Source organism: Buteo buteo, chromosome 6 (assembly GCF_964188355.1).
Source record: "Buteo buteo chromosome 6, bButBut1.hap1.1, whole genome shotgun sequence".
Taxonomy (NCBI): domain Eukaryota; kingdom Metazoa; phylum Chordata; class Aves; order Accipitriformes; family Accipitridae; genus Buteo; species Buteo buteo.
In genome coordinates this window covers 14,466,116-14,536,192 of record NC_134176.1, presented here as the reverse complement: position 1 = coordinate 14,536,192, position 70,077 = coordinate 14,466,116, and the positions used below count along the sequence as shown (strand labels likewise).

Sequence of the window (70,077 nt, the reverse complement as noted above, 5' to 3'; positions counted from 1 at the left end):
AGCCCCTCTGAAGCCAGTCAGCCCAGCTCTGCAATGTCCCCAGACCACTGTGGTACTTGCTGCTACCAGGATTGACGCTTGATGATACCCTGCGGTGGCAGATAGCAGGTCTGGGGTCAAAGCCCTCCTCAGCTTTGGGGAGGGAAATGATCACACGTGTTTCTTCTTGAATTTGCCCAGAGAATGTGAAAGAAAAGGTACCAAATCAGTGCATGGAGGAGCGTGATCCCCTTGGCCTTCTTTAAATGCCAAACTTCTCTAAATAAACAGAAAATCTGCATATTCTTGTAGCAGAAAATGTCGTTCCTCACATATTTCATGAAGACACTGGATTTGATTGGCAGCCAGTGGCAGTGTGGTTACCAGCTGCCTGCTAGTACTGGGACAGTTATGTGAGGGACAGAACTACCCCAGAGCTGCCAGTCTGGGTCAGGAATCTCCGGGGGTCCTACGCTATGCATAGTCTGCATTTACATGGTCCTTGTCCCTCCAGAAGAGAGCCCGCTAGGTTGTCCACAGGGACTTGTATAACTACTGCTTCTTTCCTTCCTCATTTGTCCTTCCTGAAAGATTGGTTGGTCCTTGCATAAGTCTTTTATGAAACACATGTCTGAGGGCGTGGTAGAGCTGACAATGTTATGCACCTCACTGCTCAGTCGGAAAGATTTCAGAAATACTAAATTTGCAATCTCTGTTTCTAGACCAGCATCTGTCCTCTTTTGCTGCAAGAACTGATTACTTTGGGGAAGAATTTTTCAAGTTACAGCTTGCTTTTATTGGCTATAACTTCTGTTTTCAGCTATTAGAAGATATCCGAACAACCTGTTTATTAGCTCCTTGTCCTTCGATAGGGGTGGAGTAATGACAGCATTGGCTGCTGCTAGCTTTGTTCCATAAAAGCGACATTTTTGTGGTTGTTAATCAAAAAAACCCCTTATTCTCTCCAAACTAGAGATGGGACTGAATGATCCTGGGACAAAGGCATGGATCCAAACTGGATTTTTCCTTTACAGTATGAGCTCAATCTACCATTAATCACCTTTTCTTTCAGTGGAATATACTTGCTTCTGTAAGTGAGCTTTTTCACCTCTCAGAGGGAACTAAAAAAGCAGGGTATTTTATTATGCCTTGAATCACTGATGAGGAAAGGCTCATTTGTACAACTCAGTGAGCAAGCCTTTTGGTCTGTTTCTTGTTACAGACGAATTATATGGTTATATGTAATCTACAACAGAAAGCATTCAGATGTTACATAAAATCAATACAACACTTTCTGAAAAGGAACATACATTTTAATGCCTTTATTATTTCTTTTGTGACCAAAAAGAGGAAAAGATCCATGAGCTGTAAAATAGACAGAAGCCATTCAAGGGTTGTTACTTATTGTTCTATTGCTGTTACTGCAGGGAAAATAGTAGCAATTTTTAAAAATCATTTCTGCATGATCTGCTGTTGTGTGAGCTGATAAGAAAATATGTTCTTTCTGTACGTGTGACACATAAGGAATGTTTACTGCCCATATGGTCTCTTTAGGGTCCTTGCGATAGAATTTCTAGGGTAGCAAGTCATGAAGCAAAAGAAGTGAGGGAGTTATCTGACTGCGGTAAAACTGTGATGTTTACATCCTGCCTGTTTATAAAATGAGCATAAGAAGGACAGGAAAAGCATTTAGCAGCGTGCCACCTATATGGGAATCCTGGATATCATATGCTACGGTTGAGCTCTGCTGATTTACACTGTCTGAGGGGCTGCCCCAGTGTTTTGTACAAACATTTGCTGTGACATATGACACAAAGCCCAGGAATGTGCACGAGAGGGTATTGCTAAAGCAGGAGGAGGTGCTTCATCACAACAGGATTAAAGGATATGAGGGACTCATGTGGTTCCATTACGAGGAGAAATTAGGGCTTCAGTGCTGCAGTGGTACGTTTCATTCCACATCCGAGTCATCCCAGCATGTCCAGAGGCAGCGGGATTTCCGCTTATCAAATCCTCTGACAGCATTCTCGATTTAGCACGTGATGTCGCCTGCACTGGGCTGGCTCCTTGCGTTTCTTGCATTAAATGCTTCTTCAATACCAAAATGAGTGGGTAGGCCTATCGCAGCCAGCACGACTTCAGCTACTGCTCAGCACATACTTTTGTTCCTTCACAAATCACCTGAAATGAGAAGATGCCCCTTTGGTTTTGAGTATGCTATAAAACTATTCTTCTTGCATCTTTCCAAAGGCTTAATATATTGTTTTCTATTGTTCTTGTAGAATACTAAAAGCTGCGTGAATGAGCATTCTCCATGCCAGCGGATCACTTCCACACTGCGTAGCATGGATTCTGTTCTCTGAAAGGCAGGCATTACCTTGCTCACATCTGTGGGTTTGTGTGTATGTGCTGTGTACATGCTCACACACATCTTCTTTCTTTTGTTCTCATAATATAGTCTGTTCTCAGCATCTCCGCCAGTAAGGAAAATAAAAAACTTAGAAGACAAATGGGGAACAGAAGGGTTTTACGATCAGATGCATAATGAGAAAGCAAAGCCTAATTTCCTCTACCAAGAGTTATAGCTCTGTATTTAATTCCTGACTGTTATGTTTTTAGGGATGATGTTCACACTTGGCTTGGGTAGGAGCAGTACGTCCTTTGGCTATTAAAGCTTAGAGCATTAAACTCCCCGCTGTTGACCCAAACTGCACGTGAGGATGGAGTTCCAGATACTGGGCCAAATGTTGGTCTCTTGAACAAATGCAATTTGATCACAATCCTAAGCAATGTGCCCACATTCCCTCTGTCCCACGAATGCTAACAAATTCTAATGTATGCAGAAAGAGTGAAAAAATCTGGATGTTGCGCATTCAAGGAGCTCATCTTGAGGGATATAAGACTGTCTTTTTGAGCTGCAGAGTATCTACAGCTATCAGTTGCTTTAATTGTCTTAAGAATTTCAGGTTTGGTACCCCAAATCAACTGACATTTTTTAAATGTAGGCTTCTTCTGCCTTAATGTTGTGTTGTTTGCAAGCAAATACTGCATTTTCACACCCGGCTTCTTCAATTTCATCCACCAATGCAAACGCTGATTTTGAGAATTAATTGAAGTTAACTGGTAAAATTCCTATGGACTTTGGCAGGAACAGGAGCAACCCAAGATCTTAACAAAAAAAAAACCCAAAACCAAAACCAAAAAGACATGTTTCAATAGCTGATATACAGCACAAAATATTCAATTGATTGATTCAGGTTATTAAGCACAAGGACGAGTGTTCAAATTATCCATATTAAAAATGGGTCATTTTAACACAAAACCGCCTGTGTGGCAAGTTCTCAAACTACCATGTGATCTTGGTGAACACTGCCTACTTCAAACCCCATCCCCGTTCTGTAACGGCTCCACAGATGCACGTTATTGCCCTCAGGTAGCAACAAGAGCAACTTTAAATTTAGCACTTCAGGTTGAGGGCAACAGTTCCCCTCCTAAGCTTAGCCTCTAGCGATGGCTTGGCAGAGAACTCATAAAGAATAACAAAACAGCGATAAAAAATACCGATAAACTATACCTTGAAAGGTTGCCGTGGGGTGGGTGAACATGGACTATTTTCATTTTACAAATGGGAGGATACAGGCAGAGAGATAGGAACTTGGGAATGATCCCGCAGCAAGTCTCCAGGCAGGACTGGAAAGAAAAGCCAGCGCTGTGTGCTCCTATCCACCGCAGCACAGATCCCTCACACGGCCCATGAGCTCCTACCTGTGGCCTGGGAAGCCTCGAAATACAGCTCACAACGAGATGTAAAATACGCCATCCTTGACAGAACTAGCTCGTTATTGGGGCCGACGCAGCTACGGTCTCTGTTTCAGCACTGTCTTGCCCATTAATTGCTGTGCAGTCCCCAGCCTGAGGGGTAACTAAAAAATTGCCCTGCCTGAATGAACAAAACACTGGGAGTTCTGGCATGGGGGCATGTATGTTGTAAATGCACGCAGAGGACTTCCCAGAGGGATTTTTATGCCATTTTGCAGCAATGAGCAGATCGAATCTATAGTTCCTGTTCTACAACTCAGTGCTAAATATGCGGAGCATTTAATTTTCCTTTCATTTCTGAAATGTTGCATGGATGCCAAACTAATCAGGAGCTGTAATAGCAAATCAAGAGGCTATAGGATAAATCCCATTATCACAGAATATGTTTGGTTACTGCGATCCATTCTTTGTATATTAAGCATTGTTGCGATGTTAATTAACAATGGCTAAAAATCATTACAAAAGCTGAGACAACAGCCAGCGTTAACCATAGGAATAAAAGATTAACTGAGGTGAAGAGGGAGATGCCTTTACATCAGTTGTTTTTACACAAATATGGGATTGCATAACTGCGTACTCATTTTTTTGCGTGGCACGCAAAGTTTTCAGGGGCAGCGGCTAGATCATGCGCTTTCCAACACGCTTATGAAGGTCATCCATGAAAAAGTGGTTTTAAATGACCAAAAGTAAAAGGGCAGAGAATTCTCAAGTGAGATCATCAGGTATTTTGGTTGCCTGCACATATGCAAAGTTTTTAGTGACCTTAACAGCAGTTACATAAGCATATGGAGAGAAAAACAAACTCGTATTAAATGCTGTAACCCATATGGTCTCCTGACAGGGTATTCCAAGCCATGCACTGATTTTACAGTCCATATGCACTGTGCAGCAGTTCTTTGGTCTCAAAGCAGGAGTCAAAAATAGCGTATCAGCATGAACTCCACATTCTTTGTCTTTTATGGGCAGTCTCTGCGTTAATATCGAAAGACCTAATACACTGTGGCTAGCTGCGTTTAACAGCAAAAAAATGCCATCTACATGGGACTTGATCTTACTAGCTGACAAGGTCACATACATGATATGAGATATGATATGCAAAAAACCAGCATTTGGAGTAAGTACTCTTCCGGGGTATGCCATGAAGCACTTTAAGGTAAGGAAAGTATCGTCAGCAGTTTTATTTTGTTTGGGCAGGGAGTGCCTGGAGAGCACGGAGGGAGCACCATTCTCAGTGGGAGAAGCATCTTCCTGAAGGGGAACATGTCGCCTGGGCTATCCAGGGCCGCACGGCGTCGAGTCCCCACGCGCCCTCTCCCTTCCAGCCTCAAAGCTGAACCTAACCAGAACCTCAGCCCGGGATGAGAGTGCCAAGGGATGGCCAGAGGACGCAGCAGCACAAGTGGTACCGACGCTGAGTTTTCTTGTTTGAAAATGCGCCCGTCAGCCGTATAAGCTCAGAGTGCTACTCTCTCCCGTGTTTTAACACCCGAGGAGCCGGTCTAAGGAGCCTGTCTCCAGCATGACCTTAACACCCTCCGCTGTCACCCACCCCCGCTGCCGATGGCACAGCCAGGGGCCGGCCAGCCGGCGGCCCGCCCGGGCGGGACGGAACCCGACCCGCCTTTCCACCTCCACCACCGGGCCGCCGCCGCGCTCCTTGTGACCGAAGCGGCGTCCCCCGCGGCCCGGCGCTGACCTCGGGGCGGCCGCTCTCCGCGCCCCTTCTGCCGCGGGGCGGCGGGGCCGCCCGAGCCTCCGCCCGGCAGCCGGGCCCCCCCCCCCCCGCCCGCCGCCGCCGGCGGGTCTCCCGGGGAGCAGCGCCGCGCGGTGCCGCCGCCCCCCTCCGCGCCCGCGGAGCGGCCATGGGGGCGCGGGCGGCGCTGGCGCTGCTGCTGGCGGCGGCGCTGGCCCCGGGGCCGGCGCGGCCGCACCCGCAGTGCCTGGACTTCAAGCCGCCGTTCCGGCCGCCGCGGGGCCTCGCCTTCTGCCGCCGCTACGCCGACTTCGGCTGCTGCGACCCGCGCCGCGACCGCGCCCTGCTCCAGCGCTTCTACCGCCTCAGCGCCCGCCTCGACGGGCCCACCTACGCCGCCTGCGCCGGCCACCTGCAGGACCTGCTCTGCCAGGTGAGGCGGCGCGGCGCGGCACGGCACGGCACGGCCCGGCACGGCACGGCCCGGCACGGCCCGCCTCCCGCAGGGGGCTGCTGCTGTACCGGGGGCTTCCGCCGCACAGGGGGATTCAGCCCCTGCACCGTGCTCTGGTCACGCAGGGTGCTCTGGCCCCGGCGTGGGTGCTTCGGCCCCGTCGCGGCGCTTTGGCCCAGGCGCGGGTGCGCCCAGCCGTGCAGGGCTGCATCGAGCCCGGGTATGGGTGCCGCAGCCCAGGCACGGGTGCGTTGGTCCGGGGGGGGTGCACTGGTCCAGGGACAGGTGCTTTGGACCTCACAGGGCTGCGTGAGCCAGGACGTGGGCACGCCAGCCCGGGAACGCCTGCATCCACCCGTGCAGGGCCGCATCAGCACAGGCACGGGTGCTTTGCACGACCCGGGGGTGCGCGAGCCGTGGCAGTAGTGCCCTGCCCAGGCGGGGGTACGGGGACCACCCCACGGGTGCACCAGCCGTGGCATTAGTGCCTGCGCCCAGGCACGGGTGCTTTGGCCCGCTACGGCTGCACCAGGGATCAGTGCCAGCAGCCTCGGCAAGTGCTCCCAGGCACCGCCAGGAGCGGCTGTCCGTCATCAGGTGTCCCAGTGGACTTCTCGTCCTTCGGCAGGTGTCTGAAAAAGAAGTAGGGATGTTGCTCTGCTTTAATTTATGAGGTGGGTATGCGGGCAGTTAAAATTTGCAGACTGCCCTCACCCTCCCAGGGTTAGATCGCTGGACCTGGTGAAGCCCCCCAGGAGGGGACCTGCCTGCGCAAAACATGCTCCTTGTTATGCCCAGCTCCTGGGGTCAGGTGTTTTTCTGTACTGGGTTACAGCATCCTGAGATGCTTTTAGCGTGTGCCAGGTGCTAACAGTCCTGATGATGGGTGCCGAGTAACGCCCGAGGATGTGGCCTAGAAACCTCCGTGGTGGCCATCCTGCACGGGGGAAATTTCCACTCAGGGTTGATGTTCTGTGGCCAGATATGATAACAGGATGATCACAGTCTGTGCAGAGCAAAGCATCTGACCCTATCATCAGCGGTGGCCTCGTATGTATGAAAATGCCCCTGAGACACAGCAGTGGCAGCTCTGTGCTGTGCAAGTGTAAATCTTAAATTAATTCAGACAGTGGAGTCTCGTCTGCTGTGCTCAGATGGGATCAAAGTGGCTTTTCAGAAATCCTGCTCTTAGCATTTTGCAGGGTACCTCTTGTGTTCCTGAAAGCGTGAAGAGAAAGACAACCCTTTTCCACATCAGCTTCTAGAGATTTGACTTTCATTTCCTCTCACATTGTACTGGAAGCAAAAAACCTTTTAATATATTCCTGAAACAAGTGGTGTCCAAAAGTCCATTTGCAGATAGGAAACCAGTTAGCAGCGCCTGCTAAGCCCTTCTTCTGCCTCTGGAAGCGACTAAGTCTCCTGCGTACATCAGAAACCCAACCGTTGAAAATTTGTTCAGAAGCAGTGAAATATTTCAATGTGGGAAAAATGATTCACTGAAATGTTCTGCTGAGCTCAGTGCATCACCAGCCCAGATGGGGCTACAAACTACCACCTCTGGCCTTGCAAGCATGAAATGGAAGTTCAGGCTTTGCAAACACTCCCGAACACTCTGCTTCCATTCGTTCATTTCATATACAATTTATGTCTTAGACCTGAATTAATTAGTGGGTTTCTGTGACTTATTCAGCACACTTCTGTCTCTTTCTGCTCACAATTTGTGATTTCTCTCAAATGTGATCAAATTATTTTGACAAGTGTCTCAACTTGTTCTTGCGGTGAGGATCCCTACCTTCTCTTAAATTGTGATTTGCTATGCGGTGCTGTTTCTGTTCCTTGTGGAAGGGCAAGTGGAAGAGCAGAAACATCCTCCCCTCCGTGCTGCCCATGATCCCCCAGCCCCAAAACAGGGTCTCCCCCCACCCAGAAGCAGGCTGAGAGGACGCCTGTGGCCGTGGGGGATTGGAGGGCTGCGGTGGGACATCGCCCTGCCTGCCCCACAGCCTCAACACCCAGGGGGAGTTCGACGGGGGCAGGAGATCCCAGGGGACGTGTGTGGGTGTGGATTATTGTGCGGTGGGATACAGGACTCAAACTGCGGGAGAGCAGATGCCTCGTTCTGCTTCTCGGGGAACAGCTTGCTTAAAGGCTTGAGTTTCCAGATGGAGGTGGACAGGGAATGTCAGGGATTACGTGAAAGTTAGATGGTTTCCTGAAGAATCCTGTTGCTTCCTCCTGATAGCAGCAGTAAATAAGCCGTTGTTTGATGTGGGTGTTCGTCCACATTCAGACTGTTGCAATTCCTCAGATAAGTAGCCGCCACTGAATTCCTGGAACAGATGGGATAGATTTGGCTAACTTGTCTTAATGTTACTTGTTTCATTTTCTGATGTTTTTTTTTCATGGTGCGAGCTTGTTCCAGCCCTACTGAAGTCACTGATCGCCTGCCCGTTAGTTTCCTTGGTCTTGGGACCACATCACAGTTTAAAATGAAGGAACAGACCATGTCGTTTGGAAATGAGAATTTAGATCCATTAGTGATACTGGGCTGTAACCAAGTGTCGAGTTTCTTGGTGTTTTGAGTTAGTGAATGTGACAAGACAATGCGAAGGGTAAAGGACCACAGCATTTGATTCAGAAGCAGATAAATTCAGGATCAGGCATCGGGCTCCATCTCTTGTGGAATAAAAGTTGGAACATATTCCACATGTGTCTGGAAAATACCCTGGACACATGCTCGGGTACTGTCTGGCTAGTGCTAGATCTCTGTACATGGTCGCCAGTGTAATGCCATCTGTGAGTGAAGGGGCCATCCACAACTGCTGTTCAAACACACCTGAGGCGGGGTGAACAGCCCGCAGCGGCAAAGGGACAGGGAAACCATACCTCTGTGCTATTTTGAATTCCGATGCTGAGGCCAGGACGTTGCTTTATAATGCATAAGATCACTGCTTGCTTTGAAAGAGGCTTTCAGAGAAGCAGACGCAGCCTGGTACTCAGGTGGTGGGCCTCCTCTCGCTGAATGTGAAACCTCCGTAGGCAGCGACAGACTGAGCTCCCATCCAGCCCTGCCGTCAAATTCCCTTTCTGTCTCGTTTCAGTTTGTCTTCTAAGGCCAAATTTTCAGTCATAACAACTGCATTGGCCAACGCTCTGGCTCTTTCTGTCCCTGGCACACCTCGTGTAACCGAGTGCCTTACCCAGTCTGCCCGTGTAATTTCAGTGTTTTGTGTCACGCGCAATCTCCTTTTTACCACATTAATTGCTACTCATTTGAAGGCATAATAACCTTCATTTTGCAATGAATGGCTTGACATTCCAGGAGGAAAGCTTATTGTACGCTAATGATCTGTTATATGGCCTCTCAGTTTATTATGGTATGTAATGGAAAATAAAATAAAAATTAAATATTGTGTGTACTTATCAGCTAATTTAAATACTTCAGTGTCTCAGATGTTATATCTTTTCAGCTATTGAATACTGCTGTAATCTGCATTAAGAAATAGCTCCCTATAGACTTAGAAACAGCTCCCTGTATTTTTTTTTTTAACTAACCTGGTTTTGCTTGGAAGAAATGCCATCTAGGAATTAAAAAATGCAGAGTTTATTCAAGAAGGATAGTTTCTCTTTCTACCTTTTTTGCCTCAGTTATTTATCTGCCCTGTGAAAATAACTGAGCCTCCACTGACTCACGTTACGTTATTTGGAGAGCACTTTTGAGATGCCTGTCAGAAAGATGCATTACAACTGGAAAATATTTTGTGTTTATTTCAAGGAAAAGCCATTGCAAAGCAGAACTGAGCCACTTTGGTCAGTTTTTAATTTATACACAGTTTTACTGGATTGCAGTGGCTTTTTACATAAGGAAAATGTGCCTGTCAGAGTTCTCATAGTGCAGAATACAATGAACTATGTGAACTTGATTCAGTCTTTAGGTAGATTTCCGAGGCTGCACCTTCCAGAAACGAGGGTTGTGCTGCAGCCACTCCCAGGACCTTGCCTGGATGATGGCCATTTGGTGCTCACTGCCTGAAATCCTGTAGCCAGAGCATCCTCCGCAGAACTGGATGACCAGTGTCATGATCATGAGATACGTTTCACCACTTCTAGTCAGGTATACAAACTGTCTGTAGGCAAAGATCCACCAGCAAAGGCAACTGGACCGGAGCGAAGATGGTGTATGCAGTGAGAGCATCCCAGGGCTGGGTGCACTGTGCGGTACTGAGGATGGGTGTCCTTCTCCTTTCCTCCTACACTTTCTCATCCTGCTCCTTCCAACCTGTAAATCACATCTGTGTTTGAGGTGCATGTCTGGATTATCAGATAATGAGGTATGAAAATTGCAGGCTTTGGCCCTGACGACCTTTCCCATTCCCTCTTCAGCCTGGAGATGCAGGACCTCAATCTTCTCAGCTAACTCTTTGGGTTCGCTTCTGTCCTGTGGTGAATCTGCTCATTATTTCATAGATGAAGTCAGAGCATCCAAGACAGAAAAGTCTCTTTTTTCCCCAGTACAGTCTACTAGGGTGATGTAGCAAGATACGTGTCATTGCTGGTTTCCTTGAGTTAGTGCTACGGTTGGAATAAATGAATAACAGCATGAGGAAGCCAGCTTTCACCAGGAGCATTGAATATCATTTCTGTGAATGCTGAGATAAACCAACTTTCTAAAATCTTTTCCTCTGTTAATATATCTTCAGAATAAACCACAACATATGTTACAATTAAGGTGAAGCTTCTCCAATTAATATTGCTGCTCAGCTGTTTCAAATCTGATCCAAGAAATGGCTTGAGGCTTTTTCTCTCTCCCTCTAGGAATGCTCTCCATATGCAGCTCACTTGTACGACGCCGAGGATCCCTCCACCCCCGTGCGGACGATACCAGGACTTTGCCAAGACTATTGCCTGCAAGTGTGGCAAAAATGCCGCTCCATTTTTCGCTATCTGTCTGAAGACCAGGAGTTAATTGCACTGGAGAACAACATGGCAAAATTCTGCCACTACCTGTCCTTGGAGGACACAGACTACTGCTTTCCACACCTGCTGGCGAACCAGAACCTTAACCAAAACCTGGGGTTAGTGACCGCTGACGCGGAGGGCTGTCTCCAGCTCTGCCTCGTGGAGGTCGCCAACGGGCTGCGCAATCCCGTTGCGATGGTGCACGCCAACGATGGCACCCACAGGTTCTTCATCGCGGAGCAGGTTGGCCTGGTGTGGACCTACCTCCCCGATCGATCCAGGCTCGAAAAGCCGTTTCTGAACATCAGCGAAGCCGTGCTTACCTCACCTTGGGAAGGAGATGAGAGAGGGTTTCTAGGTATTGTCTTCCATCCTAAATTCAAATTTAACGGTAAAGTGTATGTCTACTATTCAATTGAAGTTCGTTATGAAGAGAGAATCCGAATCAGTGAGTTCAGAATTTCTCCTGCTGACATGAATACTTTGGACCATGGTTCTGAAAGGTATTGTACACACGTTTCTCTGGCAAATGTATTTACGATCTCAGAGCGTAGCTTGTGCATTTTTAAAGGCTATTAATGAATGACACCTATTTAGCTTAATATTCTTCTTGCATGCCAGTGTGCTAGCATGTTAGTGCAAGTCCGTGTCTAGCATATTGAGATAGGCAACACGCGTGACCTCCATGGATGAACTGCAAGTGCTCAGGGATAAAAGATTTACATTTCTCAGTTCTGGTATGTCAGAAGATTTAACTGAACATTGATTAAACATTATTTACAGTTAATGTTTCGGGGGTTTTTTTTTGGTTGGGCTCTTTTTTGGTATTGTAATAATTACCCTTTAAAATAGACTTCTGCAAAGCATGAGTGAAATTCATTCCAAAGCCAAAGGTTTCCAAAATCAGTATAAACAAACTCAGTGATACTGAACCAAAGATGGATTTGGTCCCACATTTCTTTATCTGAATGAGAGCTCAACCCTGTGATATTACAAATTTAATAACAAATTAAATAAAATGCAAACCACTATGCTATTACTGAGTGCATTTTGACTGGAAATTTCATTTGTTTGAGTCTGATCCTGCAGTTGATCCACATTAATATGCACAGATAATTAGAGGTTTGTTTGTGGAGACAGTCTATAGAGTTATAACCTGGTGCAGAACCATGTAATAGAACCACTGGTTTAAGAGACCCTTGAATATTATTAATTTTAAGATTCTTGCTTTGTTACATGGGTTATATTAGGGCTTTGCAAATACTCAGCAGTGGATGATTTTAGCTCAAAAATGCACATAGCATCATGATAGAAAGGGGATGCTGGTTTACAAAGCAATGACAGCGATGCAGTGTAAGCAGCGCTGTAGATGACAGGTGGTCCTCAAGAAGGCAAGTCAGGAGCTTAAACCTGCAGATGTCAAGGCCCACCAGCTCTCTCATTTAAAAATCCTCAGGCTCTATGCTTGTAACATTTTCTGTGCTTATTTAGCTGATGGTTAGTACGGCCAAAGCTTAAGAAAACAAAGTTGTGGTCCTGTTGTGCTTGTGTAGGCACGGCTCCCACTGACTTCATCCTGAGATGCTGCCCAAGAGGCAACTTCAGCCGACACGTGGTGTGCATTGCCTTAGCAGGAGGGAGTATGTCTGTTTGCCTGCAGATTTTTGCTCAGTGTGTTTTGTTTTCTTCCATCTTCTTTGGGAGGTTGAGGAGGATTCACCTTTGGGTCCGTACAGGATCCTCCCTCGCTCCTTCTGCCGCCTGGAGTCAGTGCGTTGGTGCACAGTTACCGTATGTCGGAGGTGGTGACATTTAGCAGCAGGTGACAGAATAATTACATAGTTGTGTTCCTTCCCACAATTTACAGTCTGATCACAAACTATCAGTACTTTCAGAAGGGAAAATAACTTGCTAAAAATGAGGTGGTATAAGTGATTATTATAATTTAGTTTTGCAGCTGTTAAGAGGCACTGTCAGCATGAAATCTGGACTTTTTTAGAAGCTGGATTAAAATAAACTTCAGTTATTATACCTGGGAACCTCCACTGCATGTATTGGTGGCTTTACCTTTCTATAAAGTTATACTTTTATATATTTCACCCTTTCCTTACTACGAAAGGGATGCCAGGTGCCTACAATAAACAGATAAAAGTAAGAGAGAGTTAGGTTTTCAAATTAAGGTAGAGGTTGTTGGTACTGCTTTGAGTAACCTTTGTCAAAATGTTAATTTGTTGGTGGGGCTGCTTTTAACCACTCTTTAAGCTTGTAAAGTCCTGTCTATGTAATTATCATTTAAGGATTCTTCTCTCTTTAAGAATTTAACTATTACTTAATGTTTGAAAAGTTTTAGGTTCACCTTGAAAGTGCCTGTCAGAATTGTGCCAAATGCTGTACAGATGCACAGATGGACTGGAGCCCTTTCCCTTGCAGTTTACTATTGGATTTAAGCTGAGATGCCTTTTTCTTAAAAAAAAAAAAAAAGAAAAAAAAAGAAGTTTGGCAAGGAGGAAGAAACAATCAGAGGAAAAGTACAATTCATTAAAAGTATATTCTGTTATGTGGTTTCCCAGATTTTCCTTATTACACAATTTGGCATTTCTGTAATCTGGAAAATGTGTTGGAATTATTTAAAGTTAGAAAATCAGCTATGCCCAAGTAAAATTCAGTGACGTGGATATGGAGAAATTTGCATCAAACCTGTTCTGTCACCATTTCCATGTGTCAAGGGCAACATTGGTGTGACGTTGCTCTGCCCTTTGCTTAGGGCTTGTGCAGCAGGTAATGCCCCCTCCCTGTTTTTCCTTAGGGTGATCCTGGAAATAGAAGAACCCGCTTCCAACCATAACGGAGGAGAGCTGCTCTTTGGAGATGATGGGTATCTCTATATATTTACTGGAGATGGAGGCATGGCTGGGGATCCTTTTGGGACCTTTGGAAATGCCCAGAACAAGTAAGAGCGAACCCTTCCCTAGGGCAGCTCCAAGCCACCAGCATGTGTCTGCGGGGCAGCGGGCTGTGGGAAGTCGGTGCCACCTGAAGGCTGTTCGGTGGCCCGAGGCAAATGAAATCATCTTGAAATGGTTGTTTTTTCAGAGATATTGAAAGACTTGTCTTTTCCAAAACAGAAAGAATGAAATCCTAGACTTTTCCAAAAACCCTGTCTCTGATGTTTAACCAAGGTCTAGTTTTATTTCTTTTTTTTTTTCTTTCCTTTCTTTTCCCAATACAGATCAACCCTGCTGGGCAAAGTGCTGCGGATCGATGTGAACAACAATGACCGTGGGCCTCTGTACCGAATCCCTCCCGACAACCCTTTTCTTAATGACCCTAAGGCTCGCCCTGAAATCTATGCGTACGGAGTGAGAAATATGTGGCGCTGCTCTTTCGATAGGGGTGAACCTCACACCAAGGAAGGGAAAGGGCGGCTCTTCTGCGGAGACGTGGGGCAGAATAAATACGAAGAAATAGACATCGTCGAGAAAGGGAAAAATTACGGCTGGAGGGCAAGGGAAGGGTTCAGCTGTTACGATAAAAAACTTTGCGCCAATTCTTCAATGGGTAAATAGATGTGCTCTCTGAATTGCCTGCGTCTCCCACTGTGCAGTTTTCTGCACCATCATTTTTAATTCCTGCCTTCAAAGCTTGGCTGCCTGGTGGAAAACATACATTTTTGAGATGGAAATCTATACTGTTTTAGTCTAGAAGAGAACTGACTTGGGAATAAATATTGAAAGTCCAAATGGTACCATTTTTGAGTTAGGAGCAAAATGAAACATGCTAGCTGTTGTTTTTCTAGGCGATCTGTGTTGTTTTTCAAATTGCTTGGTGATTCTGTGATTTAGGGAGACAATTTCATCTTTTCCACATAAAATAAGCTTTCCTGCAGAAGAAAGAAAAATTTGGAGCAATTGTATTTTTCTCCATAACTCACAAGTAGTGTCCTTATTTAAAAAAAAAAGAAAGAGACATATTGTGTAAGCTGGTCACCCAGTATGCACACTGCCTGCTTTGCAGGTAACTGGATGTACAGAGTATTTTTATTTCTTTTAGCTATGCCAAAAAGGAAAACCTTAATTTTTATTTTTTTTTTTTTCAAACCTGGATTCAGGGTATTTGCTGGCTGGCTAAATTCCAGTGCACGTGTGAAGTCAGAGTGTATTGTGTTGCAAGGTCTGATGTGGACCACATCTTGTGCTGGAGCATCTCCCCAGAGATCCAGGGGGGCAGTGGGCTGGCACTGATTTGCACTAGCTGAGATTCTGATTTTTTTCTCTTCTACATGCTATGTGGTGTTGTTTAACTTCCTTCCTTTTATTAACTTAGTTTAACTTCCTTCCTTTTATTAACTTAGCTACAAGTACAGTGGTAGTGATTAAGTGTTTTTTATAAAAATTTCAAGAGCAGGGAACAGATTTTTTGCACTCCCTTTGCTGAAGCAGTTGTCAGAGAGCCCGTTTAGTGCTCTCTCCTGTGTGACAGCGCCTGCATGAGCGTTCATGGCAGGCACTTTACTGAGGTCCCCAGGGATTCAGAACAATTTCTGATGCCTTTAGAGACCCTTTTGTTAGAACAGTAAAATGTCACAGCCCCTTTAAAATGATAAGTGCAGCTGGAGTGTAGAAAAAGCCTGCTTTAGATGAAATGACCCTGGTGCAAGTTCCTCACTGGCAGAGCTGCTGGGTTTGCTACTTGAGGCATCTGCTACATGGGCAGGGAGAAAGGCTGTGAGGATGAGGAGGGGTGGTTACCACAAGAAGATACCTGTGACCCGGGAGTTTCAAAAGAAAGGGGAGGAAGTGTCTAGTGGAGACCCTCAAAATCAGGGCATCTCCCTCTGTTTTGCCTCTGTCTTGTGTTTTAACTTATATTTTACAATGAATATGCCAGTACTACATCTTGCCTGTGCCACACCATAAATATTTGATGGCCCTTTCAGGTTAAGCTCCCCTGTCTCAGAGAAACAGAAGCTATTCGTGCTGACATCTGACATATCTTTTCATCAGTGCCTGCAGTCTGAAGTTGCCTGTCTCTTTTTTCCCTTTCACCACTGAAACAAAGCTGCATTGGACAAACATCTCCTGCATGGGTGCAGCAACTCTAAGAGGAACCTGCGAATTCACATCAAAACCAGCCAGGCTGTGTGGAAACGGGCCAGAAGTGGCTCTAACAGAGCTGGGTTGTGGCAGGAGGAGAAGGGCTCCGGAGGATGGTGAGGTGTCTGGGTGATAGAGAGCACTCAGGCTTATCAGGGATTCAGCTTATATTGCAAGGGAAACACTGACCAGTCTCGCTGAGCTAGCTTGTCTTTGGTTAAAACAGCCAGCCAGGCAGGGCTATCAAACATGGTTCTGAAAAGGTGAAAATCAAACTAAACTACTCCATTGGCACTTCATTTAATAGAAGATGCTCAAGTGATCCTGATTGTATCCTGCTAGTCTCAGAACTATCTAGCTAAACAGCTATTCTGCATCATGTTTAAAACAAGGCAAGTCACAGATCTTTTCTCCCCTACAGATGATGTGCTTCCAATTTATGCGTATCCGCACCAAATGGGGAAATCTGTTACGGGAGGCTATGTCTATCGGGGTTGTGAGTCTCCGAACTTGAATGGCCTGTACATATTTGGTGATTTTATGAGTGGGTAAGTAAATACTTCAGATAGATACACATTAAGCTGTACCCCCAGCCAAAGTCCTCCAGCGATTCTATACCTGCCTGCAAGTGCTCATGCAGTCTAACAACTGAGGACATGCTGCTCCTTGCTGGTTGCAAGTACTGGGCAAAGCCTGACTGCTCATTACAGAGAGCTCACGTGGCATGTTTTATATAACCTTTATTCCATGGTGCTGTGCAGGAATGCAATGTTTGCATTCCAGCAGCCCTTGATGTTGCTGATTCATATTGTGCCAGTACAAACAAAGGGGCTATGATATGATGTTCATTTAAAGTCATGGAAGTGGTGTAAAAAAGCATTTGAATACATCCTAAAAAAACCCCCAACGCTCTGATGCAATGTTTCCAGACACTGAAGATATTGAAAGAAAAAAAAACATTGTCCAGCAGTGAGTCTGCTTCAAACCTGTGGTGAGGCAGGCATGAGACTGCTTTGTTTTCCCCCCTCCTCCTCTGCCTTTGCTGCGTCTGCATCTCCCAGGCCTCTCGCGCGCAGCCCCTGCACCGCCTGCCCCAGCTGATGCACTGGTCCTGGCTGCAGGAGAGAGGCCACAGAGCTGCAGTGAAGCCAGGTGCTCTGCATCTCTGGCAGGGTCCCCCCGCAAATAGTCTGATATCCCTTAAACCCTCCGCTATTGTTTTTTCATGTGCTCGTGTTGCCCTTGAAAGACAAGGTGTTGCGGGGGCATATATTTGTTTAATATTAACAATCCGTCATTTTTCAGAGGCACTGCAGTCCTATTGCAGCTAGTGTGGGTAGGAAGCATTAAACATCCTTTCAGGTGTCCTCATTAATGTTCATAAATTGTCTCCTTGGTTGTGTTGTGCAAGTGTTCTTTTGCCTTACAGACGCCTGATGTCTCTGAAGGAGGATCGTGCTACTGGAGAGTGGCAGTACAGTGAAATCTGCATGGGGACAGGACAAACGTGCATGTTCCCGGGGCTTATCAATAACTATTACCAATACATCATCTCCTTTGCTGAAGATGAAGCAGGTAATCTTTTAACTTTATGTCACACTAAATGGCATGCTTGTGGTTTCTCTTCGGAGTAAAACACCAGAGAAGGGGTTAGAGAGGGCTCCTGGGAGGCAGCGAGTGGTGGGGAGGCAGACCGTGAGTCTCTCAGTCTTTAAAATGCCGGTGGGTGAGATCCCCAGCATCTCCCAAATATCAAACCAAAGTTACAATCCTAATTTTGAGGCCAGCGTGCCACACAGTGCCTGCAGGGGTAATTGGAGAGGCAGTTCCCTGCAGGACTGAGGCTGGGTGTGCTGGGTGTGCTGCTGCCCACACACCTACTTTCCAGAGGGATGGGGAACAGCGGGGGGTAAATACAGTAAAGCACAGCTTAGAAAACAAACCTCCTTCTTCACGATGCCATGCCATGGGGAATGCAGGCCCTGAGAAGCTGAGAAGGTGATACCCAAGTGAGAGCAAGTCTACGCTCTTGGCTAGTCAAGAAGGCTTTGGGCATTATTAATGGATACAGGGAAGCAGATGTAATGAACAGTATTTATGAACCTGCTCATCCTGGCCTGGAATATTTGTACCTCTTGAGGTGAAGCAGAATGAAAGCCCTACATTATGTCTTGAGTGAGGCATTGGCAAAAGGCTGCTTAAGTCCATATTTTATTAGTGCCAGCTGGGATTTTGCCTTGCATGGAACTGAAGGATGTAGTCTCAGTGGAGCTTTGCATAGCTGTGTTTCAAAATTGGAGACATTTTGCTTTCTAGAAGGGAGCTGCTGTGATTTGAAAAGGACGAGATAAAGAGTCCTGGGGTGGAAGCTGGTAGTTGCGCCCTTTGTTCATACAAGGGTATGGTTAATTGCCCAGCCCTGCAGCGGGGCAGGCAGAGCATGCAGCCCCTGGCTGGGGACAGGGAGCGGGTGAGCCCTGCGATGTTTAGCCCCATTGTTAATTAGCCTCGTGTGAGACTCAGCAATGCAGGAGTTTGTGTTCTGCCCCATTGCGGGGAGGTTCTGGCTCGTGGTCACAAGCACCCACTTCTAGAATGCACAGTTTTTAAACATCTGTTTTTCCTGCAGATTATGTCAGGTGTGGATGTCGCACAAATGCAGCATCCGTTGCGTATCATATAAATGCAGATTTTATCATGTACATGCAAATCATCCAAATTAAGTATTGGCTCGAAAGTTTGACTTTGGAATTTTATCTTTTTTTGAGTTAAAATCCGTTTTCTTTAATGGTTAATGTTCATGGGAGGTAGAGCTGTTTTGCAGTGCTGTGGCGAGAAGGATATCTTACCCTAAAATCAGAATAACTTAATTTCAATCAGCTTTATGCCAATTCAGAGGGCTGCCAAATGCAGTATCGAGCTGTTAATTGCAGCCCTTGCTCATGCAGGTGGGGAGCGGTGTCTCCCTTGTCCTGTGCCTGTGGGCAGAGTCTGTGGGAAGGGGGGGTGAAACGCTGCCACCCTTCTGCCCTGCTTTTCACGCGTACTTTGCGTAAGTATAATAGAGCTGGGTGGAAATTTGGGCTGGAGTCTGTTCTCAGGTAGTTATTTGCCTTGTGTTTGCTTTATTACAATGGAAATAAATCTGTTTGTAACAGTGTAGTGAGGTTGCTTTATCTGCAGTGAACAGTCTTCTCTTGCACCTTTTTGGTGTGCTGGGAATCAGTTTTTTTACAAGTTTATCACACAGTTTATTTTAACAAGCTTTTCTTCACAGAAGCGTTTGGTTTTTGGGGTTGTTGCTCTGATGAATGTTAATTTTGCTGGTGCAGTGGATGTGTTCATGCAGTGGGGACACCTATATTTTTGGCTCATTGCGCAGCCATTATAAAGCCAGCAGGCCCATGCCCTGGCAGCTGAACGTGTCGGGAACATCCCAGGCCCTGCGCTATGTCTGTGGGGTGCACATGTGATAGCCTGCGTGCTTCATGGCCTGAGCATCCATAATTCTACCCGATAATTTCCAGGAAAGAGGTGGGATGTAAAGCACACATCACTGCACTGCAAAACACAGTGTCAGGTGTTTCCCATCCCTGTTTGGATCAAGGCTGCCTCTGGCCTGTGGTTAATGGAGCCCACCAGAAAAAGAAAGAAACCAGCCAGAGGTGTCTGCCCTGGGAGAATCCGGAGGAGCTTGGCCTGCAGCAGCGCAGGAGAGCGGGGAGGAGGAGGGAGGCTCAGCAGCCAGCAGAAGCTGCGACCAACTGCCCGCACCTTCCTTTGCCCACTCTGACCCCCTCCACCCCTTCCCCTCTTCCCCTTGGGGTACCCATAGGATGCCCAAAGAAATCTGCTTTACTCATTAAAAAGATCTCCATTGTCTCTTTTTCTTCCTTTTTTTTTCCTTTTTGAAATACTGCAAATTTATTTTTCCATCCAGATCAGCTCTCTGATCCTTTTCATTGCACCACTCAAGCATTTGAGCTGGCAAAAGAGAAAGGAGAGGGCTGGACAGACTGCTTATCCTGGCTTCCCCTGCACAATAGGAGGAGGATGGAAATGCAGTTAAGAGAAAATATGTCAAATACATGGTGATGGAAGTTGTCTGGCTGAAGGTCGAGCCCTTTCCTATGTGGCCTGACAGAGAATCCCAGTGCCTTTCTCACTCACTTTGTGAGTATGCTAGAGAAAGCAAAAGCAAAATCTTGTTCTGTAATTCACCCCAAATGAGTGCTTCATCCAAAAGAGCAAAAGATGGTGTGAACAGTCTTAATTTCCTTTCATTTTGTTTCAGGGTTTGACTGTTTTGCGTTAGTGAAGTTAAAGGACACAGATCAGACTGAGATGACAGCTAAAGTCTGGGCAGCTGAACATGCAGTGGAAATTTGTCAACAGTATTTCATGACAATATGTAAAAGCTCCCACTCACTAAGAGTATTTTATGCCACTGGACTGCAGATGAATGCTCTTTACAAACCCAAACACAAACCTGCATTTTTTCCTCCCATAACCAGATCTCTATGTCAGTCTTGGGTTTCCTGATGCTCTCTAACCTGTGATGCAGAGTTAATGCCCTTGTGCTGTACAGGACAGGAGCTCCGCGGAGAGTTTTCATGGCTGTGTTTTGTTTTTTTCCCAGGGGAACTTTACTTCATGTCTACCGGCGTACCAAGTGCCACGGCTCCCCATGGAGTGGTGTACAAAGTGGTGGACACCTCGAGGTATGAGATGTTCCTGTTGCAAAGCCTAAGCGTGGTGTGCTGTGTCCGGGTGTGGATGTGATGAATGATGCTGACTGACTAACTAGCTCTTCTCCCACGCTGGGCCCTTCTGTGGAGCTTGATCAAGGGAAGCCTGGAGCAACCATTGTGGGTCTGCTTTTCTCCCACAGTTGTCGGAGTCTACGCTGCCTGGTGATAACGAATTTGTTCGTTATGGGACCTGTTGGTGTTATGTGGCTTGGGAGATTTGTTCCAGAAAGCTAAAGGAGGATTTTATGGGTGGCTTGTCTTTCTTGAACAAAGTTTCTCTAGATTCCTGCCCAGAAGGAGGCACTTTTTCTCAAGGTGTCTCAGTTCCTCTCCATCCCTTGTAGCCGGCTGCATCTCCTGTCAGAGCCCTGTGCCCAGGCAGCTGCAGCTGAAGCTGACCCAGCATGACCTGCAGTGCTTCCTCGGGCAAACCAGAAATGAATGTCAAAAAGTACGGGGGTTTTTGTGTTTTAAAGAGGAAAATGGCTTGGACGAGGAAATAAGACCATTATTACACCTTCTGGATCCCACGTGCGTGTATCTGAGACTGGGCAAGGCAGGGAATAGCTGTGTTTTATAGGAAGGCTTATAGCTGTTTTTTCCATCTTCCTGTTTTTTAAGCATTACTGCTATTGGCTAAACGCCAGACTACTTTCAGCCAGACATGTGGAGTGAGGCTTTTGTAGCTTTTATTTTTTTTTAAACGGATTAAATTTACAGCTTTAGCTATCTGAGCATTTTTAACCAGACCACTTGTCTGGTTTTATGTTGGAACCGGACCCCAAAGTTAAACAGCCCCCAGAGCTGCCACGTGTTTTCCTCCAGTTCTCTGTCAGGAGCATTTTCCATTATCTAACACAGTGGAAGAGTTCCTGTAAACTGTGTATTAAGAGGCTGGTATTACGCAATCTTTGCAAAAATAAAGAAAGCAGAAGTCAAAAGCAAGTCTTAGGTTTAAGTTTAAAAAGAAGTTTCATGTGTAGAGTACAGAAGAAACTCACAGGAAAATTCATAGTAGGGAACATCTCTGTGTCTGTAGTTGAGAGAGAAGTTCTTTGCCTTCCACAGAAATGCAAATGCAGACAATCCTAATTACAAAGAAGTTATACCCTCCAAATGCAAACATCATGCATTTTTTAATCAGTTTGAAAATCTCTGAAGAAGTGTGCAGATTAACAAGACAGGCGTCACAGGAAAAAGTGATGATGAAATGGATGTAACTTCTCAGAAGTGAGATATACCTCCATGGCAAACAAATTTGTGTCAAAATAATGTGCCATACTAAGAGGGAACCTCTGTAGGAGACACTTAGAGCTCTTGTTTGAAATTAATGCATTTTTGGTACTACTTTTGTAGTAGTTAGTCTTTTGTTTGGGCTTTATGTATGAATAACAGTGTGTTACTTTGCCTCTCTGAAGACAGCCTGAAAACTTACATACACATAACCTTTATGTCAGATGTTCAACATATACTGTCTAGTTTTGTAATTTTTATTTTCAGTTTGATTAATCTCTTTCTGTAATGCTTGAACCTGCCAATGTTTTATTTCCTTAATGGATTCAGCAATGGCAAATGAAAACACAGCCAGAGGACTCCACTGCCTCGTGAATGTTTGGGCTTTGATCAACAGAGATATGTTTGTTTAATTATGTTTTCTACTGTAAGAGATTACTTGGATCATTTAAACAGACATTTTTTTTTTCCAATGAGCATTACATTCATAGAAAACAATGGGAAGCAAAGGCTCACGATGCCAGGGGAAAGGAATTAATTGTGCACTGTATGTGTCCCTTTTTTCGCAGGAGAGCACCACCAGGAAAATGCGGAGTTGAGCCGTCGCCAGTGAAAGTAAAAAGCAAGCGCATCCAGTTTGTGCCAAAGGAGAGTAAGTGTCACTGTTGCTGTTTATTATTGGTGCGTGTTAGCTGGCAGTAAATACAAACTCCAGGCTCACACTATCTCGGTATGTGTGGAGACCACCCAGAACTTCACTCTTCAGAGTATTCTCAAAATTAATTCTTACCAGCTGTTCTGGATCTGAAGAGTTGGTTCAAATAAGGCATAAGATATTTCCCCTCTCCTGGCCGTGTGAAATCTTCTCTGTAGTTTCTGCCCTTGTACATTTTCCCTTTTCCATGCTACATCGTACCTGTTTCATTACCACCAACTTGGTTTCCCTGTAACTGTTTCTGTACTGAGATTCTGTGCTCAGTGGAGCTTTTCAGTGATAAGTGATTTTTTGCAGTGCCTTCAGGTAGTGAGGAGCACTTCAGGAGCTGAACAATATGCTGGCTAAAGGGTTGGGAAATAGCTCATTGAGGAAGATGAGTCACTGTTAGTGTTAAGTGAGAGAATGTGGGATGAGAAAACACTCCCAAAAGAATCGGTGTGATCAGCCATACAGGTGACCTTTTGGCTTATCCAAACCCTTCAGGGCTTTTTGATTGCTTCATACTGAATGAAGTATTGTACTGCTAAAGCTGGAGTAGTCAACGATGTAGCTCAATCTGCAGCAAGCCAAGCACTACTTACGTTAAGTGCAAAAACCTAAATACACTATTAGGATCTCAAAATTAGATTAGGCAGCATCACCTTTCTTTTCCTCTGTGCATTTTGCTTACACGTGTCAGTACCTAAGCAGTACTCTACCGACTTTTTCATGAGGTTAATATTACTGACTCTAATGTCAGAATACTTTCATTTAATTTTTCATTACATTAATCATGTTACACTGCATTTGAGTCATTGACAGTTCCTACAGCTTTGACTTCAGGGAGGAATGAGGGCACTCAGCACCTTGCAAGATTGAGTCTTTAAGGTGGAACAAGATCTAAGGCTAATTATTGACTGTTAACATGCCTTAGCACTCAGCAGGTCTTCAGAAACATTCTCCTTTGCAAGCTGTGCACGCATTTTCCAAATATTAGTAACTTGGTTCGTGTTCAACCAGTTTTGTCTCTGTTCCTGCTTATGCATTATTCTCCATGCAAGTCCGAAGTTCCGATTTTTCAACTATACATATAACTAAATCTTTGGGTTTGTTTACAAGGTAGTTTTCATCATAAATTAAAACTTAGAAATGGTGGGAGAGATTCTGCTAAGTGTCTCGAGAACTAAATTCACTTTTAGGTAAAACCAGACATGAAAATTTCGATTCAGAAGCATGCAAACAAGGACGTGTAGCTGTAAATGTTTTGCTGTTTTGGTTAGTGTTTAGTGTGAATGTAACAGAATTGCCAATGCATGCGGCTTGCATTAGCTGGATGCATGTATTTGTTGGAAGTGTATTTAACAAATAGCTTGACAAAGAGTAATATATAATAACAACTTGATTCAGTGAGGTGAAAAGCACTCCCGGGTGACTACTGGCTTTCATGCAGTCCTACATATGAATTCCAGGATTTTTAAGTGCTGTGCCAGGTCAGGCTCTAGCAACTGAGGTGTGCGCAGGTAAAGCTTTCACATCTATTTCTTGCCTTCAGAACCTCTGCTTCCAAAGAAGGGAAGTATTTTCATGCCATAAATACAATTCCTTTCCAAAGAGCATTATTTGCAGGAATTGGACAGCTGCAAGGGTTTGTCTTTTGGGGACAGTAGATATTAAGTATACATAAGACAGTCATATTTTAGCTCATCTCCGTACTACAAAGCAAATGATGAATGAGAATGGATAAATCTAGGATATGATTCAAAAAGTTCTGATGTCTTTGCAAATGTCTGTGACACTGTCCCAGCTCAGTTGATTGTTACCGTGAGCAATTCTGAATTGCTTCTTTCTGACAAGCTAAAACTTATTTTTAAGCTAAAAATAGAGCACATGTGAATAAGCAAGTCCAGTAATGCCTGGAAACTGTGACGGCAAGGAATTTTCAGCTCTTCAGAATTCAAGGCTCTTTTATTTTTTTTTCATAAGGAAGAAAAAACCCAACCCCAAATCCTGCTTTATGTGTTGTCCTGGCAACTCTGTTCCTTTTGCACATTCCAGTTGCCAGAGAGAATTGATTTTGAATGTTCCTGATTTCAGCTCCTTGGAATAAAGCATCTGGCCCAGTGGGGAGGCCGGCGCTCAGTCTCTGGTAACAATCCAATCATTAGTAAAGAAGAGAAGAGCAGAAATAGTGCCTGTCTTTAAAATGCTTTCAGCAGGGGAGAAGGGTATGGTGGGGAACTCCTCTTCTGACCGTTCAACACCAGCGCCCACCCTTTAATGGCCAGGCTGAAGTTTTGCCAATAAACCGCTTGGAGTTTCCTTCTTGGGAGAGGCTTACTTGTTGGCATTAAGCCCTGGAGTCCTCTCTGCTAACTAAAAGCAGCCGACATTTTTCGCTGGGGAAGTATCGGCTCACCGGGAGCGTTGTTGCTTCTCAGCAGAACCAAGTAAGCGAATTCCAACAAAGGAACGAAGTAGTCAAAACTCAGCGCTGGTCTCATATAGTTTATGTCTCCGAATATCGCCCGCAGAATGACGGACTCATGGTTTCCCGGGATTTTCCCCCAACAGAGCTTATTGTGAAAACCCCAACGCCGCGTCCCCGGCCGAAGGCCACGGCCGAGTCCCCCCGGGGAGGCCGGCCAGACCCCAAAAGCCCCAGCGCACCGAGGGGCAGGACCCCCAAGCCCAGGAAGGGAGGAGAGAGGAGAGGGCAGCGCAGGAAGAAGAAGCCCGCCGGCACGGCCGCGCCGCCGCGGAACGGCGCCGTGCGGCTGATGGAGCAGCGGGGCCGCGGCCGGGGCCGGGGCCGGGTGGAGGTGTACGTCGACGGCGAGTGGGGCACGGTGTGCGACGACGGCTGGAGCTCGGCCGCCGCCGCCGTGGTGTGCCGCCAGCTGGGCTTCCCCTACGCGGTGCGGGCCAGCAAGAAGGCAGAATTCGGGGAAGGGACTTCCCTCCGCATTCTCCTGGACGACGTCCAGTGCTCCGGGCAGGAGAAGACGCTGCTGGAGTGCTCCCACGCCGACGTCGGCACGCACAACTGCTCCCACGAGGAGGACGCCGGCGTGGTGTGCAGCCGGGAGGAGGTGGCAGGCGGGTGACGGAGGAGCCGGGGAGGGCAGTGGGGGGCTCGGAGCACGGCCCTTTCTTGCCCGACCCTCTAAACCGGCATCAGTGCTGGGGAGGGTGCGCTCTGCCTTGAGGATGCTGCACCTCTTCGAAGTCATCGTGCGGTTTTCTTCGTGTTCATCCCCACGCATCTGCCTTGGAGGGAAAGAAAAAGTAACACGAAGCAGTGGCTTGAGCGTGTCGTGGGCGGGGACTGCGTTTGTACAGGGGGATTTTAATAAGAAGAAAATGCCAGACATCAGCCATTATAGATTAGAAAAGAGACGCACCCTGTTGCCCTTTCCCCCTTTGAAATACAGCATTCCCCAGCTGTGCTTCACAATGTTTTGCTGAAAAATAAATTCCCAAATGACCATGTTTTGCTCTTATGAAAGTGCTTTGCGTTGTTTGGCTTGCTTTGCCACCTGCAGCTCTGAGTGGTCGTTTCTAAGTATGCGTAAATCCATGCCTTTCTTTGCAGAATACAAAGCAGAATTTTGTGTTGGTTTTTTTTTTACTTTCCATCCACTAGTTTAAAAGAAAATGATTCTTCTGTAATGTTTTTATTGGTATAAGCCTATTGGTTATCAAAGGTAACTGTGTCTAAGCAAAATCAGGTAAATTAGAAAAAGTCTTAGCACACTGCCTGCAAAATATTTCTGCAGTTTACACTAGCCTAAGTGAAAAGAAAATCCAGCCTTTTATACAGGAACCAGATCCTTATCCAGCTTAACCCTGAAGATACTTTGTACATGCTTCTCCGCTTTCCCAAATCTCGTGAAGCCACATGTTTCTGCATTCAGTTTTCCCAGTTGTGAGTGACTAGACAAGAGGTAATGTACTGGGGTAATAATCCTGTAATATTTACCCCTTTCTAAAGGATATTAAAAAAAGGCAAAACTCATTTTGTCTGAAATGTGTTTTTCACCTGAGTGGTGATTGGAGACACATGTTCTTGCCTTTCGTTGTCTCTCTGCACTTGAGAGCGTTTTGCCTGGTTATTTTTTTCTCTGACATAATCAGGATAGGTTTTGTCTTGCTGCTCACAAAAGAACATGAGAAAGACAAAATGAAGCAAACGTAAAATGACTAGTGCATCCAGAAAAGTTCACAAGCAAAACCTTGTATCTAAAGTGCTTACTGTGGATATTTATTTTAATTCCCCAATTTCAAGTTGACAGTGTCCTCTTAAGCCTAAACCATTGATGTTTATGGTAAATAAATTAGTTTTAAATATTTTTCCTGAACTTTCTGATATACCCATTAAATACTTTTTGATATTAAAGAACACCTTCACTATACAAAAGCAGACAATCAGAAAAATGGCACTATCTCCCTACTTCTTATTAAGTATAAAGGGGAGAACAGACGTATAAAATGCCTTTGGCAAAATACTACTTTCATTTCATTGGAAAACCTACAAATACCATCAGGCACCAGACTGTCATTAGGCTTTTCCCATTGCAGTGAAGGTGCAAACACATTTGTTTAAACTGCAGAAATTCATTTCAGGCACATCAAAATGTTCAGGGAACAAGGGATTCCTTTGTAAATTCTTCTGTTAAAAGACTTGGCACCTGTTGAGGTGATGGGACTAGTGGCCTGGAAGAAAACAGTAAGTGGAGATACAATCTTTCTTCTTCCAAATTCCTCTTCCACTTCTTTTGGCTCCTTAGCCAAATTTCAGCTAGCTCTAGCTGTGAGATTTTAAGGAGAATCCTGGTTGTAGTTATGCTTAAAAACTTCTGGGTAGAAAAAAGACCTGCACAACAGAAGTTAGTCTAAAGGAATGGAGATGATTCTAGGATGTCTGCCATAGACCAATTAGACAGGAATTTCACCATCATCTTCCAGGTACTTGGGTATTCTTTTTCTAATTTAACTGTTGGTTACCCTACACCTGCTCTAGCCCTTTGAACCTCCTGAGCATAAGCGGAGGCCGCCTAAATCTTGCGTATTGCTGGTGGTGACTGCCACCAACCCCCGGCTGGCAGTCACGCAGTGGCACGCAGTCTCTGGTGACAGCTAAAGGCATATGGAAACCAGCCCACGAGGAGCAGCCGTCGGTAAGAGCGAGCTGTGCCGTGGCTCAGCTGACGGCAAACACGGAGCCGTACACCCCCGGTGTTTGCTGACGGTGTTAACGTGGGTGCCGCCAGCTTCACAGGGGAAATATTTATCGGCAGAGGAAGAGACAAGACTTGCAAATAAGTTTTTTCCCCCCTTATCCTTTCTCCCAGCCTACACTGAGTGGGGAAAGCATTCAAGTAGGTGCTTGCCAGCTCAGTATGTGTGGATGTGTGTGCATGTCTGTGCCTGCCAGCTCAGTGCGTTGTTATGATGCTGGGAAGATATTTCTGACCATTGTGGTCCCTTCCAAGCTTAAAACATACCTGTTCTAAATCCTGGTATTTGTCAGTCTAGTTCCCTGGTATTTTAATAATGAGCCTGTACTATTCAAAGCACAGAAGTACATGGGCATTTAAATACCTGATACATCATCTGCTGTTTAATAGGATTCCCACTGATAGCTTTTTCCTTCATTTTAAAATGCACTTATATACCAGGATGTCACACAAATTAAGCTTTAGATAAACAAATAAACCCTGCTGCTACATTTGAACATGCCAGTATACCGCCTGGATGCTGATTCAGGATAAAGGTCTTTAAATAGCCCAGAATAATGCTGGTTACCCCAGTGCAGCTGCTCTTCTGCATGTGTTATGTGGCAGTCCCAGACTTTTGTCTAGTAGCAATATGGCTTATTGCCTTCTCTCCTGATTCACCTCTGTGACTGGGACTGGAGCATCTGCATTTTTCCTTTTCTTATGTTAGCGCAGCTGCATCTCATGGAGGACCAGCGTATCTCTAAGGGACCAGTGCAGACCCAGCCTTGCTACTTCTTTCTCTCTACCTCCAAGGCAGAGTAGCTCTGTGCAGAGCTCAGGGTTTGGGTTTTTTTTTTCATTTACATTGGTTCTGGTACCCAGCAGCCAGCCCGAGCAACATCACGCTGTGTTGCAGTCTGCGGTATAGACATTATCTTCAGGCCAAAATCATTTGAACTTCCCATGTTCTTTCCAAGGTATCCGATAGACAAATCCTCCCCTGAGTATGTGGGAAAAAAACTTTAGAGCTTGCTGCCAAAGCAATGGAGAGATAGTGGAATAGGGTGTTGCAGCGGGGATGCTCACTCAAATGCTGGCAAAACCCTTCTGGGTGCTGAGCCCTGGATGGAGCGTGCCGTGAGGACATCCCCCGCGTGAGGGGAGCTTGGGCTCTGCCCAGCTTGTCTGTGTCAGGTTGCAGGGTATGAATAGCACGAGGCACATATATCACATTACTATGCACAGTGGCCTGTAATTAAATAACGCTGAAGCCATGACTCGAGTTCAGAAAGCTCAGCGGTGGCACTGTGAGCGACGCTGGCACCGGGTGCAGAGATGAGCCTGGGGGCCCAGCTTCACATGCTGCCGTGGCGTTTCTCCTGCTTTCATCTCCCTTACCAGCCTCTCGCCCACCTCTCACCGCTTGTACCTTCATGTTGGGCCTCACTCAGCATGGCCAAGGCAGAACAGCAGCTCGTGTACCACTGCCCTGCAGCCCAAACCCAGCAAAACACTCCCAGGAATGCACCAAGCAGAGCCTGCCTCTTCTTTAACCTGTTAGTGTCGATACGGTTTTAGGGGGGGGTCCCCAGTACAAATCTGTCCTGCTGTGCCTGACTGGCACAGCCTGGCACTGTTTGGTTATGATCAACATAGAAATTCAGAAGTGCAGTGGAGAAAACCAGTCACAACATAGCAATATCCAAGCCTGCTTTTCCTCTCAGAAGGATGCCAATAGACCTCTTCTTTAAAAGGTCAGCTTGGCATGTGAGCTGCATTGGCCCCCTTAGATACTTTCAGACATAAACACTCATTTTCCTATATGAAAAGAGATGTAAGCATCATTTGATAACTAATAACTGCATTCCAAATTTAAATTTTAAGAATTCATAGTTCTTCCTCTGTAAACAAACAAGATCTCAAACCCATTTGATGTGTGTCCATACCTTGCTGCCTTCTACATGACTTTCCCATGTCGGGAAGGGCATGAGCTGTGCAGTGAAATCTTCAGAGCAGCCCCCAGCATGCCTGTGGCCCATGCTGACCTGCAGCCTCCCAGATCACTCTGGGCTAGGTCAGGAGTCACTACCAGTTGGCTTTATAACCAAGGAATAACCTTATTTCATTTGCTAGTGTAGACAAAGCCTTTGTGAAATCTAAACACAAGGTGGCTGGTTTTTCTAAAGGACTGAGCTTTCCATTGCAAGACCATGTAGGTCTTTTGATAATTTGTTTTTCTGGATGATGATGCAGAAATAAAAATCTCTTTGGAGCTGATCAAAAGTAGGGGGAGACAAAATGATGGTTTTATTTCAGTTTTTGTCACCTGCTTTTGAAATACAGTGAGTATATCACTAGTATCTGCACCGCTCACTTTTTTTCCCCCTTTACTTTTACCATGTACGGTGTATTGTGGTTTTAGGGACATGCCAGGTATGTTGCCGACCGCAATGTATTTCATTCCTATGCAGGTAGCAATTCTTTAAACCAAGATTTTAGACCATTTGTGCTGTGCCCACCTTTCCAGTATGACACTTAAAGACACCTTAGAGAGAAAAGGAGCTTCTGGAGGAAGCAGCATGGGCTGTTTTGGGAGCTGTGATCCCAGAGGCTTGTGCCACGCACAGGTTGACGGGGAAAGTCCTGAACTGTGAAGGTTTTCAAGGGCATCTGCAGTTCTGTATAGGCAGGTTGAAAAGATCTTTCATCACCCGAGGTTTTATTTTGTAAGAGTGGTAGGAAAGGAAATTCTCCTTTAAACTTTATAATGGAAGAAAGATCTCGCTTCAGTTTTTCATTTGCCTTTTCCTGCATGCCACAGCTTGTGGCATGCCACAGCATGCTGTCATGCAGTCTCATCTCACACAGTCCCCTTGGCTGGAGATGTCCTCCAGCCTGGCCCAGCCACAGCCCTTGCGCCCCAGCAACCACTGCTGGGTCAGCGGTGAAGGTGCTCTGGTCTGCCCCAGCAGGTTTTGTCACTTGGGACTCTGCGCTCAGGGAGCTGATTTTCCCAGCACCCGACAGAAGGTCAAGTGTTATTAACTTGAGGCCACTTTTCAATTTCCTGTTCCTTAGTAATTAGATTAAAATAATGGGTCATTTGCTGTTTCCAAAAACATTACAACTGCCCTCACTAGCTTTGGCTTGGCTGGATTTAATTATTATTTACACTGATACAAATAACAGCAAAATTGGCCTACTGCTTATATTTTATATCCATATATATATATGGATACATATGCTGAGGGAAGTTATGTACTTACTTTTGAACAGAAGTAACATTTTTCTTTTAATTTATTTATTAATAACTGGATCTAAAATAGGGTCACATTGAATTGTGCTGGTAACACAATTTAAGTCCCTATTTTGTAGAATTAGTTATAATATTGCAATTTGTTTTATATAAGAAAAATAACCAAATGTTTACATTAAAGTATGATTTTTTTTTTCCTTTAAGCTGGTGTATGAATGAATGCAACCGTAAGTATACAGCCGCAAATATCTCCCCATACCTTGCAAATTACTAGTAGCAGAGAAGCAATCATGGACTGTTTAAGGGGAGGGAGATAAGGTAAATGTCTTTCCTATATTTGGTAAAAAATTCTGTATGGTCTTACTTTAAATAAGTTCATCTGCCTCGCCTCTTTTCACATTGGCTGTCATAATGATAGTAAAAACCCAGAGAGGTCAGATATTATTACCTGGCCATCAGAAGAACAAGGTGGGTTTTGGAGGTGTACTTCAATGAATATTTTGAAATCTGGTTATATTCCTCTGCCGGTGTTGCTCTGAGCTGGGTAACAGTCTGCTGGCATCCCAGCATTTGTATCCTGTGTTCAAAGATACACAAAATATGAATTTGTCTGAACTCTCAGGCTATGGTAGATTCAATGGTAAGCTGAGCTGCAGTCATGCAGCAAGAAAGCATGAAAATACATTTTCTGTCCTGAACTTTGCAATCCTTGGAGCAGAGAAATTTATCTTTTGCACTATTAAAAGGAAATGATTATTTGCCACAATATAGCGATTACATGAGATGATCAAATGGAGGAAGGTGAAGGCACGGTGCCTACAGCCACAATGAACGTGGGGGGGACAGTGCGTCATGTGGAATTTCCCACATGTGGAATTTCCCACATGTGGCAGAGCTGCCAGAGCCAGCAGAAGGACCGAAATCCCTGAACAGCAGTCAGTGCTTGGATTCCACCTGGACAGTGTTTCTGCCTAGGAAAGGAGGAGATGCCTAGTAAAACCAGTCCTGAAGTTTGCATTTCTGCTGGAGATGAAGCGCAGTGCTCATGCTAGTCCCAGACCCCCACTAGTTCCATATGGACCTTTAGGCAGGGGGTGAGGTTTTAGACTGTAAATTCTCCAGGAGAAGTACTAATTTAATCACCAGCTGCGCTTAACCAGTAGCACACAACAGATGGAGACATCTGACAACAAAATTAAAAGCTCTTTATTTAGAAATGTATTTTATTGGTAAGTTCAGACTGCCCCAGGACACCCAGCGTGCTGCAGAAGGCATTTCCCAGCACAGGAGATGCCTCTGCTGTGCCTTCTCCTTGCTGTCCTCGCCTACAGCCTATACCATGCTGGACCGCTTGAGAGAGAGCAGTAAATGTTTTCAAATCTAAATAGCTATGAAAAGACAAGCAAAAGAAAGCAGGAGTTTGGACTAACCCTACGTCCCATCAATTTTTCAAATTCACCTTGTAACTTCACACCAGTCAATGGTTCCCAGCTCTCTGCTCTTCTGTTCGGTTCCTGAGTCTCTCTTGGTCTTCATGTTTATGCGAATGTGCAAGGTGGCAAAATGTCCACGCGATGGCAGTTCAGTCCCCAGCAGAAAGATGACAGACGGGCAAGTTCGGCGTGTCCAAGCCTGCACTCCTTACCTCTTAGTGCAGCGTGTGCTCCCAGGCAGATAATAAACGTAACAGTGCGGTCCCTTGGTAGCATGTCCTTCACTCGGGGGCACAGAAACACGTTAGAATACAAACAAAAGTTGTTATTAGAGCTCGTTAGAATACAAACAAAAAGTTTTATTAAAGCTTATCTTTAAAGCCTGAAATAGAAGGTAATTTATGCAATCTACCCAGGCTGATTACGTAGGGAAGGGGAGTTACATCTGCATGAGATTTATTCTGAAAGCTTGCCCGTTCTAGACAGGGATCAGAACTAAATTACATGGCCTCTCCATCCCATCAAAATGTATAAAATGCCAAATATTTTATCACCTCCCTTTGAGCTGCTCACAAACAAGGTACAAGCAGGAATTTTCCACAGGAATTATTCTGAGAGTGATTTCAAATGAAAGAACACCTTACAGATAGTTACAATCTATTCTTGAAGTATGCTGAAAAAAACATTGATGCAACTCAGAAAATCAATGTTTCATCAGGAAGTTCACTGAGTGGCTTTAGAGGTGGGGTTTCATTAGCTAGCTTTAGTTTTTAAGCACTTTCTCAGGGCGATGCTATTCTTGTGATTAGCTGTAGCTTTCCTAGTGATGGGTATTCATATCATAAGATCATGATAGATACTACCTGACCAAATGGGAAGGAATGTTAGCTTTTTTCTGAAAACTAGAGGTTATAAAACCCTAGCCTTAACAGGCCAAAAAAAAAAAAAAAATAAAAAATCTAGTTTCAGTTAAGATAAACAGAAGTTAGAAGGGAAAATCATTCCAGGGTTGTTGCAATTATTTCGAACTAAAGAAGGAACTACCGTCTCAAGAAAAATCAATGTTAAGATTAAATGTAACAGAAATCCAAACATTATTTTAAAATATACAACCAGCTTTTGCTCCATTCTATACTGACAAATGGTTTGTAACATTTTGTACCATTTGACCGTTATCATGAGTCAGTGTTTCTCTGAGGTTGTAATGTGGCATTACCACCAAACTCCTGTGCTATGCAATGTGAAGCCAGAAAAGTGATGCTGGCCACCAAGTATGCCCAGCAGAGCAGCCCTGCCCACCCCCGGGCTGGAAGTCCATGGATGAAATGATCGGGTGTATTTGTTCCCATAGGGAGCATCAGGTGTCCTTCCTCCCCTCTGCTGAGAATGGCAGCCACCTAAAAGCAAAAGCCCAGGAGCTCCTAACAGGCTTGCACAGCTTGATGACAAGTCTCTGGTCCTTCTGCCTCCCCGGGACTCGCTGGGCTGACGGCACCCAACCCCTGCCTGGATCAGGCCGAGAAACCCAAACGTGGGCAGGCTTTGGCCATGCCTGCTGGGAGAGCTGCCGGTTCCTGGTGACTTCAAAAGAAAATCCCTGTCTTCCTCTAAGGTCTGCGATACCAAATCTTTCTTTAGCCTAGCTCACATTGTAAAGCCAGTGCAGCTCCTTTCATCTGCCTGGTTTTCGAGGATTTTGTGATCTGTGTTTCCATGGCAAGTTTAGTTGAAGTTGGTCAGTAGGTGTTAGCCACTAAGTTGCTAGTGAGGGATATGTGGACACGCATCCACATGGGAAAGCAGCGTAAGAAAGACGCAGTTGCGGCTGCTACAGGTGCTCTTCAAACTCCCCTTCACCACTGACTCCATGCTGCCTCTCTGTCATTAACAGCCCATTCAAAATTATTTACAGTTTGAAAAAAAAAATGCAATAGAGATAAAAATCCCTCACTTTATACCAGCATGTGCTGTTGTTGCTTTGATAGCATTCTCTGCTCTCTCTGATCTGCTAGGCTCAAACGCAAGCATAAATGACAGAAGAAAACCAAGGAAAACCTGCAGATTTTGGCCTTTTAGCACAGTCATTGCTTCCATTTGGAAACTGAAGTGAGCTGACCCTTGGAGGTGCCTGGCAGATGGTTACTGCATCAGATGGACAAAACCAGGGGGTGCCGTGAGTTACATCCTCTCCCTCCTGCTGCGGAGAGGCACGGCCATATGGGAGCTGCCATAGGAGGGGAGCAGGGGAAAGGCACCCCATTGGAAACGGCAGGGATGAAAAGTCCTGCAGCAGCCTCATATGGCGCTGAGAAATGTCACAGACCCACAGGCAGCAAAACTGACATGATAAAAATCCGGGTAGTTTAGTATCCTGTCTCCAGCCGGTTGAGTAAAGCTTGTATGGAGAAAGAGCGCATGAATGGAGTTGTCTTGTGAAAGCCTGACAGGCAGGTGGTATGCTGCTTTTCTTTAAAGGGCAGCAGGGTGTCATGCTTCTCCTTCCCTTGCCGCAGTCAGAACCATGGGGTCGGTGCAGAGGAGCGTCTGCTGCCCTGCGTGCAAGGTGGGTAACCTTCAAAGGGATGGAGTGGGCACAGGATCCAGCAGACAGGGGCTGCAGCATGGGGAAGGGGCCTCCATCACTTTCCCTGGCTCCTTGTGAGCCAATTTATTCATTTAGCCTCCACAACAGCCTGTTGCAATTAGTTCCTCCATTTAACAATTTGTTGTGAAAAATCTATTCCTCTTCTAGACCTGTGGCCAGATCACTTCAGTGGGTGCCTCCCTGTTCTTGAGGGACTTACGCAAAGTAATGATTAGCTTGTCCCTATTCATCTCCAAACCACCGATGGTTTTCCAGACCCCTGTCATAACCTCCCTCAGTCATGCTTTTTCCAGTTTGGAGGCCTAATCTTTTCCGTCTCTCCTTCTACACCTCTGGTGAGCTGGGAGGAAGAGCACACGCGGTATGTGCACACAGTGGGTGTGCTCTCGATCATAGAGTCTTCTATACACTAACACGGTCAGGCATCTTGTTTTGCTCACTCTCCCATTTCTAATCACTGCCTGTGCTCTGCTTGCTTCTTTGGTCTGTACTGAGCATTAAGCCGATGGTTCCTAACAGGTGCCACCACTGAATATATATAACTGGGTGGGATGTATATACATAGTTTATCTTTCCCCATGCGTTACTTTTCATTTACCAGAAATGCACTTTCACCATTTTATGGCTTGGTCCCTTGCGCCCTATGATCCTTACGCAATTTGTGGCAGTCGGCTTTAGATCGCCTGTTTTGAATAAAACCGTACCATCTCTCATTCCTATGTCGGGATGACGAATGAGTACGCCGCGTAACACAGGCCCCAAAGCAGACTGCTGAAAATCTTCATCTATTGATTCCTATGGGCATCAACAGTATGCTCCCTTTGCATCAGGGATTGTAAACCCTTAAAAGTCAACACAGAGCCTCCGCCTTCCTTGTCTTGTGAGAGCTTACTTTGCCTAAGAGCATTTAAAGCCCGTCTGTAAACAAACACGTGAAGGAGCAAAACCCTTCCTGACCTCCTCATGCACTTGTGCAAAGCACCACCTCCACCCAGGACAGCATGGATGCATATACACATAAACACACACAAACATATATATATATATGTGTGCATATATATACACACATAGTCCTGCCAGGCAGTTACCCCGTGTGGCTGTACTCGGGCCTCCAGCGGCTCTCCCACCCCAAATTCCTCGCCCCCCCCGCTGCCGCCGGGCTCTTTAAGGGGGCGGGCGCCGCCCGCAGCCCTCCCCGCAGCCGGGGCCTCTCCGCCCCGTCCCGCCCCGCCGCGGCCGCCGCTGCCCGGGGAGGGGCCGCCGGCAGCCGCCCGCCCGCCCGCCCGGGGGCGATGGAGGCGGTGGGGGCCGCGGGGGGGCTCCTGGCGGCGCTCGCCCTGCTGGCCTTCGGCCTGTACTGCTGCTACGTGAAATACATCCACGCGAAGCACGACCACATCCCCGGCGCCCCGCGGGAGAGGTGAGGGGCGGCGTGGGGCGGTGGGGACCCGGGCCGGGGCCGTCGGGCGGCCGCAGAGCGGTTCCCGTTCCCGTGGCCGGGCGGAGCGGAGCGGCCGACCTCGCATCCCCGCCGCTGCCGGGCCGGAGCTCCGAGAAAACGTCGGAGCGGAAAACGAAGCGCCCCAGGCCGCGTCTCTGCGGGGCGGCCTGCCGGCACGGCCGGGACCTTGGCGGCGTGGGCGAGGGCGACGGCGAGGAGGTGCCGCCGGCTTGGAAGGGCGCCCGCTTCCCGGGAAGGGCTGCAGGGCTGCCGCCTCCGGGCACGGCCGGGGGTGCCGCCGCCCGGCTCTGCGAGCGCCGCCCGGCTGGCTTGGGCCGCCGGCGTGGGTGGGGTGCGCCGGCCGGTCGCTGCGGGCGGCCGCGTGGAACGAAGGAGCGGTTCGGAGCTGCCCGTCTGGGCCACGCGTGGGCTTGGGATTCCAAAGAGGGACCTGACAGGCAGCGGCGGCCGTGCGGGAGGGGGGGGTCTCTGCTCTGGACCCGCACAGCTCCAAGAGGCACGCTGACACCAAGTCTCAGCCTACTTGTGTAATCAGGGTCAGATACTGAGCTGAGAGAGAGGATGGACCTTGTCATACCTGAACCTGCTTGTCCTTAGGCTCGTTTCTAGGTGTGAAGTAACACCCTAGGGTAATGGCAGCTTGAGGAACCCTGGGGCTGCTTTTCCGTCCCTTCTTCAGGGTTTGAGGCTTGATGTTGACTGATCGTCAGCCTAGGATCCCGCCCAGGAAGGTTTCTAGTGCTGGTATGTCTAGGTGGAAGCTTGTGTGTCATGCGAGCCCACGGTGCTTGATAGCTTTGCAAAAGGGTAAATTGCCAGGGACGGTCCAAAACCCCCATTTCGGTACCTGTTGCACAAACACTTCTGCTCCTAAATGTCCAAGGTAAGGAAAATCAAAGACTTCCAGCTCTGAAAAGTCATTTATTAAAAAAAAAAAAAAAAAAAAAAAAAGGCAAAGCTGGGTGCTGTGTGTGGTGGTGGTCTCCCCAGTACGAGAAGGACATTGACACGTGGGGTCAGCCGGGATGCCCAGGAGGCTGAGAGCTGGGCTTGCTTTGGGTGGAAAAGTGTCTGCTGAAGGGTGGAGGGGATCCACTGGCTGTTTTCAGCTACCTAATGGGTAGTTATGAGAAGACGGAGGCAGACTCTCCCTGGAGTTGCAAAGTGAAGGACAAAGGGCAATGGGCACAAGTTGCCTAAGGGGAAATCCCAGTTAGGTATAAGGCAAAACACCTTCAGCATGAGGGTACTCAAATGCTGGCACAGGTGGGTGGGTGAAGCCCTGAGCCATCTACCATAGCTCTGGCGTTGACTGGCCTGGAGCAGGGGACTGGACCGGTGGCCTCCAGAGGTCCTTGCCAACCCAAATTACCCTGAAATGGGTTTCAACCAAATCCGAACACTTCTCAGCTGAGACTGTATCTGGTAAACTGAAGAAGAGCAGCACCAGAAGCAAAGCATGGCTTGTGTCCAGCTTGCTGCCTACTGGGACCAGCCCCCAGGTTGTGGTCACCAGATCTGCTCCCCAGCCTGCCGGTCCACAGCCTGTATTCTTTCAAGGTGTTATTCTGTCCCAGATGCATGACTTTCCCTTTGCCCTTGGCTCTTTCCCTTTGAGAAGAGCTTAAGAAAGCCTTAGTTTGGGATGAAGTACAACAAGATCTTATAAAAACCTCAAGCTTTGTCTAGGGTCTTATGGCCACATGGTGACAGGATTACATTAACGACCTTGATTTCCTAGATTGCTTTATTTTATCAGAACTAACACAGCACATCTCTAAAGGAGACTTGTGCAGGACAGGCTGAAAAGTGAGTCCTAGTGGCTTTGTGTCATTTTTACTGCATGAATGGGTCACCTGTGACAGGAGGAGGTCACCTCTTCAAAGGTTAGCTTCATATTAAAGATTTAATAGCAAGAAATGGGCAAAAGGGATTTCTTTGCAAATACATGTTTTCAGGTGATAGAGTCACATAGTTATATATCCCCAAACAAGCCCTTGCTTATTTTTTTTCATGGCATGCAGTAAGTAATTGGGACTTCTCATTAGCAGATGAAGGATTTAGGCCTGTTGTAACACCTGCCTTAATTGGATAGTGATGGGACAGGGGATGAAAAACTTCTCTGAGGGTTCATATGTCACACAAGAGGAGCCATGAGTGGGACCTTGCATCGTGTGCTGCAGATAGAGTGGTTTCCGGAGCTTTAGCTAATGAAGGACTCATCTGTCATTTGGGGCTTTCACATCTTTTTGGAGTCCAGTTACAATGGAGGAGTCAAACAAGTGAAGGATGAAAAGTTTTTGTCAATGTTGGCTAACTTTGTTGAGTGCTTGTTATTTTAAGCACGTCCTGGTTCCAACAGAAATAAAATAAGAGCCTGTTTTTCCCCTGTAGTTGTTTATACCGAAAGGGATGATAGCACGGCTGTCCGTCTCTTGAATGGAAAACAGTTCTCGAGCACAGCTTGCTTCATTTAGAGAGGAGCTTGGCCAAACCTTCCTTCAGATGCATGCAAAGCCAGTGGGAATTCACTACTCGCAGTTGAAGGAAAGAATTGATCGCTAACTTTTTAATACAGCTATTGTATTTGAAGAATAAACCTTTTTTATTAATTTCTGCAATTTCCATATTAACCAGTGATTATCCTTCTAGGTTGTCCTCTTTTTCTTTTTTTTCAGCATTTGAGATGACATGGCTTTGAACAGAAGGAGACCATTCCTAATCTTACTCAATTTAACTCCATTGACAGGACTGAAGTTACGCTTACCAGGGCTGAGCGTGTATTAAAGAATATTTAATGCAAGTGTCTGTTGCATGTACAGAAACATAATAGTTGCAGTCGAGATTCAGTCAGCTAGGCAAAGAACAAAGGAGTTTGCTGGGAGCTCCCACCAGACCCAGTCATCTGCTATAATACAGCGGCAAAAGAGACCTTGTCCTGCGTCTCTGTGCTGGTCTTCCTGGCTGCAAGAGTGCACCAGCCTGACCCTGGTCCCCAGCTTACTCACGGGAGGGCTGGCCATTGGCACAGCTGGGTGCTACTTTTATCTTTCCCTACAAGGAGGAAAGCATGAGCAACACTTGTGTTGTGTCACCTAGCCACAGGGATTGTGATCCATACAAAACTCTATATTGGCATCCTCTTGACACTCTTAACCTTCATTTTCTGCAGCTTTTTATTTGGACATCTGCCAATCTTGTGGAGAATGATGAGGAAACAGGAGTTTATTCATGATCTCTTCCTGCAGTGGTAAGTTAAGACACATCAGTGACATTGAATGTGGTAGCCCTGTAGCACAAATTGGGAAATTAAGGCACAGAGGCCCTGAATTACATATTTAGCATCATTCAGAAGGTCGGTAGAAGAGCTAAAGAGAGAGCATTGATCTTTCTCTTAATGGCTTTATTTGCTGAAGACTGCAGTAGTTCCCAGTACATGCTGCTTTGGTCCTTTGAGGTTATTAGGTCTGAACTGTTACATGTTGGTGGTTTGTACCATAATTCTCCTGTTTGGGTTGGTTGGTTTGTTTGTTTGTTTTTCCCTTCTCTTCTTGTAGGGCAGAGAAATATGGACCTATTGTACGGGTGAATGCCTTTCACAGAGTCTCAGTAATGATTCTGAGTCCTGAAGGAGTGAAGGTACTGCAAAGTAAAGCCATATCGACCGTGGGGATTGGCCCGTCGCTCCAGAAAGAGAGAGGTGGTGCCTGGTGTTCGGGGCAGCACGGTGCAGCCAGCCTCTGCCTGCGGAGAGGGCAGCTCTGGCCGGGTTAGGAGGGTGAGGTGCTCTGCTCTCCGGACTGTCCTGATTTATTTTCTTCCTTGATCAGTTGATTTACTTGGTTACCATTATTTAAACAGCAGATAGAGCAAGCATCCACCATTTCTGAAAAGCAGACTCTCTGCAAGAGCTTAATATCTCAAATGAGCGAGGCACAAGGGACTGAATTTCTTCCTCTAAATCTTTGCAATAACCACAGAGTGAGATTTTGGGTCATTGGACAAAAAGTGCTGGAGGCATGCAAAACAAGCTAGCAGCACGGGAACTGGGGAATCAGGGCACACCAAATAATTCATCTAGTCTTCAGAATATTGCTACAGGAGGAAAAGAGCAAACGTATGAGTGGCTTTTTATGTTTTGTCTGGGAAATGGATTGCACTCACTCTTTACTGACCTGAGCTTTGATTTTAGGAGTTCTTGATGTCACCACAGTACCCAAAGGATCGGCTGGTGTACGGTCCTATGTTCAACATATTTGGTGAGAGGTAGGCAAAACCCATCTGAAGCCATTGTGATCTGAAAATAAGTGAAAGATTAATAACATCACAGGCGTGACACTCACTTCGACTCAGACCATTTACCTTAGTGTGGGGATTAATGACTAATTCCAGACATATATAAGCAGCATGTACCTATTAAATTACGTGTCAAGTCAATCTCCTCCCTGACTGGGAAGACATTTATGTTGGATTTTTTTTTACCTTGATTGTTTCCCCCCTACCTTGCCTGTGGATGTTCAGTTAGTCTCAGAATAGTTTGGTCAAGACCGTCATGAAACTTCTTACTTAGATTTTAGAGCACTGAATTATTTCTTAATGCATGGGCATTTCCAGCTCCTAAATTCAATAACAAAAAAGGGTTTTTTTCCTCTGTTAACCTGAAGCTTTTAGAAATATAATAGTCCAGTTATGATATTAATTATTTGCATAACAGCTGTAGTGGACCAGCATCTTATTGGACTCAGCAGTCCACACCTATCAGGCAAAACATCTGCAGTGCAGTCGTTGTCCATAGTGATGCAACAGCTGTGTGCTCAAAGCAGCACAGTGCTCCCTGCACGTGGGAAAAATACAAGAAAGTAGATGTGGAAGATTTATCTTTGTGACTACATGGGGTTTGGCTGGCTCCCTGGCTGAAAACTGTTCCTTTCGTTGTTTTCCTAAATGCTAGGTTTCTAGGGAATGGCTTGGTAACAGTCTGCAACCATGAACATTGGCACAAGCAGCGGAAGATAATGGATCCAGCTTTCAGCCGAACGTAAGGCAAATATCTCTGGAATGATCTGGCTGTTATTTCTACTGTATTTGCACGATTCTCTCTGTCACTGATCCATTACTTGATATTTAGAAAGAGAAAAAAATCATTTAGTGCCGAAATCACTTTTTACTTGGAGTCCAATGCACCATTTCCATGACAAGTACAATTTGTCCAGACTTCCCATGGGGCAGTGACACGCGTATGAGCTCAGCAATGGCAGAAAGGTCCCAGGGTTGTGTATCCAGGAATGTGGTGATGGCTGCCTTATCCTGCCAGAAAACAGAACTTGGGGATTTGACGTGGGCAAGCCTCATCGTTCACCTGAGTGATTCCCTATGGGTGTGATTGTTAAGCAGGGGGTTGGTCTGGTTTGCTCGGGTGTGCCTTGACGCATTTTATTTAGGGTCTGAAGATAAAGTCCATTTGCTTTGGCATGCACAGGTCAAAGTCCTTTGCCATGACAGGCGTAGTTTACATGGCAGGACGGAGCAGGGCTGCTAGAAGAATTTAGCCACTATATCTGTTCGCTTTTTAAAGTATTAAAGCAAATTTATTATAAACAAAACAAAAAATCTTTACAATTTTCTGTGGAAAATAATGAAGGTAATTTTGCCTGAGCAAATATGTCCTCTCCAGAGCCCCCATCACTCATTTTTATTGATTGTTCAGCTACCTGATGGGTCTGATGGAAACTTTTAATGAAAAAGCAGAGGAGCTGATGGAGAAGCTAGAGGAAAAGGCAGATGGAAAAAAAGAGTTTAGCATGCTGACGATGATGAACCGGGTGACTATGGATATCATTGCAAAGGTACCAGCTGTCCGCTTGCTTGTTTCCTCTGCAACTGGCAGGAAGGAATGGAAGTAACAGGTATTGGCAGCAGGATGGGATCAAGAGCTGGAGCCGGGGAACAAGACGTTTGCCCATCAGTGCCAGAAGAGCTGAAGGACTCATTGTGCCACTTCCATTTGGGCTGAGCCATAGGAAGGGGCAGTTAGGGAAGGGTCTGCACAGCATAGGTGAGGCCTGCAGGACGGGCACCCTTTGCAAAAACCATTACAGCCTCATACCTCCCACCCCTCCATGGCTGAAGGGGCACACCAGTGCTCGTTCGTGTGTGGACGTTGTATTATTACCATTACGTGTCAGCATGAAGCCTGCCTTATGCTGGCTTTTCCTTTCTCTGTGCAAAACAGTTGGGGATGAATGGAGAGTAATAGTAAATTATTAATCCCCCCAATAAGGAAGAAGCATAATGTAGATATTGCCCTTCCCTGGCAGCCTCCTGCAAGGCAGGACATAGCTTGAGGTATTTTTAGGGGAAAAGGTGGTGGTGTGAGGCTGTTCTGCTCTTTCACCCCAGCCCCAGGGAGCCAGGAGGATGCAGCGAGTTGCCTTTTTCTCTCCTGCTCCTCAGGTAGCCTTTGGCTTGGAATTAAATGCACTGAGCGATGACCAGACACCTTTCCCGCGCGCTGTGACTGTGGTTTTGGAGGGGATGACCAAGCAGCGCATCCCCCTCATGCAGGTCTGTATGCTCCTCACTTCAGTCCTCTCCTCCTCTCTGACTGGAGCCTCTGCTCCTGCATGAGTCAGGGGGCTGGAGCTGCGTAAGGCCAATATACAACGGGGAAAGCCAGCAGCAGCTTTTTCCCTCCAACGTGCATTAAGAAGAAATTCATTAGTACTTTAAAACACGTGCAAAATTAACATTAATATTTAATGCTTCCATTATGTCTTTCTGCCTTCTCTTCCCCCCTGCATGTGTTTTACACTTTCACACCCATCACTGCAAAAATTGAGATTTTTGCTATTTGTCCAAGAAGGATGGCAGCCTTCACTCAAGATAGAAGAAATTTGAACTTTTACCATAAAAAAATTACATTTTTGACCCATATTCATATATTAGGAAATTATAGATGTAATATGAAATATTTAAGTTAAAAATCATTCCACAGTTTCTCATGAAAGCTGTAGTTCAGGTTTTTAGAGCTCCCGTTTCCCTTTTTGGGCCCGGACGTGAGATTCTGTATTGCATGCTGCAGTTTCTTTCTGTGGAGAGGTGAGAAATTTTGCTCACGGTGCCCAAAACATCAGCTCTGACAAGGCAGGACATCAGCATGCACAGATTGAAATATTTCTCATTTCAGCCCAAACCCTTCACCTTGGGGATGTTCACTTTGTTCCGTGGAGAGCAGATGTTTTTGTGACAAATGTCATTTAGCAGAAAACAAGGTGCTCGCTTGAAAAATAACACTGGCAATATTTTTTACCAGCAAAAGGAATAAAATGACTGAAGAAATTCTATGTTCAGTACATGCCAGGGAAACAGAAGCTGGTAAAGGAGGTCAAGGAGAGTGTGAGGCTGCTGCGGCGTGTGGGGAAGGAATGCATTGACCAGAGGAGAGAGGCCATCCAGAACGGGAAGGAAGCCACGCTGGATATTCTCACGCAGATACTGAAAGGAGATGGTAGGGGACACATTGCTGTTTGAGTGAATTTCTCTATGACATGTTTTGCCATGAGATTTGGGGAGGATTGTTTTGGGGATCTGAACTTTGATCCTCCTTTAATGTCTTTTTCACACTGAAGTTAGTGAGAGTTGCTTTGAAAATTCCATGTTTCTTTGTGTTGGATCAAATACTGGTAGCAAGTCACCGCTGAGTTGCCCGCTCAGCATCCCCTCCTGATGCCACCTCAGACAAAATGTGCAAAACAGGGCAGAGCATTCTGGCTGTTCCAGCTGGGGCCTGGGGGTGTTTTCTAATCTCGTTTCCTCTTCTCTCTTGACAGCTCTGGAGGAAACTAGAGATGATGAAAGCATTCTGGATAACTTTATCACTTTCTTTGTTGCGGGTTGGTAGCTATTTTAATGCTTGGATATGTCATGTGGGAAGCTGTACTCGTTCTTGGGCTGTCTGCAGGGTCGTGATTAATGTCCTTGCTCACTCCGTGTGGTGCTGCTGTAACCAGGAGTCACTTGGAAGACAGCAGTATTACGCTGGCCTAGGACCAGCTGGGCGAGGTCTGAAGAGAACTCTTAGTTTTCTCATAGGCAAATGATACATTATCCTCCTTCAGTCATATCAACACAGCAAATCATGCCAGGCCAGTGGTTTCCAGCCTGTGGTGCAGAGGGCAGCGCTGCCTGCTGGGGTGCAAGGCTATTCCTCCTGGGGTTCTGGCCCTTCCTCCCAGATCCTGCTAAACCCCACTGAAGGCATCTTTAACATATTCCACATGTCTTCACGTGACCTCACCCACATGAGCAAATGCCATTCTTGCTGTAAGAGCTTGGCAGGAGAGGGCACTGTCAAGCCTGTGAGATGACGCAGGGGCTGAGGTGGTATGTGAGGTAAGCAACGTAGAAAGATAATCTTGCAAGTCAGTAGGATTTAGGTTCCTAAGAAGGTGAGGTTAAAACACTGTTCTTTCGCAAGAAAGACATTATTGCAACAAATACCTCTTTGCAGAGGTCTTGTTTTCTGTAAGCCTTTGAAATAATACGTACGCTTAACCATGAAAAAATTAAAACTATCCACATAAAGCAGATATTTCAAAGACAGACAGCTAGAAGCTCTGTTTTCCCTCAAAACCAGTAAATCCTCACTTCTCGGCAGAACCGTGTCCCCCATAATATGACAAGGCAAATACTGAACCTCACTGGCCCTTCTGTTAGGGAGCTCATGACCAGTAGGTGCCATATGCAGCCACTGCAGCTTTGAGTTGAGCAAGGTGGCTCATATCTTTACTAGCTATGTCTTGTTCTTGTCATTCTTGAAAGCTCCTTACATAGAATTTACATCCCTTTTAGTGTTTCCTTTAATTCCTAGCATACTTGAAATAAAACATTTGGGCCCTGATGTTTAAAGTTTCCTGTTCACAATCACACTAGTAGACTGTCTTTGTATCATGTTGTTATTTCATACTAAACTTTAAACCAATTTTTTCTGTTGTTAGGGCATGAAACCACTGCCAATCAGTTGTCATTTACAGTAATGGCACTGGGTCAGCATCCTGAAATACTGGAAAGGTACGTGCACTCCAATTTGCGAACCCAGCTTGCTGTTAGTTTCAATGTGAACTTAATTATAAGGATTATTAAAAAGCTAGGATCAATTTGCAATAAATTCTAGCCTCCCTTCCACAATAAATAGTTTCATAGTCCCAATATATCTAAAATTTAAAACAACCTTAAGATGAATTATTTCAATTCCATCTAGGTGATTTTTTTCAAAGCCCTTATACATACTGGTCCTGAATCCTACTTGATTCGGCTGCACTGTAAGCATGTTGCTCCATCCTGATACGAGGCACAAGTTCAGGCAGGCTGGCTGGGAATCAGTAGGCATTTTGCCTTGGGATGGGAGTCAAAGTCCAACTCAGTGTCTGGAAAGTAAAAAATGTAATTTGTCAACTTGCCTAGCAAGAAATGGGCGTCTGCAGCTAACATTTTTTAATTTAACTGCAGGGTTCAAGCCGAAGTGGATGAAGTTCTTGGTGCCAAGAGAGACATCGACTATGAGGATCTTGGCAAACTCACCTACTTATCACAGGTACTGTAGGAGTGAGGTAAAATACCAGTCAGAGCTGTTTGGTAGCACTTCTGCCATGTTGTGGAGGAGCCCCACGCTTTTAAAATTTTAAGACCAATGCCAGTATTTGATCCTGATGGTGTTTGTCCCCAGAAAGTCAGCAAGCAGGTACCATGAGCTGTTTGCAGCAGCCCAGCCTTGTTGGGAAGAATGCTCCTCAAATTTCTTTCCAAAATCCCACATGATTCCTTCACTGCTTTCCTTAATTATTACCAAGCTGGGAGCTAGAGAGGAGTTGCTTAATCCCTACCTGTTTAAGCTGAAACCATAGCCACATTTTAAGGAGGGTTTGCAACTTCGAGCCCAACCTGTGTGTGAATCCCACGCACTTCCCAAACTCACAGGTCTATTTTTGTTGGAATATTGTTAAAGCATTTCCAGCTATGATCTCACTATGTGCCATAAATTCAGTGGGATTAGAAGGCATCCAAAAATAATGGCTAGTTTTTTTGTACTTTCAATTTTTTATTATTCAGCCTTGAAACCCTCTTCAGTCACCTGGGAGGGCAGCGTAGGGAGGGATTTTGGTCCTGTGTATGGAAATGCTAGTTGGTGATGAACTACACAGCCAGGGCTTGGCTACTCACCAGTGTTTGTGTGTGTACCCTTTTTTACACGATGGAGGACACCAGTAGCCCTCAGGAGAGACTGAATCACAGTCCTGGCAGTTATTCCCCTGCTTAAATTTCCCTGTGTTTTTAGTAGTCTGCCACGATCGCTTTTCTCTTAAACCACCCTGCCGAGGTGGGTGTTGGTATTTTACTGATTGCCATATCCCATCCCACAAATCGCTGTGCTTTGACAGCGGATAGATTTCAAAGGTGTATTTCTCACAAGGAAAAGGCATCTCTGTGTGATTACAGAAATCAGCGGGTTTCCTTAGCCTTCTGCAAACACCATCACAATTATACCACTCCAATTAGGATAAGGTATCTAAGCCTTTCAGTTTTAAGACAGATCACATGAGAGCCCCTCAAAGCAGACCGTTTATTTAACAGAACAAGCTTGGATCTGTACAACCAAAATCACAGTCACCCTTGGTCAGAGCCAGTCCATCACTGGGGTATCAGAGACCACGGGACTCCTCTCCTGTCACTTGGGCAATTCTGAATCCTTTTGTCCATGCTTCTTTTTCATTAATCCACTCGTGCATACATGCTGCTAATTGCACTTGCAGTGCAATGCTAACGTGCACTGTTAATTAGGTTTCACTCTGATGAAATAAGCCATTCTTACAGCTCACTGCCACCAAAAGAAATGGTCTCATTCCATTTTTTCTCACCGTTCCCTATTCATTTTCCCTTGCCAGGTTGTTTTTTGTCATTTTGGTGCTCTGACCTGGCTCAGCTCCCTGAGCAGCAGAAGCAGGACAAAGGCAGGAGTGGGAGTGCAGTGCTGAGAGTGGGAATGAGGTGGGAGCAACCATCCATCCTCATGGCAGCTGGTGCCAAGAACAGCTCATTGGGAGCATGAGATTTCACCCTTGGATATTCCCTTTGAATTTGCTTCCCAGTAATTTTTCACTTAGTTGTTGACCTGACTTGAGGTGTTGGATCTGTTCAACACATAGGATCTCTTGTGGTTTTTGCTTCTTTTTCTCTGTATTTTACCAGTCATAAGAAAGAACCAGGCCTGAAGGAGCTGACTTAGCCATATATTTTGCCCACAGGAGTCCAAGGCGGATACACCAGCATCTGTTCCGCAAGTCAAAAGCTCCCATTTAGCCCAAGCGAAAGGCCAGAGGGAGGCAATTAATTTTATTTCTGCTTCCTACGCTGTATTAACTAACTGACCTTTTGTGCTTTTCGCTGACACAGGTTTTGAAGGAATCGCTGCGGCTGTACCCGCCTGTCCCAGGGACGGTACGCCGGATGGAGAAGGAGCACGTTATCAGCGGCGTCAGAATTCCTGCAAACACGACACTCGTTGTGAGTCCCATCCACCATCAGCAGCTTTTAGCTGTTGCAGTCGATCCAAATGTAATGGATCTGTGTATCAGAGGGCCAAAATCCTCCCTGAGCACATTTCTACTGGCCTGTCTGAAATTTTGGCCAAAACTGGGGTATGAATTGGGACTCTGGATTCCTGGGGGAAGGCAGTTGTGGTTTTGTACCTGTGACAGTGAAGAGGTGTTTTCAGTGTGCTGCTCCTGACTAATGCAAATAAACTCTCTCTTGACAGTTCAGCACTTATATAATGGGAAGGATGGAAAGGTATTTCAAGGATCCACTCACTTTCAATCCAGACCGATTTAGCAAAGATGCACCTAAGTGAGTTTCTTTGTACTCCCAGGTTATTAAATATGTAATAAGGAACCATTACGGGAAGATTTCAAGGGGAAAAAAAGTAGACTAAAACTATTTTTCCATTCAAGTATGAGTAACGCTAAATCCTTATCCAAATGCAAATAGAGAGCAATAATGTGCAGCTTTCGTTCAAAAGTTCTTTAGACCGCATGATACCTTATAAAAAAGACCAGTATTAATGTTGTTTAATGTTTATATTGAGGTCAAAGCTTTGGGCCAAAACCAGGTTGAATATTTGCCTTAGTGCAATCCAAACATTTAATGCGTGGCAGCCCTGGCCCCAGGATGCTTGAAGTGTCTTCACATTAGAGAGGGGACAAGGGGCCGAGGGACAGAAGATGCTGTTCAGCCACATGGGCAGGCAGCCGAAGTCTAATCAGTAGGCAGGAGTGCAACAGGAGGGACCAGTGACCCAAACAGTTGGTGCTGATCCCTACATCTACTTCATGAGTCAGGGGTTTTACTTCAGCCTAGAGTTTGTCTGGTCTCCTGAACCAAACACCCCCTCATTCACATGATTCAGAGCTGCCCAAAGGAGCAATAATTGGGTGGATCGTTATGTCTTCATGACAGGCTGGAGAGCATTTAGAGTACACTTGACATTCAGCTTGGAAATAAGGTTTGCATGCATCAAAACAGCTCTGTCAGCTGAGCCATATAGTAAGTGGAGATGATGAGGAAACTTGCTGCAGAGCTGTGTTGCTGCTGTGGAGCAAAAAAATGTTAATTTGGAGATTGTCTTAACAAGTCAGCTAGGTGAGGTCATGGTTAGACCGTTTTCTTGCTGCCATGATGAAGTACTTGCTTGTTTCTTTACAACCAAGCTGTCAGAGTGACAGTTTTGAACATTTTTCTTTGCAGGCCGAATTACTGCTATTTTCCATTCTCTCTGGGACCCCGGTCCTGCATCGGGCAGGTGTTTGCACAGGTAAGCAGAGGCCTGGAAGGACACTTCATTAGCGAGCACTGGGCCAGCTCAGGGTGTGCTGGCCATGGCTGGTGCTGAGGGACCAAAGGCCATGCTGATGGTGCACTGACCCTCTTCCCTCTAGAGGGAAGATCCCCACTATGCCCATGATAGGGCAGGTCTCTCAAATGCTATCACGTGAGTGGACATACATGTACCGAACTGGTCCCACGTCACCCGTGCACACGTGCAGCCAAGGTGCCTGCAGGGGAGAGGGCAGCAGGCTGTTCTGCCTCTGAACCGTCCCGGGTCACCCTGCTTGAATGCAGACCCCTTGGTGGGAATCGCAGTCAACATCCCTTTGCTAGCCGAGGTCAGACACACAGGGGTGTGCAGGGGCTCTTAGGGACTATCCCGTGGCTGCAGCTGGCAGACTCAAAGCAAGGAAAAGATCAGCTGGCAGAAGGGCACAAGCCAGGACTGGCACTGAGAAGGTGAGGAGGGGGCTGCGTGGATGGGAGGAACGATTTAATAAAGTATACAAGCATGGCAGGGAGCGTTTCAGGACAGTAGGAGGCCAGCTCTTTGGGTCTGTGCTGCGAGTTCATCTAAGCACCACTGCTCAAAATCTTTGGATTAAAGTGCTTAGTTTTACACTCTGATTTCCAAAATGGGGTTAATGCATAAACACAAGGACCGATCTTAGTGCCTGTCAATTGTCTTCAAATCCAGGAAGCCCCAGGCAACTCTGTTCTTCCTGCCCAAACTCAGTCAGCTGCATTAACAGTAACATTTAACTTTTAAATCTCTATATTGGCAAAGCAGCATGACATAATACACTGACTTTAAGTAGCTGCAGTCCAAGCTGTATTTGCTGTCACTGACGATGAGTTTGCTTCTTAACAGATGGAGGCGAAAGTGGTGATGGCAAAACTGCTGCAGAGGTTTGAGTTCCAGCTGGTACCAGGGCAGAGTTTTAAACTCTTGGATGCTGTAACCTTTAGGCCACTAGATGGAGTAATGTGTAAATTAAAGCCAAGGAGCCCTGCAAGAGGCTGCCAGGCATGACTCATGACTACTCAGGAAAGGAGCATGACACAGTAGTAGTGCTAGCATTTCTTCTGACTGTGAAGATCTTCACACTAATCGAAGGCTAGATTTCGCAGACCCCTGTAGAGGATTACTAGACTGAAAGTCTTCCTAGTCTTCGTCATCATTTACTGAAGAAAACCTTAGGAGAGTCACTCTAGACATGTTTGAGCATCTTCAATCTGGAAGCGTACCTGGAATTGCAAAGCCTGTTATTTTCCTGGGGGATTATTTGGTTCTGACCAGACTTGGAAAAGAACATGCTTTCACTGGAGTGTCCCTGGAGCTCCACGCAAACCTGAACTCAGTTCCCAGCTGATAGTTTCCACTAACTTGATTTACAACACAATGTGGGCTAAGGAAGCCCTTGTTCAGGGAATTTCATAGTAGAGCTCAAGATTTGGGCTGAACTTGGGAAGAGAGGTTTAGAGCTATTCTCTTGGTCAAAGTAATTTTCCCATCCTTCCTCTAAATGAGAAGAATAATTGATAGGAGCAATCTGAAACAAAAATCTGAGACTATGGCCACTACTTGTCCCTGTTGGTTCTACCTCATTTTTCTTCAGTCTCTACTACTTCCAGTATTTTTCAGAGTGTAGATTCCTAATTCGTGCTGTAGAAAGGGGCTTTCCTGCTTCCTCCTACCACTCCCCATAGCCCGCGCTCATTCTCCTGAGATGCTGTTCTTTTGGGGAGGGTCTTGCTGGGTTCATTTTAATGTGGTTCATTTTCCCCCGTCTGGCTCATCACAAAGCTACGTGAACGCTTGGACCAGATGGTCTAGTAGGTACAGCAGCATTGGAAATAAGTGCCTGGAACCAAATGCTGCTTAAAATTATATTGCTGCTGAAGAAACACCTGTGCAACTTGAGCCAGAGGCAGGAGAAGGTCCTTCATCCCCTTTTTCTGCAGCTGTGCCAAAATTCCTTGCTGCATGCAGGCTTGCAGCCTGGCTGCGCTAGGGGAAAAACGATGATGTGAAAATGCCACCTTCTAGAAATAGGTGGATACTTAATATGAGTTTGGGCCCTGAAATACAGGGAATTAAAGACATCTGGTGCTGCTACTGTTATTTCTTACCTTTTTGAATTAAAATGGCAAGAACCTGGTCTGTACGTGGACAAGTTCCCGTGGTAGTTTCCATGCCAGGAGAGTAATGTCCCAGAGCTTTCCCCGGTTCTGCTGCTGTTGTGCACCACCTCCCTCAGTGCAGCAGTGGGATAACAGGCCGATAAGGTTGATGTGGCTTTTGATAACATAAGCAATGTCATACAGTGTATTAATATGACTTGTACCCAGAGGTACCAATACTTGTATTGCTAGGGAAGGTTTAGTCTATCTAGTGGTAGACCAGCTCTTCAATGCCTTGCACTGGAGATCTGCTTATATCCTCCTAGACATTAATAAAATGTGATTGAGAAAACTGAGGACTGTCCAGCTGGTCATGTGTTCCTGAAAGCTGATGTGGTTGGGAGCACGATGCTCGATGCCAGTTGAGCTAGATGTGCTGGTGACATAACAAAAGGCTGAAGCCTGAGAATATGCCAGAGGGAGGGAACTATCTCAGCAGTGCAGGGAGTGGTGGGGGAAGCTGTGAACAGCATACAGACAGCTCGACAGACGTGCTGGCAAACCCTGCTGTGGAAATGCAAGACACCACCATGTCAACTCTGCTCTGCTCTACTAATGAATGAGTCAAGATGCATTAATTGCACAAACACTTACTCCCTTCTGCTACCTCTGCGATGGGGATGGGCATCTCCAGGGAGGGCTCAAGGGAAGTGGTAGCACATTAAAACCCTGCAGTGAATTTTGTCATACCTCATCTGCTCGAGATTGGTGCTTCTTTCCCTCAGAGGATGCTCTTCCTGCTCTCTCTGCAAGCCCAAATGCCATCCAGCTCTCCAGGGACTGCTGACACAGGCCTTTCTTCTGTTCCTACCTACACCCAAGAGCTCTTGCCAGACTGTTGCCTGTCAGTGCTGATTGCTTTCCAGCAGATGGCAAGCTCTCCTTGTCCATCCACCCAACAGGAGCAGTGTTCCTGAGCCTTGACAGCTCCTTCTCTTAGGAGACAAGCTGTCCTGGCTCCTTCAGGGCATCATACCACAGGAGTAGATGATGCCTTGTGATGTTGTGTAAACATCCTGCAGTGTTCTCGCGGTTTCATCTCGCACCCCCAGCCAGGAGGTGATCCCTTGTCCACCAAAAAAAAGGAGCAGGTTCAGGAAACCCTGTATGCCAAGCAGGTGCTGGCACAGGCTCTGTCAAACCCTATTGAGAAACTTCAGGCCAGAAGTGTCTAGGGAGACACAGCTGTGCCTGCCATGGGCTATGAAGAGACCTGGGGGCTGCAGCTTTCTTGGACACCACAGAAAAGGACAATTTCTCCTTATTCTGTGGAAGAGAAGCATGTTATTTCACTTCTGGGGCAAGCAATCATTATCTGCCCCAAGCACTCTGCTAGGCATTGTGGCCAGTAAGGCAAAAAAGCAGAGCAAGGTCTGTCTCCCAAGTGCTCTTCCCAGCTGCTTGTAGGAAAGTATAATACATGCAGCTAATTTTCTTCTTATCCTTTTCCTGGCTCTTGGGCAAAGCAAAGAAAAATCTGGAAATGGCTGGTGGGGTGATTTTTCCCTGGGTGCCACCCAGGTGGGGCCCAGCACAGCCCTGTGTGGCATGCCTGGAGGCTGGATGCAAAATGGATGGTTTCTCAGCCGAGATGGAACTGCAAAGCCAGGCTGCTCAGTACAGCTCCTGCCCTGCACCCTGCAGGTATGAGCCTGCCCTCCAGCAGCTCCTCTTGCTTTCACCCTGCCCAGATATGCACACTTGCAGACAAGAGAGGAACTGTCTGGAGGCAGCCAGAAGCTCAGCTGGCAAGAGGGAAGGTAAGCAAGCAGCTGCCCCCAAAGGTGAGGGCACCGGTGGTGACACTCATTCCCAAGAGTCCTTATTAGAGGTGTCTAAGTCTTCCTCCTGTTCTGACGGATGGCTGCTGCAGGTTTCTTTAATACCCCTCCCAGACCTATAAACTCTTTGCCTCCCTCTTCTGGATTGATGCCCAGGTCTTTCATGTATGTGCTCAGAGTCAGGAGTTCCCCCCTGCCGGATTTCTCCCCAGGTTTTTTATGCTAACCCAAGAGCTTGATCTTGCCCCTTTTAGATCAGCGTCATAGACAAGAAACAGGGAAAATGCTGCTGCGCTCTTGGGTCAGGAGAGAACCACTTAGTCGAAATACACCCAGAGGAGCCTCTTGACTTTCAGAGGAAGGCAAATTCCTTCACCGCTGGCATGGGAGAAGGGGATGCTTTCTCACCCCAGCTAGTCTGGGGCACAGGAGACTCCCAATTTTGCATCTACACCTCATGTACAGACTCACCTACATTTCCAAGGAGGAGCCCAGCTAGCAGTGCCGGCAGGGAAGTGGGGAAAATAATCACAATTTTGCATGAGAGGAATCTCCTCCTAGCCCTTGCAGGAAGCCAGGAGAAGCTCAGAAGCACAGGATTCAATCGCAGTCATTGCAATTATAGCACAGCCTGATAACTTCTGAAAAGCGGACAGCCTTCTGCTCCATCTGTAGCCTCTGGGAGAATGAATGTAGGTAAGAAAGCATAAGATACTGTCCTGTATTGCTGGAGCCAGGTATGCAGAGCAGGAACTGGGATATTTCATTCCCTTTCAGGCTCATCTATCTAGCCATGGCCAGCTCCTAGTTGCTTTCTTTAACCACAGCAGCTTTAGAGTGCTGTGCTAGGGGTGTGCAGTACATCTAATCACTGTATCTTCAGAAAACCTGGTGCTCCTAGGACATGGTGGGCCTAGTGCAAGCACACAGGTTAACCATAGATGCATTTGCACTCGATCTGGTTATACGATGAGAGCTGCAACAGGAGACCTTCCCTGAATCTAACAACATCTGCTATTGAGACAAGACAATCACAAAGCAGGTGTCCAGAACACATACCCAACCCATCTCCTCCACACAGCGCTCACATGCCAGCAAAGGCAATAAAGTCAGGCAGAAACTTCCTTCTGCTGCGTGACAAGGGAGGGATGGGATGGGATGGGATGGGATGGGTCTGGCAGGGCTGTTGTGTCTCCTGTCAATTTCCCCCCCAAATTACAACATCTTGTGTTCTCCTGGACTTAAAAGAAGCACTTTCAGAGGAGGAATAACATTTCCTCGCTGAGGCAGTGTGCCTGCTCTTCTTCATTCATTCAGTGGTATTGGAGACAAGGGAGGCACCAGTGGGGTGGGGGAACTGCCTCCGTGGGACACTACAATCCTGCCAGCATCTCAGTAGGATCATTTTAAAGTTTCTCCATCTTCTTGCCCATGCCAATGCTTTGGTCTGCTCTGCAGGAGTCCTGATGACATTATTTGTAATTAAACACTGCCTGTCTGTTTTGTGATAAGGTTTTGAGGCTGCACCTGGATGACACTGAAGTCGAAGGGGGGCCCTTTACTCTGTTTTACTCCCTGTGAGCTCTGTTTCTTGCTGTAGACTCAGCCCCTCAGCTGCCGGTACTGCGAGTCAGGGAGGTTCCGAAAGTGGAAAATAAAATGATGTAAAGAGGTCAAAGCTAGCAAGCTCAGAAAAGTTTTTACAATGCCTTCCCTTCTCGTGTAAGACCTCCGTGTGAAATGTTTGGTGGCAAGCCCTGCCCTGCTCACCGTGCCCACGTGTGCCCGTGCACAGGTCCATGCGAGGTAGCGAGTGAATCAGTAGTGATGGGTGTTTAATGAGATGGGAAGTACTGACTTGGGTATTTCCCATTCAAGCCCTGAAGTGTCTCCTGGCCTTGTCTAGCTCCACTATCTCAGCAGGCTCTGGAGTGGACTGGTCAAAGCTATCATCCGCCTTCCACTGTGGTGAGCACCTCAATTTCTGCCTGATGGGAGTTTGCTCTCTCTACATTTGGCACTTCTTTGCTCGCTCCCAGGGCCTACAACAGACACGAGCTCTGCTCTGAACTTCTCCAATGGTTTTTGCACCCTCAGAACAAAGCATCTTTTGATTCTCCTTCTGGTTCAGCCAGCACAGGCCCCCAATGCTCCTAGGAGCAAGAGAGCACTCAGGAGCAGGACCTCCCCCTCTTCTCAAGGACTGGTACTGTTTCCCCTTCTCACTTCAAAACACTTAGGTGACATCTATATTAATGAAGGAAATATGCCCCAGACTTTTCCCTGGCACTGAGGTGGACTGGTACAGAACAGCTGTGTCTATTGAGTTCTCTCATCCTTCAAAATGTGGTGATCATGTGCAACCTGTGTATCAGGAACAGTCTTTGGCACATCTTGACTCCCAGATAGTACCAGGAATTGTCAGGAGAGTGCTAGTGCCAGGGGCTGCTCTAATGGGGGAGATGAAGTGCCAGTGCCTAGGAACATAGCTGGCATCTCAACTTTTCCAGCCTGTACTAGTCTGAAGACTGTCTGTCTTTAGACCCAGCCTGTACTGGTGGGCTTGCCCTGCTAGCAGGCTGTTTTGCTCTAATACTGAACTCCTGCCTATCCTCCTTCCTCTTTAGCTCCATGCCCTCCTTCTCTCAGCAATGCTGCTTTCCACACATCCCCTCTCTTCCGCTCTGGATACATCACCACACCGATGTCCACGCTCCATCTGTCCTTCTCCTCTTTGATCCATCTATAGGATTTGCTCCCTATCTATAGTGCCCCCATGCTGAGATCCCAGCTGAGGGTCTTGGACTCTTTACTTCATGCCAGTGTCCTCACTGGACTGGTGCAGGAAAATTTGTTCCTCCAGTACAGACCCATTGTAAAAATACTAAAGAACTGCTTCCTTCTTTTCAAATGGACTTTATTTAATTAAGCCTCACTCTTGCCCTGTTTCCTCAGAAGATCACAGCACTGTAAGCTATAAGCAGACACTGGAGCATCTCCAGTGCCTGAGGCACCAGCGGCATCCAGTGAGAGGTGATGCTGGATCCACCCTGAGGATCCTAGCAGGGGATACTGGTGCCAAGCACCAGGGAAGACCCGAGTTCTGTGGGGTCTTTTCAGCTTTTCTGGTAAGGGTTGATCCTTGTCTCCCTCACCCTCACCTTCCATCTCTTCCCCCGTTACCTCCTCTCCCCTCTCTTGTTTGCACAAACCCTCCAAGGAACTAAAGGACACCCAAATGACCAGGCACTCCTCTGCTACATCCTTGCTGCAGCGCTTTGCTGTGTTTCCCATTCAAGGTGTCGGCTCTGCCAAGCGAGGCCACCTCTTGCGCCTTTGTCTGCAAGAAGCCTTGCACAGCGGAGCCATGATCTTGGCAGGAATCCGTAAGTGCTACTATAAAGCAAATAAATAATCAATCATTATTATTTTAATGTATCTGCGAGTCTTCTCTAATAGGTCTTGATATTATTATGGTGCTGAGGACAGGCTGAAATTAGATAATACTACACTCAGCTGGCATCTGTTCCCTCGGAAACACAGGTAAAAATGCATTTAATAGCTCTCCAGTGACAATGAATATTCATTAATATGACACGGATGTATACTTGGTTTGAAAATAAGGACAGTAATTAAAGAGCTATTAAGGTTAAAAAGCAACAAAGGAAATTCAGCTACCGAAAGAGCTGTTCTGGGATCAGCCTGTAACCTATACGTCCATGGTCTCTCGGGCTGGTTATGCCATCGAAGATACTACGGCAGAAACTGAAGCAAACCAGGCGGAGAGGCAGACCGTTACTTTAATTTCTAACCCAGCAGCATAAAGGTAAATAGAAAAGTTGAATCAACCCATTGGGCTGGTGTTTCAGGCCACTCGGCGAGGTTAACTGTGTATCGCCTAAATTTGAAGCAGATAATCCGCACCTGCCTTTGCCCTAAGCTAACCCGCCGGACTTTCCGCACAGCGGCGCCCGGTGCAGACACGGGTAGGAGTCGGGTGAGAGGGCCGAGGCAGGCACCAGGCACCCCGGCCCGCTGCCTCGCACCCACCTGGGCACCGCTTGGCTGGGCAGGTACGCGTGTGGCAGAAAGCAGCCCTGAGCCGGCCGTGTGTCACCAGGCTGATGGATTTCCTCACGGATAAACGGTAAAGTTGCGTTTGCTGCCCGGATGGGCTGGTTTTGGTGGAGGAGGGTTTTGGTGAGGTTTGTTTCTGGAAACAATTACAATTCCGTGCTTTAGCCAGTGTATCGCTGCTCCAGCCTAATAGCCTTCTAGTAAGAGAGACTGCCAGCGTTTGCTTTTCTGAGAAAGCTAACCTGGGACTTTTCGAAGGCACGGCAACGGGGCACCTCGGTTCTGACCAATTCCAATCCCCCGGCTGCGTCCCGCAGCGACTTCGGCAGGGCTGACGAAGCCGACGCCCGTGAAATCGGCGTGTTTTGCTATAAACGGCCTCCGTCGGAGGGGGCGGGAGGTGCGGGGCTGCACCGCTCACTCCCGGCGGCTCCGATTCCCAGCCGGGCCCCCTCCCCCAGAGCCGCTTCGGCTCCGCCGCCGCCACCTCCGCTCCCCGGGCGCTCGGCGGTGCCGCCGCTGCCCCGTGCTCCCGCCGGCCCCCCTCGGGAAGCGGCACCCCCGCGGGGCCGGGCCGGGCCGGGCCGGGCCGGGGGGGGCCGGCGGGGGTGGGGGCTCCCGGCGCCGCCCGCCCCGCCCCCTCGGCGGCGCTCGCCTTCCCCGCCGCGGCGGAGCGCGGGCGGCAGAGCGGCCGGAGCCCGCGGCGGCGCAGCCCCGCTCCCCATGGCGGCGGCGGCGGCGGCGGCGGCGGGGCGGGCGCGGCGGGGCGCCCGGTTGAGCGCGGCGGCGCTGCTGCTGGCGCTGCCGGCCCTGGCGCTGCTGGCGCTGCCGGCCGGCCGCGGCGGCGGCAGCAGCAGCAGCGGCAGCGACGAGGGGCAGCCGGGCTCGCCGCCGCCGTTCGCGCTGCCGCCGGGCTTGCGGGAGGAGCTGCGGCAGAGGCGGCGCGACCTGCGGCGCCTGGCGGCGGCGGGCGGCGGGGAGGAGGAGGCGGCGGCGGCGGGCGGGCTGGGCTGCGGCGACCTGAGCCTGGCGACGGGCGTCAGCGTGCTGGGCTGGGGCTTCACCAAGGTGGTGGCGCGGGCGGCGCTGGCGGGCGGCGGCGCCGTGGCCCTCAAGTCGGTGCACGGGGCGGGCCGGGAGGTGCGGCAGTGCGTGCTGCGGTACGGGGCGCCGGCGGGCTGCCGCCGCCTGGCCGCCTACAAGCTGCTGAAGGAGGTGACGCTGCTGCGGCGCCTGCGGCATCCCGGCATCGTCCAGGTACGGCGGGGCGCGCCGGAGCCGGGGCGGGGGGGGGGGGGTGCGCGGTGTGCTCCCTCGGCACGGAAGCTTGGGGGTCGGTGCCGGGGCTGAGGCGATCGCCCCGCGTTGCCCCCCCCCCGCCCCGCCCGGACCCGCGGGCGGCGGCGTCGCTCTGAGAATCGCTCCTTCCCTCCCGGCAGCTGCACGGTCAATGCTACGATAATAGCGGAGATCCTGAAATACGGGTCACGGCTATGCTGGAGCTGGGATCCCCGCTGGAGATGATTCAGCTTCTGCAGACCCCGTGGGAGGAGAGATTTAAAGTAAGGAAACAAAACAAAGGGAGTTTCGCCGGTCGCTTTTAGACCGCAGGCTGGGTAAATGCGAAAAGCCCCTGGTGGCTGCTGGGCCAAACGGGATTGTCGTGCTGGCTGACACCCTGCTTGCTCCCGCAAGTTGTCCTTAAATCGTTTTGCTTTCGCTCCTTTTAAATCACGTTAAAATAGCCCCAGCCTGGCGTCTCGCAGTTCTATTCCTTCTCTCTAGAGCGACGTTAAAAGAGCTGCATCTGGGAGGAAATGGACACAAAACCTTGCTCAGGGCTGGGCTGGTGTTTAATACCCAGCATTACACTATGCTGCCGGTTTTCCTTCTATATTCCCCCACTGCACCGAGGGGCTTTTGTAGCGAGGCCCCTCAGCAGGCTGGGACTGACTCGGGAAAGCCACCTCGCCGCGCTACGAGCCTCTCGTTTTCTGCGTGTTACCTGTTCTAGGCAGCAAGCTGAGCAGCCTGTCTGTCACCACGTGTTTGTATGGTGTTCCTCATCTTAGCCCTTTAGGTATTACTGTAGTACAAACACTACTAAATTGCTTTCCTCCTGCTGTAGGTGCGAGAATCACATCCCTGTTAGTGAGATCTGCCTTGTCTCCTAAGCATCCCCCATAGGGACTCTTAAGCTCCCCAGGAACATAAATGACTTGCAACATGGCACTTATTTTGGTTATAGCTTGTATTACAGTTTGCCTCGAGGTCTCAGCTGGGGGTTCGCTACTACTTGTTTGGTTCCCAGGAGGAAAGAGAGCATCAAGTAGAAGCATGGGTGCCTTAATGTCAATGAGAAATGCTTTGGGAAAAATAAAAACACAACAGCAGTCCCAAAATAAAATCCCTGCCTGCATGCGGTCCTTAATGTTAAAGAGGAGCCTTGCCATCCGAGCCAGAGGGGGAGCGTGGCAACTGTGCTTGCTCAGCTGTGGGACGTGAAGCTGGGATTCTTACGATTGCTTCACTAATCAAGTTAAAATAGCATCAGAGCTTCCAGAGTCATTTCTCTTGGCCTGTGGAGTTCCACTTCTGCTTACAGACTATTTCATACCGGCTTCTGCGTAGCTTTCCCAGCACCTCGTCTTCTCAAATGTGCCAAAGCCTCCTGTAGAGCTAGAAACCCATGATGCTGGATTAGCTGGTGGTGAGGTCTGGTGTGGTGGCATTAAGGTTTTAATAATCTTTTGACAGATGAAGACACTAATTCAGAATTTACACTGGTACTGTCTGGTCCTGTTTCCTAATTAGGGCGTCTAAACGGATGGGATTCCCCTCTGATGAGCCACATCAGATACCAGCGATTCTGCGAGCTGTTCCAAGTGAACAAACCCTCGCGCCTGCACAGATCGCTATCGGAGGCAGCGAGGGGTGGTGCGGGTCTGCCTGGCACACCTGGCTGATGATCCAGTTTGATGCCAGGGCTCCTGATAGGGAATGAAAGCTGCTGCAAAAAGCTACCTGAAAAAAGTGCTGGCGCAGCATAAATGTGCTCTTCTAGCTCTAGTTTGTTCAAAAAATTGTTTACCGAGCTTTCTGCTGGATCAGGTATTGTCTGACCTTTCCCTGCTGCCCGAAAGTTGACATAAAAGCAGAAAAGCTGGCAATAAATACATTGCATGCTTTGGCTAAGTCTTCAGAAGCACGATTGTGTGCCCAAATTCATACTGCTGAGTGATGCAGCAAGGCATGGATCTGGTATTAATGACCATGGAGTCTCAGTCCGTGTGGAGCAGCACGGGGGAAGGGAGGGGAATGTATTAATTCTATGCCAGAGTGGGAAAAAACCCCTTCTGATTTCAGCTAGCAAATCAATATAGCTCCTGAAACATGAAGGCTGCTATTGTTTTCCTCACAGCTTTCTCATCTAGTTCCTCTAACTGCAAATGTCTCTTTTTTATATGCACGTTTTTAAAAAAATGTTGCTAAACTACTTACCAGTCAAATCCTGTGGCAACGTTGATAATAAATTTTGTAGCGTACATGTAATTACCTTTTAAGTACTGTATGCTTTTTTTTCCTTTAATTTCATTGAATGCCCTCTCCTTTGTTCTACTTCCAATTTAATAGCTGTTTTTCATCTGTTTTTCCCATGCATATTCATCTTCTCTTTCTCAGATTTGCCTGAGTCTTGTGAAACTGCTGTTTTACTTGGCACATTCCCCTCTGGGTTCAATAGTCCTCTTGGATTTCCAGCCGAGGCAGTTTGTTATGGTGGATGGAAACCTAAAAGTGACAGACATGGATGATGCCAGCACTGAGGAACTGTCATGCAAGGAAGATAAAGACTGCACACTCGACTTCCCTACAAAAAGCTTCCCTCTCAAATGCTCTGCGGTTGGGAAATGTGAAGGAATAAATGAAAAGAAGAATCTTTTCAATGCATATCGGTATGTCCAGTGAGACTGGGGGAAAAATCTGGGGTGGTTGAGCTCACACACTGCCACGTAGCCTCTAGCATCTTGCGTTTCTTCCATGCAGTGATTCCTCCTCACCTCTGTCAAAGGGTAGTTAAGGATCGCTTTGAAGCAAGTTTATTTTCCTTCTAAGGCAGGAAAGTAGCGTATTTGTTGTCTGGTGAGAATGAAGGCATCTTTCTTCTGCTGCTCCCTTTCCCCAGCGCCCTCTAGAAACTCGCCCCAAAGGTTGCACCTGTGAATTTATTGTTTGCCAAACAAGCCCTGGCACTTGACCTCCATGCGCTGCATTTGCTGAAAGCAGTGGCTGCACGGGCTACCTGCCAAAGCCCACCAGCTTTGAGCCCCCGTTGTTGGGAAGAGGCTGGCTAACTCTGCCCTTGAACTCCGAGTCTCCTTATGGAGACTATGGGCACCTATGGAAGAGCGATGAAACAGGTAACGGGCAAGGGGCCGAGACTGCTGCAGCACTTTGTGTGGCCCACCAGCTGAAAGCACGATGGCTTCCACTCACCGTCGATGCTTAGCAGGTCATGTACAGGTGGAGGTCTTGGCAGCTGGCCGTTTACACAGAAGGACTTAGTAAGGGAGCCTGAATTTGCAGGACTCGGTGTGAAAGGGCAAATCCCTGCATAGATTATTGCAGCCTTGCAATAACACACTTGTCTCTTGTAGAACAGGAATCTTCTAGAAGGTTCAGGGAATGAGTAGTCCTGCCTTTCCAGGGCTAATAAGAATGCCAAACTTTTTCAGGGCAAGGGAAAGGTCTTGCATGAGTCTTCTTTTATATAGGTCTTTTTTTGATGGGAAATGCATTGCTTAGAGCACAAAAATAGCCCTGGGGAATGAGGGAAAGCTCCACTGCGTGAAACTTTTGCAAGGTAGATTTCACGCAGCGCTTGGCAGCGTGCTGTACTGCAAGGACGAGGCTTTCAGCCCAACTCACAGGAGCAGTCTGTGAGATGCCAATGAAGTGTTCAAATGTAACTTAATAACCAAAGCAGACTTACTAGTTCATATGGATAATCGAGTCACGGGAAAATGTGGACAGCTTAAATCACTAGGGAAATTAAGCAACTGTATTCTAATCAGTCTGTGGGATTTTTTGCAGGTATTTTTTCACCTATCTTTTGCCACACTCTGCACCACCAGCTTTGCGGCCCTTTTTGGGCGATATTCTGAATGCAACAGGTACCAGCTAATAGTCATAAACCTCATTAGAAGTCTCTAAATGGTATTGCATGGAATTACTTACCTTTGTCATCTTTTTCTTTAAATGTAGGTGATTTACGATATGGAATAAATGAAACCCTGAAAGCTTTTGAAAAGGTTTTACATCTGTACAAGTCTGGGCTCTATCTGCAGAAAAGACCTCTTCTCTTAAAAGGTATGTGATTTTGAATGCTTTAAGTAACGTAACTACTGAGGGAGCGAAGAACTTGGTAACTGGTCAAATTCTGATCTCCCATATGTTCAGGCAGTGTATAGTCACTAGGAAAAGCACCAGAAGTATCTTTTTTTGAGCAGCCTTTTGTTTTTTCATGGGAGCTATGCATGATTGCATTGTTTTGCAAAGTAAATGCAGTGCAGGCAATCTGGCCTACGTATGGACATATGTTTGCACTGCTTCTAAGTACTCTCCTCATAATGTGCATCAGAGTTTTCAGTGAATATAGTTGGGATAGCTTAAGCAACTAGACCAGAGCAGCAAACTGAGTTTCTCCTGTCTCTCTTCGGGGTCATCTTTTCCTAGGGACCTATAGGCCAGTTTCCTGGGCTGATATTGAACCGTCCCATTTCACTTGGTGGCTTCTGACTGTTGAGCACAGGTTATTATGGGAACGTACAGTGGGGAGGTGACAACACCAAAATGAGTGTGGCAGAGTAGCTGGGGCCTTGGTGCCTTCTAAATTTATTTTTCCTGAAGACCATCCTATTGGACCTCTGGATGGATAAATGAGCCTTTATAAGGTGCATTCCGCTGAAAAGGACCCATTTGCTGGTAGAGATGAGGCTAATCAAGAGGCGGCTTCAAAAGTCCAGTGGTTACTGAAGCTTACATTTTCCTGAGCGTCCACTTGAGATGGTGGGGTGGTGACGGTGGCTTGTGGAAGGAAATCTCTTTACATGTGAAAGAACTGGAATTTGCACTGTTATAAACAAAGATATCCAGTCATTTGCACTGAAGGTCCAGCAGCTTTAATAGGAATTACTAGTATTTTCCAACAACACCTGCCTGTTGGCTTTGCAACTGGCCCAGCAGCAATGTGCCAAAACGATCACCATCCTAGAGGTGTGGGAAGGTGGGGAGAGACTCTTTGCAGTCAGTGAACAATAGCCTGAACATCGCCTGCTCAGGCTTGTCAGGTCTTTTGTATCCCACTGGAGGAGGATCTGGCCTCCCTTTCCCCCACTGGGGTTCCTGAATCTCCTGTACCTGTGGGCGACACCATGGTGGCTGGGTCAGCGCCTGCCACGCGTAGCTCGGTGCTGGATCTGTGATGAGCTCGTTCTGCCTTTGGGGCTGAGGTGTAGGAGAGGCTGTTGTGAGGCTGGCTTCTCTGGAGAAGAAGTGGAAGGTCTGTGGGTCTGTACAGCAGTCTGTCCTTGTCACCCACCCCTGCCATCGCTCTCCTGTCCCTTCACCCTTGAGAACTCTGCCCCCTCTCTTATATCCTTGGGGCAATTGCTGTCCAGTGCTCCATAATGGAACCAAAAGTCAGGATTTGGGTTTCTTATAACTTTGCAGCTCCACCCACTCCATCTAAGCAGGTCAGTTCAATCTATCACTATCGCATTTCCTTTAAGAGTTTCACTGAAGTGCAACATACTAAGTGTGTAGTGTAACTGGTCTCTGAAAGTGCACTTAAAAAGTTTCCCTAAACACCCTCCTTCTGTTCCCAGATTACATCTCCCTAAAGGGCTTCCGAACAGTGGAAGGTGAAGACTACAAGTGCTGGCCCTCCTACAGCCACTTGGGATGCCTGCTCTCTGTGCATGGCGCCGAGGAAGCCGCCGCAATTTGTAACTCCCAATCGCAGTGTCAGAGTTTTATCGTCACCCAGCGGAGGACGTGGACAGGTGAGCTTGGGCGGCTGCGATGGGACACTGCCGTGTCGAGCCCCCGCTTCCTCAGGCGCGAGTGGGGACGATGCTGCTGCCCTCCTCCCTAGTGCCTTGATCAAGTCTACGGGTGCGTGTAAAAGCTGCTTTCCTTAGTCAAGATCGGGTGGCTGCCATGGTGGGCATCCAAGGATCCCCTGAGTATTTGTAAAGAGACACAAAAGAAATTATATTCTCCTGTGCCTTCTTTCCTCTACAAATTTTGTACTGGACTGCTAGGTGTCGTTAAACAGCTTCTTGTTTCATGCAGAGATGGCTTCGCTTTGGTGTGAGGCTAAACAATTCCTGTGGTATATATGGCTTTCAAAAAGCTGTGGGGTTTTTAGAGATGAAAGAAGCTATGGAAAAGAAGGTGGTTACTATTGTTATAATTAAAAGAATCATAGCTTACAAGTTGTTATCCCCTTTATCAAAACTAAAGCCCCAAACCAATGGATTTCCAAAATGTCCCTATAATTAGCTCTGATTATAGCCTCTTACAGTTAGCATGTATTCAGAATTACTATAAATTACCTCATTTAGCTGACACTTCAATCGTGGGCTAAATTGTTCCTTATAAAGTGAAACACCAAATGAGGTAAATGAGTGTTTTCAGCAGTGGTGCTGAAGAATCACATCTTGTCGGCTCACATGACATTTAAAAAAAAAAACCCAAAACCAAACTACCATACGCACAGCTTTTCCATGGATTCATGTGCAATTGGCATGTGGCTAACTAGTGACATAAGAGCGCTTACACGGATGCAACATAAATCTCTTTGAGCCGGTTTCACACCAACAGTGGATTGTGTGAGTTGTGCCTAACGCATCACATCTGGCTTCCTTACGGGACGGCTGTTAGTTGCTGAGTTTCGTGCCTGGCTGGAAGGAACCCCACTTAAAACAGCAGTGGGGATGCAGAAGAAGCACACAGGACAGAAGACCTTTTCTGCAACACCTAGCTCAGATGCTGATCCTTGCCATCCTGCACCGTGCCTGTGGTCTGTTAAGGTTTCCTTCCTGACATTTTTCTTCCTCAGATTTTTACAGGTTGTCTTTGCAGCCAAAGTTGCCGAATGTGTGTGGCTGAAATGCCGAGTGCCTAACTTTGCCAGCTGGATTAATGAGAGCTGTGTGAACGTGCTAGTCCCTCTTAGGGCAGCTCTGTATAGCAAAGCAAGACGTAAAAGCCTCTGGGGCTCGATTGTGCATTCCTTGTGCACACTCAGTGAGCATCTGGAGTTTACTGGGAGTGTAAAACACTTCTATGGCAGGGTGGAGTGACCCTCTGCTGAGCAAGCAGTGTATTCCTGTGTCTTTTGCAATAAATAGCATGGGTCAAGGTGAACTTATCTCCTCTATTAAACTTGCATTTTTATTTCCTTTCCAGGACGCCCACTCGCCTCGTTTCAGAGTAGCCTGACTGATTTAATACCAGATGCTAACGCTGTAGTCTATATTAAACGATCGACTTCCTCAGGGGAAAGACTTTAAAGACAAAGAGATCACATAAAATGATCCTGGGAGGAACAAACCACGGGGGAGAATTTCATCTGCTGAAAAGAATGGCATACTTTATTTTGCTTTGGGATGGGATCTTCCTGCCAGCTCAGATAGAGTCAAATGCTGCTGTCTCCTTGATCAAAGCTCAGATTTCTTACTGCAACCCCGCTAGCTTCTTTATCTGTTTCCACACTGCTGTTACGCATAAAGGCTCCCAGTTTTAGTCAAATGGTGCTAGACTGTGCAATACCTAGCCTTGCTGCTTTGGTAAACTGCTTGTCAGCCAAGAAATAGAAATAGCTGCAAGGGATCCGGCTTGGGTAGGCTTAGTTCAGTCACCTCCAAAAACCTATGGATAACACACCTTGGAGAAGGCAATGGCTCCTTCTGCAGCTGCTGGCCAGGATTTCGTACCACTGCAAATGTAAAGGACTGGATTTCAGCTATGGGGCCAAAGTTGCAGGACTGGGATCTGTAACCAGATGTTGGTGATGGGGGTGGTCTTCCAAGGAGGGTCCTGATTCAGTTCCTTCAAGGGCAGGGGAGGGAGGTGGTGTATAGGTCAACTCTGGAACCAAATGTCTGCATGTTTGGATGCAGGATTTGGCTTTGACCCTATGTGATTTGTAATGTCAGCTCCCATGTATCAACCTTGAAGGTTTTTCTCTGTTACTTTCCATGAAAGAGCGAGACATTCAAATTATTTATGTGTAAGGCGTGACTCTGTATGATAAAGAATGACTATGTTTATTCTAAGCATACTGTGAAAACTTTTTCTCTTTAATTGTCTAAGTCTTTACTGCAACCCAATGAACAAATGGAAGTGTTTCCCACCTTCAGCTCACCTAGCATCATTACCTGCTCCTGAGGACAACCTGTGAGTGGTCTAAGCAGTGTATGAATGTGCCCGAGCCCCTTGGACCCTTAGGTCTTTGTTGTGGTTTAACCTCAGCCAGCAACTAAGCACCACGCAGCTGCTCGCTCACTCCCCCCACCCCCCCCAGTGGGATGGGGGAGAGAATTAAAAAAAAAGAAAAAGTAAAACTCATGGGCTGAGATAAAGCAGTTTAATAGGACAGAAAGGAAGAAAATAATAATAATGACAATAATAAAATGATAATAATAATAAAAGAATTAGAATAAACAAAACAAGTGATGCACAATGCAATTGCTAACCACTTGCTGACTAACGCCCAATTAGTCCCTGAGCAGCAATCTGCCCCCCCACCCCAGCCAACTCTCCCCAGTTTATATACTGGTCATGACATCACATGGTATGGAATACCCCTTTGGCCAGTTTGGGTCAGCTGTCCTGGCTGTGTCCCCTCCCAACTTGTTGTGCCCCTCCAGCCTTCTTGCTGAAAGGAAGCTGAAAAATCCTTGACTTTAGACTAAACACTACTTAGCAACAACTGAAAACATCAGTGTGTTATCAATGTTCTTCTCATACTGAACCCAAAACACAACACTGTACCAGCTACTAGAAAGAAAGTAACTCTATCCCAGCGGAAACCAGCACAGTTTCCTAGTGCAGGATCGCACCTCTCAGGTCGTTAGTACTCTGTTAACCCACAGCAATGCCATTGCATGGGGGCTTTCTCATGCAGTATAACCCCTGCTGCTTACACTGAGGCTTGGGGACTCTTATAGTGATATCAGTTAATGAGAATTCCTAGTTAGCACAACAAGAAGGCTCTTCTTAGTGATGGCCACACTGCTGCAGGCTTTGTGAAGGCAAGGCTTTTTAAATGGACAGCCACAGACCGCTCTCTCCATTACAGTGGGTCCTGTGGCAGGGGTCCGCTATTGTTTTACGTCAACCCCACTGAGCAGGGCTTCAGGCATCTGCTGTGTGGTGCTTTACATTAGCAAGAGGTAATGAGAGTTTATTCCGTATCTCTCAGCCTCCTGAGATACAAACCAGAAGTACATTCCCCAAAGCAAGGGCAAGGGCCAGCCTGGGGTCATTCCAGAGAGGAAGAAATGGAATGCAAACATTGAAGTGATTCCAGTTTGTGTTAGAAAGATCTTCCCATCTTAAAAATCTCTCCCGGTAAAAAAACGTTGTGTATTTTAGTCATGTGATGCTCCTTTCACATTGCAGGTTTTTCCATCAAGTTTTTATTGTATGATTGCCTGCCAGGCAGTCAGGTCCAGCCCCTCGGCAGATGGTGCAGGGTATGGCAGTGTTGCTTGTGTAAATGTAGGTTCCAGCATCAAACCTGCAGTTAGAGCCTGGGAGCAGAGACCATATCATCGTGCCTTGAAAGTTTTGAGCAGATGGTGCTTAACTAATAATAACAATAATAATACAATAAAAAGGGAAGCCAGGCTTCAAAGAATCCCGGTGCTCAATCTGTTGTTGCCACAACAAGTGGCTTTTGTAGGACATTTAGACCACCCCCTGCAAACGAGCAGGTACATTCTTAGAGCCTGAACCCCCGTGAGCACATTCATCAAGCTGGCACAGACAAATAGCTAGGGCATAGGCATACATTGATGTCCAATTCTGTTCATGTGCTAGAGACTTAGAAGACGCCACAAATATGCTGGTAAACGTGTATGCATGCACTGATTCTCCTCATACCTCTGTGCAGCTCCCCATGGCACATAACACCTGGTGGGCACGCTGGCTTCAGTCTGATTTGGGGTGACAGTGCAGCCCAATGGTGCCTAGCGAATGCTGGGTGAGGGAAAATGTTTTATCAGCCTGCTGCATCTAGAGTTATAGGCTGACATGTGTCTGAGGAAACACAGTCACTGGAAAAAGTGGTTCCCACCCTGCTTTTTCCCAGCTGCTTGCTGTTATCGTCTGCTAAGAAACCTTTTCTAATGGCCATGCCAGTTTAAAAGCATGTAGAATTAATTGTCTACTAGCCTACAGTGAGCAGCTTGTGACTCCTAAGCTTCAGGCAGCTCGTGAGTGGCTCAGGTGCAGCTTCTGTGCCGGGTCTGTGTGGAGCACCCAGGCTGCTCACAGCCTGAAGGAGAGGCTACGGGAGCATCTTCTCCACAGCTTTTGGGCCTGTGTGGCTGTTTTGTAGTGCACTATCTTCATGTCCCATCTCACTCAGTCAGTCTTTATTCATTCTATCCTTTTATTAAATTATAACTGCCTCAAGCAACTTTAGACTTTCAATGCCAGTGAAAATCTCAGTGCACGCCTAAAAACTGTATTTCAGTAACTACGGTATGTACAAAACTTGAATATAAACATTTGCTGCCCTTAAAACTCCCAGTTGCTGGAGTCAATTTGTCTTTGCTATCGCTGATCAGTATTTCAGCCACCATTGTGGAATATGTAACAGAGGAAAGTGCTTGGAAGGAAACAGCAGGGGATCGATTGCAATGGAAACCATGTGTGCTGGAGGAATAATATTTACCTAAATGTGTCTATCACATCTTCCCAAAGGATGCTGCCATTAGGAGAGAATGGATATGAAAATGTTGCCTCCATAGATAAAAGTTAGGAATACCATTTTTTTAAACACAAACTTTAATATTCTTAATTAATTCCATATTGTAGTAACAGAGATAAAGCCACATCCATGAAGGATAATACCATGTACTCCAAAGATATAAACCACAGTTTAATAAATAGCAACAGATGCCGCATGACTCATGTTCAGTATGTTTGCGCAGGCATTTACATGACTGGTGACTTCATGGACGATTGAGGAGCAGAGTGAGGGGGACAGAGCCCAGTAAAGAAAAAGCAACTCCTGGTGCATCAGACAAGGTTCAAATCACAATGAAAGTCACTCCTGTATTCTTACATGACATATTCTATAAACTTCAGTGATGGTCTAAGCAGCACTCAGATAGATAGATGAACTTTCAGGTTAGTTTTGGGAAAAAGCAGGAATTTATTACAGGCAGCTCTAGGGCCAAATCACACATCTGGGTTAACATTAA

At 46.9% G+C, this 70,077-nt stretch overlaps 3 protein-coding genes across 4 annotated transcripts; all 3 read left to right on the top strand.

The window, feature by feature from the left end:
- Nucleotides 1-5,660: 5,660 nt before the first annotated feature.
- HHIPL1 (HHIP like 1) lies at nt 5,661-26,170 on the top strand. Its single transcript, XM_075029860.1, has 9 exons — nt 5,661-5,924; nt 10,764-11,410; nt 13,714-13,857; nt 14,137-14,465; nt 16,422-16,548; nt 17,430-17,575; nt 20,640-20,721; nt 22,554-22,636; nt 25,253-26,170. The coding sequence occupies exons 1-9, from the start codon at nt 5,661-5,663 to the stop codon at nt 25,783-25,785; spliced, it is 2,355 nt and encodes a 784-aa protein (XP_074885961.1). The 3' UTR covers nt 25,786-26,170.
- Nucleotides 26,171-36,429: 10,259 nt separating this feature from the next.
- Nucleotides 36,430-52,504, top strand: CYP46A1 (cytochrome P450 family 46 subfamily A member 1). Of its 2 annotated transcripts, XM_075029858.1 has the most exons (15): nt 36,430-36,614; nt 39,829-39,906; nt 40,214-40,295; nt 40,849-40,922; nt 41,608-41,694; nt 42,364-42,502; nt 43,110-43,220; nt 44,007-44,163; nt 44,486-44,548; nt 45,653-45,725; nt 46,164-46,248; nt 48,105-48,215; nt 48,469-48,557; nt 49,455-49,521; nt 50,407-52,504. In XM_075029858.1, the coding sequence occupies exons 1-15, from the start codon at nt 36,487-36,489 to the stop codon at nt 50,566-50,568; spliced, it is 1,506 nt and encodes a 501-aa protein (XP_074885959.1). In that variant the 5' UTR covers nt 36,430-36,486; the 3' UTR covers nt 50,569-52,504. The 2 variants fall into 2 exon arrangements, with proteins under 2 accessions (XP_074885959.1, XP_074885960.1); XM_075029859.1 differs by lacking the exons at nt 36,430-36,614; nt 40,214-40,295 and having other exon boundaries at nt 39,837-39,906; nt 50,407-52,501.
- Nucleotides 52,505-56,867: 4,363 nt separating this feature from the next.
- Nucleotides 56,868-67,413, top strand: LOC142032366 (extracellular tyrosine-protein kinase PKDCC-like). The gene is given in 11 exon segments (XM_075031001.1): nt 56,868-56,886; nt 57,895-57,970; nt 57,972-58,015; nt 58,018-58,155; nt 58,188-58,834; nt 59,017-59,139; nt 61,259-61,530; nt 62,669-62,748; nt 62,840-62,944; nt 64,462-64,638; nt 66,050-67,413. Coding segments are annotated over 11 exon segments (1,785 nt in total). The 3' UTR covers nt 66,154-67,413.
- The last annotated feature ends 2,664 nt before the right edge of the window (nt 67,414-70,077 follow it).

What these genes read in the sequence shown, in the direction of transcription:
- CYP46A1 (XM_075029858.1), top strand. Translation starts at nt 36,487, where the DNA reads ATGGAGGCGGTGGGGGCCGCGGGGGGGCTCCTGGCGGCGCTCGCCCTG. An exon ending in CCCGGCGCCCCGCGGGAGAG is followed by an intron (nt 36,615 to 39,828) that starts GTGAGGGGCGGC and finishes CATTTTCTGCAG; the next exon opens with CTTTTTATTTGGACATCTGC. An exon ending in TTTAGCAAAGATGCACCTAA is followed by an intron (nt 48,558 to 49,454) that starts GTGAGTTTCTTT and finishes TTTTCTTTGCAG; the next exon opens with GCCGAATTACTGCTATTTTC.
- HHIPL1 (XM_075029860.1), top strand. Translation starts at nt 5,661, where the DNA reads ATGGGGGCGCGGGCGGCGCTGGCGCTGCTGCTGGCGGCGGCGCTGGCC. An exon ending in TGCAGGACCTGCTCTGCCAG is followed by an intron (nt 5,925 to 10,763) that starts GTGAGGCGGCGC and finishes CTCTCCCTCTAG; the next exon opens with GAATGCTCTCCATATGCAGC. An exon ending in TTTGGTGATTTTATGAGTGG is followed by an intron (nt 16,549 to 17,429) that starts GTAAGTAAATAC and finishes TTTGCCTTACAG; the next exon opens with ACGCCTGATGTCTCTGAAGG.